Source organism: Lactuca serriola, chromosome 2 (genome assembly GCF_051521515.1).
Source record: "Lactuca serriola cultivar US96UC23 chromosome 2, Lser_US96UC23_V15, whole genome shotgun sequence".
NCBI lineage: Eukaryota > Viridiplantae > Streptophyta > Magnoliopsida > Asterales > Asteraceae > Lactuca > Lactuca serriola.
This window is the reverse complement of record NC_136409.1, coordinates 208,676,139-208,748,227: the sequence shown is the minus strand read 5'-3', so window position 1 is coordinate 208,748,227 and position 72,089 is coordinate 208,676,139. Positions and strand designations below refer to the sequence as shown.

The window sequence follows — 72,089 nt, the reverse complement described above, 5'->3', positions numbered from 1 at the left end:
GCTAAACCTAGCATCCTCACTCCTTGGAATAGGGAACAATTAGGGTTTTTTCGATCAGGCCCCTGCCACACTGTGGCCACATGTTGTCACGTCGTGGTGGCTAAATGAAACACGCGTTTTAATCCAGACTTGCCATGTTGTGGTGTTCATTCACCACTTTGTGGCAACCCTAAACATGGCAAAATTTTAATTACAAAGTACCTTAAAATCCAGATGTTACGGAGATTATGGAAACATGTCTTCCAAAATTGACAAGTTCTGCTTAGTTTAAGGGCTATATTGTCTTTTCAATAATCCAGGTCTAATCTAGTTGTTTTGGGTCTAAAAAGGGCATCAGGTCTAAAATAGGTGTTTCGGGTCTAAAAAGGACTTGTTCCTAAAATGTATTTAATCTATTCTTGAAGGGCCAAATCTGCCAAATTGGGAAAGCTTTTACCCTTTTAATCTCATTGAATGCATGAAAATTAAGTGAGAGAAAGTTTTGAAGACTTATTCTTCTTCCTTCGTCAACAACATTTTTAGGGGTTTCCCCTTTATCAGCAAATTAAGTGAGAGAAAGTTTTGAAGACTTTTTCTTCTTCCTTTTTAGCAACATATTTTAGTGGATTGGTTCTCGACTTTCCCTGCTCGTCGGTTTTCCCGATTTGAGTTTTCCACGTAAATCTTTGTGCCTCTTTGATTTACTTTTTGCTTGGTATTTTTCATTGCATGTGATTGATTGTGGTTTGATATTTTAGTCCTATTCCGCTTGAACTAATATTGCTCTCATGATTCGGATTTCTGGGTTGTTTGATGCATTATGGCTTTTTCGTTTTAGTGCATCTTACCCTCTTTATTTACTACAAGGAAGACAATAAATGAGCACAACATTGAGGATATGCCCATACTTCAAAATGCTAACTTGGTGGAACATGATTGATCGTTGCAAAATAAAAAGTTTGTAAATAGGAGATACCTAAAGAAAGGGAAAGATATCGACTTATGGCTAAAATGTGGAACTTAAAAAAATAACTTTCATAAATCGCAACCTTCTACAGTGGAAAGTAGTTAGGGACGACAATGTTATGGAAAACATCAATCGATATGTGTTTGACATTGAGCTTGTGGCGGTAATCCCATCGGATGATGTATTAATTCCAAGCACCATTTTCTTCCAATAATGTTATCATAATTGTTATGACCATACCTGTAACACCCTTAAGTTTATGTTAAAAAAACAAATGCAAATTTTGTGAGTAGTAATTCAAACTATGATATAGAAAGTCATAATCTTGGGAAATTATGATAATTATGAGAACTTGTAAACACTTGTCAAGCTATGCTTTAAATGTCGATTTGGAGTGTGAATAATGTTTGAAGGTATTACAATATGCCTTAGATGGAAATGGTATAAATAAATAAGTGTTAATATGAGAAATGGTACAAAATGCAAAGTATGTTTTTATTTTCTAGAATTTGGGGACAAGATGGAAATAGATGAAAGAGCATAAGGAATCAAGGATCATTAATATATGATCTGGAAAGCTACTTAAAGACATTATATGAGTAATGGTATGTTTCACAATAAGAAATATATGAATAAAAACATGTTAGTGTACGAAAGGATAAAACCAAGAATGTTGCTATTTTAAAACCAAGTGGGACAAACAAGAGTTCAATGTGTTTGATGAATTAAGATAGGAAAAGGAATATGTGTTTGATGAATCATCATATATTTTGTTGTGAGCATGAGTAAACTTGGATGTAGTAGATTGGTATATGTGATACATAATTTAAAAGATCCAGAAATGTTTGTGTTACTACTTTTCTAATATTTAGCATTGGATAGGATTCTTTTATAACTCATTGGTGTACATATATGAAAGCTAATGGAATGCGAAGGTCAATGTGATTAAACCTACTTATATGTACAACATGAACTTGCCAACTTGGTAACTTCAATTATTGTTGTTCAAATAGTAAGCATAATTCAACAGATTGTCATTAAGTTTTTAAACATGACATTAACCATATAAACACAATTTCGACATATATATATATATATATATATATATATATATATATATATATATATATATATATATATATATATATATATATATATCATTTAAACTTGTTTAGGATATCGAACATATAGTACCTAACTTAAATTTATAATAATAAAAAAAATCATATGATAAACTGCCATAAGATAATATTACAGTATGTTTAGGTTAACAAGATGGCCTTCGAAAAAGAGAAAAATATCATTTTATATTGATTACACATATTTACCTTAGATTTTGAGACGTATATCATTTTAAATGTTTTCTTAAATATCATAATTTGTGAGGAAGTATAAATATTCATTTAAAATATAAAAACACAAAACGTGGGTGCGTAAACGGTGGATGCTAAATTTCAACCTAAAACAAATGCCCCTACCCTCCTTGAAAAGGCCCCAAAAGCTTATATAATATTTACTAGTGTGATTATAGCATATATTTAAAATTAAAGTTTAATTCTCCATGTAATAGTCTCTTTATAAAAAAATAAATTCATAAGCAAACAATGAAACAAGATACTTATTATCTAATTGAGAAAATGACACAAAATAGCCAATTTTTTTAAGTGTTATACCTGTATTAGACAACAATTTAAGACTTTTATCTCGATAATCATGAATGTTGTAGTGCTCGTGATGAAGGAACTATAAAAACCATAAAACGCTTGGTTTTGATGGACTACGAAATGGTGAAGGGACCGCAAAACCCATAAACACGTCGTGTTAACATTTTAGCGGGACATATAAAATAAATTACTATTATTACATAAGATTTTTTGTCCTCATTTCTACAATGTACGTTTTTATGAAATTCCTCTCACCCTAAAACTTTGTTTTCGCAAGCTTCATTTTGCTGTGAAATTGTCCTTGAAAATTTATTCCAAAAAATATATATATTGAAAAAAAATCATAATTTTCAAAAAAGTATTTCATAGTACAAGAAACAATTTCGATATATAGTACATACTACGTAGTTATATATATATATATATATATATATTTGGTTTCACGGTAAACAATGATTTCACAATACGTTATTTCTTAGTGAATATGATTTCATATTGTAATTTCTTAAAACCTTTTTTGAGGGATCATACAAAATTACAAATACAGGTGCATTTCACTGTAAATAGTATATATTTCACAATTGATACGGTAAAATTGATTGTTATTTTGAAAAAAACAAGACTATTTTTTGACAGTTCATTAGAAAGTGGTTATATTTTTTCCTTTCTTTATTTGATTAAAAGGAAAACCTTAGAAATCCAACCTATTATTCTCAAATATCTTAAAAAAATTATTATATAATTATTTTATATAACAAAACCATTTTATTTTCTGACCGCGTCTAATCTACCAAATTATAATAATATAATACCAATAATTTTAATTATTATTGTAAATGATAATGTTTTTGAATTATAATATCCCAATAAAAATCATATTATAATTTTACAATCCATAAGTAGACCAAAAACCAAACATACAATATTGTGTAAAAGGTAAAAATAAAAAACTGTAATAAACAAATAAATAAGATTGTGTGATTATTCCTTGTATATAGCCCATAATAATTTACTAAAAATGAAACCACAAACCATCCTATTTCATAGAACATTAAGATTTATCAAAAGGATTAATTGTAGCAAAACAATATAATACTCTTTATTTGACTAGTTTAACAAAATATTAAAGATCAGTTAAACTTGACAAAACAATTTATATTAGTTTGACCATATCACTTTTAAAAAGTTGTATGATATGTCATGTAAATTTAAAATACTTTTATAAGGTAAATAATAGTATATTTAGTTATTTGATGTTTCCTTGTAACATATAAAATTAAATTGATAATAATAAAATCGAATCTCACATATCTACTAGACATTTGGATATGCTTAACATACGGTTGCAGATTCCTTACAATTTCCGTACAACCCCTTGCAATTTACCTGCTCATTTTTATAAGTTAAATTTGCAAGCCATTTGAAAGGCCATATCGTAAAACATATAAAATCCATAGCTTATACAAAACCCCTTCGGGAAAAAACGGAATAAAATACAAAGTTAAGGGCTTTTCGAAAAAAACGAAAAAAATACACTCTTTTTTAAATAAAATAAAATTGAGCTTAATCCGAAAATTATATATATATATATATATATATATATATATATATATATATATATATATATAGAGAGAGAGAGAGAGAGAGAGAGAGAGAGAGAGGTGAGTTCAATTAAGAAAATAAAAAAGGTTGAGAATGGGGGAATCATTTTCAGCCACTCATTTAATTAGCCTATAAACATAAAGGACGCAGTGACAAACTTGTAAATATGATATAATAGTCTTCAATCACAAATACGAACATTTGAAATTCATTCGTTTCTTGCTCTTTCAATCCAACCTACAATTCTGTTTGAATACGAACATATCTTCAACATCTACAATTAATTGTACTCCCAGCATCATTAGAACAACATCATCGATAATCAACAAAAAATTCAATTCGTATCATTCATTCAACATCGTTCATCAAATAAAACATCGAAATTAAGGTTAGAAAAAGATCAAATCATTTTTTGTTTGAAATTTTCATATATTTCTCTATCAATCTACTATTTTGTAAGATATAAGTAGTCAAAGTATCATATTTATCACATTTTTAAAAAAATTAACTTGTATGCACTCCAACTGTTTGATGAAATGCATAAACTAAATTATCACGTTATATTCACATATGAATATGTTTTCTCACCTGAATCAATATGTGATTATTAAAACACAAAACAAATATGCATGTCTGTATGTTATTCATATGTGAATAACATATAAAATTATATATATTTCTGAAAACACATTGTAATATTCATATATGAATATATTGTGCAACATTCACATATGAATATACCAACTATTATTCATAATGATCTAATATTCACAAGTGAATAAACTATGTACTATTCTCATGTGATATATCATGTAATACTATATAATATTCACATATGAAAATATCATATAATATTCATAAGTGAATATACCATCTAACATTCACAAGTGAATATACTATATAATATTCACAAGTGAATGCATCGTCTAATATTTAAATATGAATATACTATGTTTAGTATATGCTATATTCATATATGAATGATACTTAAATTGTAAAAAAAAAAATCATAGTTTTTATTCATAAGTGAATAACGAATGTACTGTAGTAAAAACCAGATTCATTTTTATTCACTTATGAATAACGATAGCTGAAAATATAAAAAAAATAACTTTTTTATTTTATCTTAAAACTATATCGATATGGATATCTATTTGTAGAGAATAAAAAATCATGAATTTTGGTATATTTAAAATCATTTTTCGATAAAAATAGTTTGTTAAAAATAAAACGAAAAAACGAAAAAACTATGTTTTTATATATATTAAGGTAATGTTTAGCATAGTTTAAGGAAACATGTTTTGTTAGAAAACACATATGCATTCCTTTCATATTTCCGCCGGTACGTTGGAGGCTTTTGCGTCAAAAATAAATGATTGACTGAGAATGATTCCCCCATTCTCAACATTTTTTTTTCTCAAATGAACCCTCATATATATATATATATATATATATATATATATATATATATATATATATATATATATATATATATAACTAGGTTTATGCGAAAACATAAATATCTTGCGAAAACACGAAAACAGATTTTATCTTATAAAAATCAAACACATGTATAATAAAAAATAAATTTATTAGCAATAAATTTAATATAATAAGTTTACATTTGATTGTGTTATGATAATATTGATTTAAAAACGTTTTTAATAATTACTTTTTTTTCACGTCCTTAACCATTCTTAAATTCAAGTTTTCATAATAAAAATGTCAAAAATCATACTTTGCTAATATGTTTCTGATCTATTATTGATTATCATCATGTATTTCAAAGTTTAAATGAATTATTGTCCAAAATATAATTTTGAGGTGACACAATCTCATAGGTTTTTCTTGTTTTCGTGTTTTCGCAAATTATTTGCATTTTCGCATGAACATTCCCACATATATATATATATATATATATATATATATATATATATATATATATATATATATATATATATATATATATAGTTTCAATAGAGAACAATTATTAAGAAAAAAGTCAAAGAACCAGTCGCTAGTGTCGGAAATCGTAAGATCAACAATCAAGGAATGAAAGGATACTTGTACATTGGACGTACATACACCGGAATATACCATAAAATCAATTCTTTACCAAAAAAAGTCACATCTTTTTTTGTTAAATTTTTTTTAATCCATATTTTTTATTGAAAAAAAACCCAAATATACCGTTGTTCACAATTTTTTGTCATCTTTCTATAGAGATCCATGTTGATATATATAAAAAAAAAATTTGAAAAATACCCCACTTCGTTTTGTTTTTTTTTTCAATATTTAAGTTTATTTTTATCAAAAAAAAAATAATTATACAAAAAATCCTAATTTTTTGTCGTCTATTAATAAACATGAACATCAGTTAAAAAAAACTCGATCAGTTCATATTCACATTGTGAATTTAAACTATAAATATTTTAATTTTTACATTCACAATAGGAATCTGACTTACTAATTCAACTATTTGATCACTCACATATTAAGTGAAATTTATATATGAATCGAAATATATTTCCACGTAATTTTACACTGTGAATTTGACTTACTATTATTCATACTGTGAATCTAAGCAGATTCATAATGTTATTCTAAACTGAAATTTTGTTTTTTTTTTGTAACATTAATATGAATTTATGTTTAAAGAGTACCAACAAATATGAATTTTGATATATTTATTAAACTTTTTTGATAAAAAAATAGACCTTAACATTTCAAAAAAAGAGAAGATGAAGTGAGTTTTTTTTTGAAAAACAATAATTTTTTTATATATCAATATAGATCTCTATAGAAAAATAATGAAAAATCATTAATAATGGTATATTCGTTTTTTTTTTTTTTGACAAAAAACATGGCTTTAAAAAATTAAACTAAAAAAAGAAGTAGGTTTTGTTATAATTCAGTGTATGTGCGTCCATTGTGAAAGTCTACAACCATTCCTTTTGTCATTGGTCGTTTTAAATTTCGACACTTTGAATTGGTTCCTTGGTTTATTGATTAATAATGGTTCTCTATTAAACTTTTCTGTAACACTTGGTTTTGGGTATGTTACTTTTTTTGCCCCTTTATATTTAATTATTGCAATTTGGTCCTTAGAGTTAGCACGCGGGGCGTACCACTAGGAACGCCTAGTGTACTAAGTGAGATTGATCGCGGAACCGAGGCATCGTATGATGGGCGTATGAGGATTGTGTTAGGCGTATGATGTGACAACTCGATATTCCAAGTCAATGTAATGCTCAAAAAGTCAAATATTATAATCTATTTTGGAATCAATAGAAATAACATAAAAAATGAAATGTTCAAAAATCTCAATTGGGATAAATAAAATGTTAGATATCGTGTCAAGGTTTTCAGAAATATAAAGAACACTCAAATCCGAGTTATAACAAAGTAGTTATGACCGATCAAAGATACGCGACTAAACCGGTAAAACACTATTGAGCGTAAAAAGTGAAATTTCAATAAAAGACTTTTTAGCCTTAAGTATCTAAACGAAAGTCGTAGAAATTAACAAACCGTGAGCATACATAAAAAGAAGTCCAAATCTGACTTCGTATGAGGAAGTTATGATTTTTATAAATTTCAGAACAACAGTAGACAACTAAAAACTCGAAATAAAGATCGAACGATTTTTAGCCGATGCAACCTAAAGGAGAATTGAAGATCTCGACAATAGTAGTACAACAATAAAAAGACAGACGAAAACGGACATCGGATGAAGAAGTTATGAATTTTTAATGGATTTATACTGTCCTGGCCTGTTAAAAATATATAATTAAAATTAATGTCAAAATTTGCCGACGAAGTCTAAATGAAAGTTGTAGAGTATATTCTCACCTTGTAACGTCCCAAAATTCAAGTCCAAAAATTTTATTTTTAATTAAATTGTTCATAAAACATTCATTAGAAAATATTGAATCAACACGTCATTTCATAAAATCAAGTATCATGTTTCAAACCCACAACATAAGCAAATAACATATCAGAGTACAATCTCAGAAAACACCGTGCGGAAAATCAAATGTGTGTGTGATGCCATGCTACACCGTCGGCTCCTTCCCCTTAGATGAAGAGGTACCTGAAACCAAAAACTGAAACCGTAAGCACAAAGCTTAGTGAGTTCCCCCATCATATCACATACCATACAATACCATCGGTATCTTTCAACCGGTAATTGTCATCGGTATCTTTCAACCGGTAATCGTCATAGGTATCTTTCAACCGGTAACTGGGGACTATTCCACCCCCTACCACTAGCATACAATAGCAAGATATAAGCACACAGTCAGGCATATCCAGGTATTGACCTACCCCTTGGTCCTAAGGACCACTATCAGGGAAACTATCCATATCATGTAACATATCATACATATATAACTCATAACCAAACGCATACCAGACCAAGATAAATTATCACAAAGACAATTATCTTCTAGATACTCCTCATTGGTGGGCTGGCATTGTGGCCTTAGACCCACCCCTACTGGAAGGTAAGTCACCTCATACAAGTAGCTGCTAATAATCAGTACGGGAAACCTCCGTCCGCTACTGCTCCGGAAATCCTCCGACTACAAACCCCACAACCACTCAGTTAGAAACTGGTCTCTATACTTAGGGTAAAATTACCATTTTACCCTCAACCAAGTCAAGTCAAAGTCAAAGTCAACTTCCAGTTGACCCGACTCGCCGAGTTGGGCCATCAACTCGCCGAGTCCCTCACTCTCTACTCATCCCCATCCGCGACCCTACTCGTCGAGTTGGGCCGACAACTCGACGAGTTCTTCTCCCATTCGAAATCCATAAGGAAAATCATCTGACTCGCCGAGTCCCACGAGCAGATCCCCTACTCGCTTCCAAATCCTCACCAGAGCATCTATCTTGAGGATTTGGGTTTATGGGGCTATCGCTACTCGATAAATTGCTAATTCCGCAAGCAGTGACGAAGGGTTGGGCCTTCTACACTTAAACCCCTCTTAACTCAGTAACTGCTCATATGACTCGCCGAGTTTGAAGAACAACTCGTCGAGTTCCAGGCAATCTTCATAGGACTCGCCGAGTGGTTCGTCCAACTCGTCGAGTCTAAGATCATCTTCATAGAACTTGCCGAGTGCACTTTGGCACTCGCCGATTCCATTCAACTCTCCTCCCATATATGCCAAAACTGAGACATGCAACGGTTCCAAACCATAGATCTAAGCTCCTAGGGCATGCTTATCACGTAAAGTTGCAAACTTTACGTGCATGCATGGCCCTATGAGCTCCAAAAGGCAAATCCAAGCTCTTTATGAGGTCAAACACTTAACAGGGACCTCAATCACTTCAACCACAGAAACTTTACACTTCTAAGATGTCCATAAGGCCCAGATCTGAAGCCTTTTCAGAACATAGAGCATAAACACATAGAGTTTGAGGTTTTAGGGCTTAAAAACCACAAATTAGGGACAAAAAGGGGATCTAATGAACTAAAGATCAAGGTAGGAACTTTTCTACCTGAATGGAAGCCTTTCACAGAGTAGATTTCGGATCTACTTCCCCTCCTTGCACCCTTCAACCTTCTCCTTCTTCTTATAAGCTCCAAACTTCCTTCACAAAGCCAAAATCACTCACAAGAACAATATGGGGCTAGGGTTTCGCTTTACAGCTCTTCTGGAAGTGTTAGGGCAAGGGAGGCCGAGTTAGAGTGTTTAAATAGGGTGCACACTCCTGGATTAGGGTTTTTGTCCACACAGCAGCTTACTCGCTGAGTCCGGGACCCGACTCGGTGAGTCCACAACTTAAACCCCGTGCCCCTTCCCGCTTCTACTCGGCGAGTCGATCCTTTGACTCGTCTAGTCCAAGGCCAAGATGCAAAATGCACAAAGAATTAAGTAAAAGAATACGTACCAAGAACCAGGTGCTACAAATCTCCCCCACTTATTTTAGACTTCTTCCTCGAAGTCTGCTGCTCGATCCTGAAACTGCTCGGGGTAACGCTCCATCATCTCGTCTACTGGCTCCCAAGTCCACTCTGACCCCTTATGGTGCTGTCATTGCACCTTCACGAGTTCCACTTTCTTGTTCCTCAGATCCTTCGACTTCCAATCAAGGATCGCTACAGGCCGCTCGATGTAATTCAGGTTGTCATCAACCTGAATGTCCTCCAAAGGTACCACTGCTGAGTCGTCCACCAGGCACTTCCAGAGCTGAGAGATGTGGAAAGTGATGTGGATCTGACTGAAGGGTCCAATGTACCTGGGGCCACACTTGCCCCGCTTCCTGAATCGGATGACGCCCTTCCATAGCGACACCTTCAGGAGAACCATATCCCCGACCTGGAATTCCGGGTCTGATCGGCGCTTGTCGACGTAACTTTTCTGCCGACTCTGAGCAGTCTGAAGCCTGCTTCAGACCTGCTGAATCTTTTCTGTCGTCTTGAGCACTACTTCGGTGCTCCCCATTACCCTCTGGCCAACCTCGCCCCAGCATATCGGGGTCCTGCACCTCCTCCCATACAACATCTCAAAGGGAGGACGGTCGATACTCGCATGATAACTATTATTATACGAGAACTCCGCCAACGGGAGGTTGGTATCCCAACTACCTCCGAAATCTAAAACACATGCCCGCAACATAATGTGTGTAAAACCAACTAGTGTTAATCCTACTAACTTAAACACAAAGACGAACACACGAAAGGCAGTGTACCTATCGATTAGCAGTTTAGTTCAGGTAAGTAGGGTATCGAACACAGGGAACGGTAAAAAATTAAAAGAAATGCTAATATTATCTAAATAAAACAAGTAATAGAAAGGGGGTTTCTCTAGTTTTGCAAGACTAGAAACTTAAACAATTAACTAAAACTTAAACTAAGAAACTAAGAGCTAAGCAAATAAAAATCAACTAAATTCAATAATAAAGAGGAATTCTGTTTAGGTTCGACTCATTTGTTCCCATGGATGATTTCAATGTATCGGATTAATTCTTCTTTGGCTACCGACTAAGAAGATTAGTTTCACGTTCACTATTACTAATCCTTAGGAAAAAAATTAACTCAAGCAGTGGCCAGTTGTCTAAATTAACGGATTTCCTAGTTATTGATTCGGGTTAAATAAGACTTGTAATGGTTAAGTAAATTGGCCCTTCAATTAACCTCTTGCTGATGTTCATCAAACAAGCTCACACATTAACTTACCTATCTTTTAGTTAATTCTAGTTTCACATTCGCTATTCCTAGACATACAACTATGTGGTCACAATAAATCATATGAAATTAATAACTAAGAGATGTTCATACAACTTAATTACTGATTTATTAACATAAGAATAGTTATTGTTAACACATAAGGTTCTTTAACAAGCTTAATAAAACATAATCACCAATTAAAATTAATCCTAATCAAATAATCAATCCATGTTCACAAATTCATCTACCTAAACAGAAGTTATGAGTTTTAGCTCATGATTTCAACAGAAACAAGCTCAAAAACGAAATCAATTGGTAAAAGCATAGTTCAAACAAGAGATTAGGTAAGACTAAACTTGATTTTGATTTGATTCTCCTTAAAATTGAATGTAGGGTTGATTCCTTAGCTTCCCACGCTCCAACGGCACCTTTAGTCAACAATTAGCCTCCAAGGGTTCATCTATATGCTAGGCTATCGATATGAAAGTCCCTTTATATGGATTTTCACAAAACAGAGGTGAATCGTCGAGTCCAGTGACCTACTCGGCGAGTCCGTCACTTAAAACCCGTTGTACGGCAAGTCAGCGCGTCCAGAATCGCGAAAGTTCGAAGTGACTCGTCGAGTTTACGGCCTACTCGTCGAGTCCGTTTGGAATCAGCATTTTCTCAAAACACTAAAGTCGTCCAAAATTGTGTCTAGTTTTCAGAACATTTTTAATCTTGTCAATCGGAGTTACGGTTCATGAAATACGGCCAAAACACTGACGAGGGGTCAAGCTGTCCAACAACATCCTTCTTTCTTCAAAATCCAAGATCCAAGCTTCCAATCGCTAGTTCCGCTTCCTTTTCCATCCGAGCATGTCATTGTTGCTGAAAAAATGAAATTATAAACTAATTAAGCACCTTTTGTTCATTAAATGAGATAAAATCAACATAAAGTATTAAGATAATGCATGAATTTTATAACTAAATATGCCCATATCACAGCATATCCTCCAGAGTCTGGATGGTCGGCTCGCTCTGGCCATCCGTATGCGGGTGAAAAACAGTGCTAAAATGCAGACGAGTACCCAGCTTGTCATGAAACTTCTTCCAAAACCTGGAAGTAAACCGTACATCTCTGTCTGAAATCACTGAAACTGGCACTCCGTGCCGCGCCACCACCTCCCTGATATAGATATCGGCCAATTTCTCGGCCGAGATGCTCTCCTGAATCGGGATAAAGTGGGCGCTCTTGGTCAATCGATCGACAATGACCCAGATCGAATCCACTCCCCGCATGGTCCTGGGAAGCTTGGTGATAAAATCCATCGTGATGTCTTCTCATTTCCACAGCGGAATATCCAACGGTTGCATCTTGCCGTGTGGTCTCTGATGCTCGACCTTGACCTTCCTGCAGGTCAAGCACCGCTCCACGTACCATGCCACATCCCACTTCATGCAGGGCCACCAATAGTCCAGACGAAGATCCCTATACATCTTCGTCGCCCCGGGATGAATGGAGAATCGGGATTTGTGCGCCTCCTCCATCAGGACCTAGCGCACGCCTCCATGATAAGGGACCCACACCCTACGGTGAAGAGTCAATAACCCTCGGCTATCATAGTCGAAAGAGGAAACCTGTCCCACAATCCACTCACTCTTCCGATGTTCCTCCTTCATAGCCTCCTGCTGAGCCTCCCAGATTCGCTCTAGAAGCGGAGTCACCACTGTCATCCTCAGACAGATATCCCTGATCGGCGCTGCCTTGCGACTAAGCGCATCGGCCACGACATTGGCCTTCCCCAGATGGTAAAGGATCTCAAAATCATAATCCTTTACCACATCAAACCATCGACGTTGTCTCATGTTCAGATTTGGCTGGTCCATGAGATACCTCAAACTCTTGTGGTCCGTGTAAATCGTACAACGAACCCCATAGAGGTAATGACGCCAAATCTTGAGGGAAAAAACAACAGCCCCCAACTCCAAATCATGCATCGGGTAGTTCGCCTCATGAGGCTTCAGCTGCCTCGACACATAGGCGATGACATGCCCTCTCTGCATCAATATTGCACCCAAACCTGCGATGGATGCATCGCAGTATACAATAAAATCCTCCATGCCCTCTGGCAGGGCTAAAATTGGCGCCTCACACAATCTCTGTCTCAATGCCTCGAATGCGGCCTGCTGCTCAGGCCCCCAGCGATACACCGCCGACTTCTTAGTCGGGTGAGCGGAACTGCTATCTTGGAGAAGTCCTGAATGAATCTCCGATAGTAGCCTGCCAATCCTAGAAAGCTCTGAATCTCAGATGGAGACCTTAGAGCCTCCCAACTCTATCACGGCCTCCACTTTGGCCGGATCTACCGAAATCTCGTTCTGGTTGACAAGGTGCCCAAGAAACTGCACCTCGCGCAACCAGAACTCACACTTGGAGAACTTATCATACAAGTTCTCCCTCCTCAAGGTATCCAGAACCTCCCGCAGATGCTCCTCATGCTGCTCTCGCGTCTTGGAGTAAACCAAGATATCGTCGATAAACACTATCACAGACCGGTCTAACATTGGTCTACATATGCGGTTTATGAGGTCCATGAACGCGTCAGGAGCATTGGTGAGCCCAAACGGCATCACCATGAACTCATAATGGCCGTAGCGCGTCCGAAACGCGGTCTTCTACACATCCTCCTCTCTGACCCTCATCTGATGATAACCTGAACGCAAATCGATCTTGGAGAACCAAGATGCTCCCTCTAACTAGTCAAAGAGATCATCAATCCTCGGGAGTGGGTAACGGTTCTTCACTGTTACCTTGTTCAGCTCCCGATAATCTATACACATCCGATGCGACCCGTCCTTCTTCCTCACAAACAGAATCGGGGCTCCCCAGGGTGAACTGCTTGTTCTAATGAAACCCTTGTCTAACAGCTCCTACAACTGTGTAGACAACTCCTGCATCTCAGGAGGAGCCAACCGATACTGTGCCTTGGCTATTGGAGCCGCACCATGGACTAGGTCGATCCTGAACTCCACCTGTTGCTCCAGAGGTATCCCAGGCAACTCCTCGGGGAATACGTCCGCAAACTCTCGTACCACAGGTACATTGTCCACCGTCGCCCTACCCGTCTCTCGGGTATCCATAACATACGCGACATAACCTGCGCAACCCTGCTGGAGGTAACACCTAGCTCTCACTACTGAACATAAATCTGGTCCTCGTTATGGCCTCTCGCCCTGAATCACCAGCTCTCCCTCGCTTGGGGTCCTGACCCGCACCAACTGCTGCGCGCAGTCGATCACTGCCCCATTAGGGCCGAGCCAATCCATGCCTATAATTACCTTGTTCCCACACAATGGAATGGGAACCAAGTCTAGCAAGTAGCGCTCCTCAAATAACCTCAGCACACAATCCCGGAAGACCTCAGATGCTCGCACTGAGCGGTCGTGCGCAATCTCGACCTCTATAGGGCAATCCAACATGCCCGAAGACTCAGAAAACTTCTTGCTAAGCGCAAGAGAAACAAATGATCGGGTAGCACCCGAATCAAACAATACCTGAACTGGGATGCCATTCACGTGGAACGATCCTAAACAAAGCACATATCAATATCACAAGCATCATATACATAAATCAGAGGGAAAGAATCATACCCGTCACCACATCGGGTGCAACACGTGCCTCCTCAGCTGTCAGCTGAAATGCTCGGCTCCGTACCACTGGAGCCTCTGTCTTGACCTTCCGGCCATCTGTAACCCACATCGCCCCTGAGGCCAGCGTCGTTGCTGGCACTGCTGCTGACGCTACTATCAATCTCGGGCAATTGGCCCTTTTATGGCCCCTCTGATTGCAATGGAAGCAAATCAGGTCTGTCATCTGTACCGCAAGGGCGGGGGCAGTACAATCCCTATTGAAATGCCCCACCTTGCCACACTTATAGCAGCCCGAACCCGACCCAATGCGACAAGCTCCCTTATGTGACCGACCTCACTTTCCATAGCGGTCCCATCCTGCCTGGCCTTTCGACCTACCATCAGATCCCGTGGGCTTCTTCCCCGAAGCCCCGGTCGTCAGCCCCTCCACTGCCTTCCTCTTCTGGACGTGCTCCAGATCAATCTCCCTCTCCCTAGCCCTGGCAATCATGGAATCCAAGGTATGGCAAGCTGAAAAACTAACATGCTCCCGAATGTCAGCTCGTAGCATGTCATGGTAGCGGGTCCTCCTCATATCCCCATCACCCGCATACTAGGGCACCAGCAATGCCCTCTCCCGGAACTTGGCGGTGATCTCCGCCACAATATCCGTAGTCTGCCTCATATCCAAAAACTCTCTAGCCAGCCATTGAAACTCCACAGCTGGCGCAAACTCCGCCCTGAATCTGGTCACAAAGTCCGACCAAGTCATAGCCTCAACAGCCGAGGCTCCCAATGAGTCACCAACAGACTCCCACCAATCTCTAGCCCTGTCTCGCAAGCATCCTGCTGCATATCTCACCTTCGACCCCTCGGGGCAGAAGTTGGCCACCTGTGCGGACTCAATTTCCGCAATCCATCGTCTGGAAGCAATGGGGTCCTTCGCCCCATGGAAATCCGGCGCACCACTACCCCTGAAGTCCTTAAAGGACAGTGTGCGAGATCCTGACTGGACAGATGCCAAGTCACTCATGAATGATCGGAGGCGATCCTCCATCAGCTCAACAATCCCCTCCTTGATCGACCCTAAGATGATAGGGGTCGACTCAAGGATGCCTCTCGTGATCTCAGACGCGATGAACTCGCACAACCCGTCATCAACCTGCTCGGATCCCGCACCTGAGCCTGATCCCGATCCTGATCCGGAACCCCCTATTCCATGACGTGTGGTCACCATGCTGAAAATACACGCATAAATGTCAAGATCATACATATACTCGAGAGATCTAACACACTCTCCAAGGTCTATGGTTCCATCTAGGTCCTCCTTGATTCGAGTACAAGTCCTCTGCTTTCAGTAGTACCGGCCCATACTACCTTCCACATCTACCTGTACTTTCCTCAAGGATTGCTTCGACTTCACCAAGTCCCTTTTACCGATACCTTTTCCACTGACCTCATCCTAGGCTTCCGTAGGGCACTCTCCGACCTACCCTCCGCCATCAGCTGCACCAGGAGCCCCTACCATTTCCCCCTAACTAACTTGCAGGTACTGTTACATATCCGCTCCTTAGTTAGTTGGAAATAGCCAGAACCCCCATAGCACAAAGCAAGCAGCATTCGTGCATCGAGTAACCAAATCAGGCATAACCTATACAGGCCATCCTACTGATGACTAAATAGTCCTAGCATACAACTCATACAACAGGCATATAAGGCATCCTCCTATATCCTTAGCCCTAACTAGCATGAAATTATCAGAATCATATATCAGGCACACAAGGCATCTTCCTAGATCCTTAGTCCTATTCTAGCATGCAATTCTGAATCAAAGCCATATAGCATAACATAACATGTATGGGTATCTTGGGGAAAACTTACTTGAGCCTGGTCGGTCGCATGCATCACACACCTTGTCTTTCTTAAAATCCTTCCGTTTAGATTTTTAGAAAACCATTTTATTGTAAAAATCTCTTAGCCCCTTAGTTTGAGTCTAGACACCCCCCAAGGGCGTGTCCGAATCCCTCAAACCAGGGCTCTGATACCAACTTGTAACGTCCCAAAATTCAAGTTAAAAAAATTTCATTTTTAATTAAATTGTTCATAAAACATTCATTAGAAAATATTGAATCAACACGTCATTGCATAAAATCAAGTATCATGTTTCAAACCCACAACATAAGCAAATAACATATCAGAGTACAATCCCATAAAACACCGTGCGGAAAATCAAATGTGTGTGTGATGCCATGCTACGCTGCTGGCTCCTTCCCCTTAGATGAAGAGGTACCTGAAACCAAAAACTGAAACCGTAAGCACAAAGCTTAGTGAGTTCCCCCATCATATCACATACCATACAATACCATCGGTATCTTTCAACCGATAATTGTCATCGGTATCTTTCAACCGGTAATCATCATCAATATCTTTCAACCGGTAACTGGGGACTATTCCACCCCTACCACTAGCATACAATAGCAAGATATAAGCACACAGTCAGGCATATCCGGGTACTGACCTACCCCTTGGTCCTAAGGACCACTATCAGGGAAACTATCCCTATCATGTAACATATCATACAGATATAACTCATAACCAAACGCATACCAGACCAAGATAAATTATCACAAAGACAATTATCTTCTAGATACTCCTCATTGGTGGGCCGGCATTGTGGCCTTAGACCCACCCCTACTGGAAGGTAACTTACCTCATACAAGTAGCTGCTGATAATCAGTGCAGGAAACCTCCGTCCGTTGCTGCTCCGGAAATCCTCCGACTACAAACCCCACAACCACTCAGTTAGAAACTGATCTCTATACTTAGGGTAAAATGACCATTTTACCCTCAACCAAGTCAAGTCGAAGTCAAATTCAACTTCCAGTTGACCCGACTCGCCGAGTTGGGCCATCAACTCGCCGAGTCCCTCACTCTCTACTCATCCCCATTCGCGACCCTATTCGTCGAGTTGGGCCGACAACTCGACGAGTTCTTCTCCCATTCGAAAGCCATAAGGAAACTTATCCGACTCGCCGAGTCCGGGAACAACTCACTGAGTCCCACGAGCAGATCCCCTACTCGCTTCCAAATCCTCACCAGAGCATCTATCTTGAGGATTTGGGTTTATGGGGCTATCGCTACTCGATAAATTGCTAATTCCGCAAGCAGTGACGAAGGGTTGGGCCTTCTACACTTAAACCCCTCTTAACTCAGTAACTGCTCATATGACTCGCCGAGTTTGAAGAACAACTCGTCGAGTTCCAGGCAATCTTCATAGGACTCGCCGAGTGGTTCGTCCAACTCGTCGAGTCTAAGACCATCTTCATAGAACTTGCCGAGTGCACTTTGGCACTCGCCGATTCCATTCAACTCTCCTCCCATATATGCCAAAACTGAGACATGCAACGGTTCCAAACCATAGATCTAAGCTCCTAGGGCATGCTTATCACGTAAAGTTGCAAACTTTACGTGCATGCATGGCCCTATGAGCTCCAAAAGGCAAATCCAAGCTCTTTATGAGGTCAAACACTTAATAGGGACCTCAATCACTTCAACCACAGAAACTTTACACTTCTAAGATGTCCATAAGGCCCAGATCTGAAGCCTTTTCAGAACATAGAACATAAACACATAGAGTTTGAGGTTTTAGGGCTTAAAAACCACAAATTAGGGACAAAAAGGGGATCTAATGAACTAAAGATCAAGGTAGGAACTTTTCTACCTGAATGGAAGCCTTTCACAGAGTAGATTTCGGATCTACTTCCCCTCCTTGCACCCTTCAACCTTCTCCTTCTTCTTATAAGCTCCAAACTTCCTTCACAAAGCCAAAATCACTCACAAGAACAATATGGGGGCTAGGGTTTCGCTTTACAGCTCTTCTGGAAGTGTTAGGGCAAGGGAGGCCGAGTTAGAGTGTTTAAATAGGGTGCACACTCCTGGATTAGGGTTTTTGTCCACACAGCAGCTTACTCGCTGAGTCCGGGACCCAACTCGGTGAGTCCACAACTTAAACCCCGTGCCCCTTCCCGCTTCTACTCGGCGAGTCGATCCTTTGACTCGCCGAGTCCAAGGCCAAGATGCAAAATGCACAAAGAATTAAGTAAAAGAATACGTACCAAGAACCAGGTGCTACACACCTACGCGTGGATATAAAAAACGTCAAAAAACGGAGCTCGTATGCGAAAGTTACGGAATTTACAAGTTCGAGGTAACACACACCAAGACGATTTACGCCCAACGTACCCTCGTACGCCTAGCGTACCCGAGTGCTAGGCCTCGGTTCGTCCACGTCGCCCATACGCCTCTATTCCCATCCATCAAATGCTTCATCCGAGGATGCAGTAAGCCGTGATGCATGCGAACGCGCCGCCTACTTCGCTAGGTATGCCCCGTGTACCGAGGGTTTCCAGCCCCTATATAAAGGGTGCGAGGGTTCCGGGCAAAGTTGCTTATTTTCTCTCTTTCTCTCGCGTTTTACCTCGTTTTGCGTGCAAGTAATATCCCGACACCCCGATTTCATATCCAAGCCTCGACGAAGGTCCGAAACTCTGTGATTCCCGAAAAACTCACCACTTCCCAGTCGAAGTGTTGCCCGAGGAAAAATCCCGTTTTCGTCAAATCACCACACTTTCCAGGTGAGTTCATTCCCCTACATTTTTCCCGTTTTCTTTAGTTTTCAGGGGGAATACAAGTTAAAACACCAAAATATATTTGAAACTTAACTTGACAGCGTACAACAGCAAAGTTGTGCCCTGTTTACAGGCTGTTTTACCCAACCTAAACTCAATATTTTTACAAAGTTGTCGAGTACATGTTTACGAGTTATCCACACCTTGTAACATGTTGAGCAAGGTGTGTACGGTTTACACTTATTATTTCAAATGTCATTTTATGGAAATACAATGACTTGCATAACAAGGTTTCATTCAAACACACTCAACACTTTTGATAAACTATAATAGGTATAGTTTGAACACTTCGTTTGAAAAAGAAATAGTAACTCAATCGACTTATAAAACAAATATTTCATTTCACACTACGTGAACTTGTTAATGAATAAACTTGCGAGACATTCTGCAACGACCCAAATTTCACGTCCAAAAATTTTCTTTTTAAATCCATAGAAAACGATTGTAATTAAAACACTGTCTGGTCAAACCATTTCATAACATACATCGTGTCTGAAAACAGAAACATGAAAACAATCAACTATCAGAGTACCAAAATCCCAGAATGACTCATGGTGCGGAAAACAAGGTGCGTGTATGATGTGCCGCTACCGCGCGGGCTCCTTTCCCCTTGAAGAAGAGGTACCTGAAAACAAAACTATAAACCGTAAGCACAAAGCTTAGTGAGTTCCCCCATAATACCTCATACCATACAAACATATAATGAACAACTAGGAGATACGGGCCTCGCCCACACTCATGAAGATACGGGCCGCGCCCACACTCCGCTAGCTGGGAGATACGGGCCTCGCCCACACTCCGCTATCTTGGAGATACGGGCCTCGCCCACACTCCCCTATCTGAGAGATACGGGCCTCACCCCCACTCTGCTATCTGAGAGATACGGGCCTCGCCCACACTCCACTATCTGAGAGATACGGGCCTCGCCCACACTCAGCTGCTAAACCATAACATACAAGTATCACACAGACAACAAGTATAAACAATTCTAACATGCTGGCATATATCATAATCAAACTCAAACATGAGATACGGGCTCTGCCCACACTCCGACACTAACATATCGTCTATACGGGCCGGCCTTGGTGCCTTAGACCCGTTACTACTGGAAGGAAACTCACCTTGAAAAGTAGCTACCGAAAGTCTGACTGTTAGACGTCTGGCTGCTGCACCGGTAATCCTCTGGCTACAAATCCATAAACATAGATTAGCCACTCATAAATACCCTTAGGTCAATTGACTGACCCACCCCTGGTCCAAGGTTAACTCCTTGGTCAAAGTCAACTTCCAGTTGACTAAACTCGCCGAGTCATGGCACAGACTCGTCGAGTCCTTCTCCCACTAACCCGGTCCTACTCGCCAAGTCCCTCTTCCCAATCACTGAGTCACCCTTAACTCACTACTCGGGACTATAGAACCGACTCGTGATCCGACTCGCCGAGTCCCCACGAGCAGATCTCCTGCTCGCTTCCAAATTCTCACCCGAGCATCCCTTAAGAGGTTTTGGGGGGAGGGGTTCTGGGACTATTGCTACACGTTAAATTGCTAATTCCATGTGCATATACGAAGGGTTGGGCCTTCAACACTTACACCCCTCTTACTCAGTGACAGTTCATATGACTCGCCGAGTAGAAAAACAACTCGTCGAGTTCCAGGTAATCTTCATAGGATTCGCCGAGTTGTTCATCCAACTCGCCGAGTCTAAGACCATCTTCATAGAACTCACCGAGTTCCACTTTGGGACTCGCCGAGTCCCTTCGAACCACTTCCCATACAGACCAAATCTGAGACATGCAATGCTTCTAAACCATAGATCTATGCTCCTAGGGCATGCTTATCACGTAAAGTTGCAAACTTTACGTGCATGCATGGCCTTATAAGCTCAAGAAGACAAATCCATGCTCTTTAAGAGGTCATACACTCAATAGGGACCTCAATAACTCCAACCACAGAGACTTTACACTTCTAAGATGTCCATAAGATCCCAATCTGAAGTCCTTTCGGAACATAGAGCATAAATACATGGAGTTTGAGGTTTTAGGGTTTGAAAACCACTAATTTGGGACAAAAAGGGGATCTAATGAAGTAGTGATCAAGGTAAGAACTTTTCTACCTGAATGGAAGCTCCTCACAGTGTAGATTCCGGATCTACCTCCCATCCTTGCACACTTCAACCTCTTCCTTCTTCTTCTAAGCTCCAAACCTTCTTCACAAAGCCAAAATCACTCTCAAGAACAATATGGGGGCTAGGGTTTCTTTCTACAGCTCTCTGGAAGTGTTAGGGACAAAGGAGGCCAATTTAGAGTGTTTAAATAGGGTGCAAACACCCTGATTAGGGTTTTTGCCCAAACAGGGTCTACTCGCCGAGTCCGGGGACCGACTCGCCGAGTCCAAAGTTCAGACCCCGCGTCTTATCCCGCTCCTACTCGGCGAGTTGGTCCTTCAACTCGCCGAGTCCAAGGCAAAAATGCACTATTTTAAAAATATTAATCACAAGGAGTATGTACCAGGAACCATGTGCTACACATTCTCCTTCAGGGTACTCCTAAGTACCACAAAAAAGTTATGTAGTTATAATCAGAATCTCCTGGAGGGAGAACGTGATAGTTGTGTATAGATCTATACTGGGTCTGACAAACCCGCATCTAAGCTGCTTGCAACAGCTAGACCTACAGGTCTGGGGTGACAAGTGTCATAACATTCCGACGCCTGAAGAACGTCGCATACGAGGTCTTCTAGTCTTTAGTATGGTTATAACATCTCACATGGGGTATTAACAAAACATAAAGTTCACGAAAACTCTAAGATTTTGCACAAAAGAGTTTTATTTAAATATAAAACCATACATAAGTATGACGATTTACTTACATATACTAAGTCTCGGTTCAGTTGAGACTACAACCAACCTTTTTGAAAATATTGGATTTTCTGGTAACAAACTTGTAACAAACTCAAAGGAACTACATTCATTCTTCACTCATAAGTTGCTTATGAACTCACCAACTTTATGCTGATACTCTCTTTTCAAAACAACTTGTATTATCAGGTAATCAGTAATTCAGGTAACCACAAGATTTCTGAAGTCAAGACGCTAAGGCGTAGATTCTTTTGCTATATTTTGAACATCATATGTAATTTATTTGGAAACATGTATTTTGGAAACAATGTAACCTTTTAAATTATATTTATGATGGTTGTGTTTGTTGGATTAATGTTTAAGTCCATAACTATAATTGGTAAGACTTGACCCGACCCGGCATGGTCCATTTGGGTTGCATGACATCATGCATTTGGATAGACTATAATGAGAGAAATAACACTTAAGGTTGGTTAATATATTATAAGTTCTAATATATTAATAAGATATTTAATTAGTATTGATCAAGATTTAATCTAGGATTAATTAAGTGATCAAAAGAAGACTAATTAAATATATGGGTTGATTGTGTAAATCATCCATACTTATATAGTGGGCTAATGCTCCATGGATTGTCAAGTTGGGCTAAAACCCATAAGATGCTCCATGGTGTATTTGAACCCATGGATCCAAGGAAATGGAATGCCATGGCAATCAGGGTTTACCCTAATTGTAACAACTATATAAGATCATATTCCTTGGGAAAAATCGGCGACTATGAGTGAGTGATAGGGCTAGCCGATTTTCATGAAGTGTAGAATTCTCTCAAGTCTTTCCAAGTGCATATGATGTTGTGTGAACCATTTGAGGTGTCACACTTGGGGCACTAGGCACTCAAGCTTCATGAAGACTTTCTACATCAAAGAGGTATGTATTATATCTTGTTATATTCATTGTTTTGTATGCTAGATTAGGATAATACCTTGGAAAGTTCATATTTGCATGTATAATAGAGAAAACATAGATCCAAGGTATTTAGGGTTGCATGTACACTTAGGAGTGTTAGAATGCTCAAAACCCAACAGTGTTTGCTTTCTTGACTATGGTTATGATACTGAGCATGACGTCCTCCCCCCTCCCCCCCCCCCCCCCCCCCGAACGTTTCCGCCATTCAGGTTTGGGGGTGTGACATATGAGGATTGTGCTAGGCGTATGAGGGGTTAATGAAACCCTAATTTTAGGGTGTTGCACCCTATATAAGCTCCTTAAGTCCTTAGGTTTGGCCTCTTTATCAGCCTTCATTGCCCTAAATCCCTAATCTCGAACCCTAATAGCCTATTTGAGTGTTATTGAGCCTTGATATTGATTTTTGGTGGTTTATGCTCCTTGAAGTGAAAGAAAAAGAAGTGGAAGACTCATTCATTGGAAAGAAGCTTAGAGATCCAGATGTAGCTCCATCATTTGGTGAATTTTGAGGTATAAAGTCCCAACCTTGATCCTTGTATGTTTAGATCTCTTCATGTAAAGGTTTTTATGCTTTTGGTCTCTTTTGGGTTAGTTTGATGAGTTAAGTCGTTTGTGGGGGCTTATTATTTTAGATATGGGCATATTATGAGTTTCTTAAGCTTAAAGGTGCAAACTTTATGGAGTTTATGGTCTCACGCATGCATTAAGTCATCTATTATGTCCTTTTGAGATTTAAGAGCTTCATTAAGCCATACATGCACGTAAAGCTAGCAACTTTACGTGATAAACCATCTCAAGGAAGTCAGATCTAAGACTTAGATTGATGTGTTAACGTATTAAGAGATGTAAATGGAAAATGGCCAAATGGGGGAGTACGTTGGGCATACAAGCAGGTACGCTTAGCGTACAATCCCTAAAGTGAGTACATTACACGTAAGTTCTGAGTAAGCCCCGCGTACTCAGCCAGTTGGGTTTCGAATGTTTTGGGCTTCGGTGTGGGTCATATTTGGACTTAGATGCTTAGGGCCTTGTTGGTCCATCAAGTTTTTGGGCTGATGCCTGTTTTGGGTTCTCTTGGAAAAGGCCCATGAAAGGGATTTGGGACCAATTTAGAAAATTGGGCCATGATTGGGACTTGGATGATTATTTTGGTATTTAGGCCTTTTGGATTGTAGGTTTGGGCCTTAGTCTTTGACCAAACTAGGTAAGGGGTAAAATGAGCTTTTTAACCTAATTTTGGACTGATGGTTATAGATTGGAATCCAATTATTAATTGGATGTTATTTGGTATTGATAGCTCGGGGATTTGTCGGACCATCAGCCAGAGACTTATCAGTGTGATTCAGCAGTTCTGTAAGTTTCCTCAATGTGTTTAGCAGGTCGAAGGCACCAATGCCAGCCCATGATTATGTTATGTTTGGGTTCTAGCTTTTTGCATGACTCTTGCATGTGTTATGTACTTGTATGCTTAACGGGCGGGGCCCGATAATCATTTTGTATGTTATGTATCTTTTATGATTATTACATGTGTATATGTTTATATGATATATTTGTTCATATGTATGTCGGACGGGGCCCGATCTGTATACCGAGCGGGGCCAGATGGCGAGCGGGCCCATTGTAACGCTATGTTCATAAAGGACACATAGCGTCCAGCTGAGAATGCGTTTTTCTTCAAATGCAACAAGGGACCCATTTTTCCAACATTTCACATAATAAGGGTATAAAAAGGATACTTGGAAAACAAGGTTTTACAACTCTTCTCCACTTAAATTAGATTTCGTCCTCAAAATTACTCCTTATTACCTTCCAGATATGCCAGACAACTTGGATGATTCTCCTACAACCCTGATACAGACTGAGAAGTCAAATCACACATACAACGACCTTCCAAAACTATAAGCGAACCCATCCTAATCAGGGCCCCCATACCCTGACGCCGAATGGATCCTTGCCTCACTAACTTTAACCACCAAAGAACATCTATCACTACTCTACCCGAAATCTGAAAACCCCAAAACCTTGTCTGACTTCTCGACATACAAAACCATTATGAATTACTGCCAATGTGACTCCACTTCGCAACCTAAACCGAACGAAAACCCTTCCGACCATGAATTATCCTGTTGATTCTAGTGGGAAACCAAACCCATGTCCATTTATTGTTGTCGAAAACCTTTCACTTGGAAACAAAGGCGACTTGACAAAGACATTTGTCACAACTAACCCGCAAGACCCAATTTCCAGTGACAACCGCTCAATTGAGAAACTCTCAAAACTACAATCACAAACAACTCCATAAATATATTTCCCTGAACTGGGAACTCCTCAGTTTAAACTTCAGAAACTATACCTTGAAACTGATGATCATTCGTTCTTCATACCTACCCCTAGTTCCCTAACTAGGAACACCACCAATTCATGCCAAAAAATACTTAAAACCTCCCGATCGTATATTTCCACAAATCTCAAATCCGGAAGTTGCTCCTAAAAACCTTAAACATACACTTGGCTTCTTGACAAGTTATCACCAACCCATTGCTCCCATGAGCATAATGAGGGTTCATCCAAGAATTTCACGTTGCATCTGAATATCTTATTAGCTCGGGTGCACGTTCACCTGACAAATCACTTGAGACATTTACAACGAACCTCGTGACTCGAGGTTTTAGAACCAATACCCAACATTGATAACAAACCCTTAATAAACCATCCTCAAGAAAAATAGGGTCCCCAATTGCAAACATTCATCAAGGGACTTCCGATGCATGACTAATACACCCACCAAAACACACTTCTACCAACCTTAAGATCTAAACCAGCTGGTCACTAAGTCTCCCGACTCCCAACAATGCACTAATACCCAAGCATACCAATAGGAATAACGCTCCACGAACTAAGAGTCTCATTCAAACGACTACCGGGTCCCGCCCATAAGAATCATACAACCATTGTCCATGATACATCGTGACACCTTCTGACCACTAAAACGATGTGCTCACGATACAATGCCGATCATGCCGTTATTCCATCACTGTCCTGGAAGCTCACGACCAGCACCACAGGGGGCTAAAGATACCCTTAACATTAATCCACCGACTTGTAGGGACCCAATCAACACCTCTATCAATGTTAACCGGACACGAATATGGGTCATACCCTTCTATCACGCACAATTCCTTTCACAATATAGGCAACTACCAATGCAATTTTTGGAGAAAAATGGTCGCACGCAACTAGAGAATGAGATAGGCGGTTGCATTCTTGTTTCAATTTAAGGGCAACAAACCAATTAAGAACCATGCTAATCTATATTATTTAACCTACATATATCCCCAAGGGAAAACACATAACCAACCTTAGATCTACTGCACTCCTTCTTCCTCACAACCCTTACCCATCGGGTGTGGTACCAATAGATCTAACCGAAATGAAGAACCTCAACTGCTAATAGAAACATCCACACGAATGGCTGAAGACTAAGGTGCTGCTTGTTTTTTTTTCTTCAGAAAAACCACTTCTTGTTGCGCCGCACATCACACGCACAACACTTGGCCTTTTACAACTATTTGTTTTTTGGAATACTTCTAACTTAAAAACTGTTGCGCGTGTGCTGCGTGAACCGTCATCTTCAAACCACTTTTCACTTACTTTAAGTTATATTATTCAACTTATATTTGTTTTAATTTTTTTCAACATCTTTATTATTTTAATAATATTTGAAGAATATGTAAACTATTATATAATTTTAAATAATTTCAAAACCATTTGGTAAATTTCATATAAATACTTTTCCTGTTATGCTGTCTATAACCAAATATTAATAAATTATAATGCTAATCATTAAAGTTACCAAGTTTATTGAAGTTTACCAAAAAAATAATCATCGTCTTCAAAATTTTAACAAAACGTTAACATGTTTTTAGCTAAATTAACAATTTTATTTATTGTTATTTAGCAAATATTATGTTTAATTCTTTTATAGAAACATCTTTGGAAATCATATCATCAAAATGATCTTTATATTTGATTTGCATATGATTAAGCTAAATACATTTTTTACTTAGATTTATTTTTGACTGTTGTATAGTTAATTTCAGTTTAATGCAACAGTTTGCAGACGTTAAAAAACAAACAGACTTCTTATTACAGACTGTAGTCGTTTGGTCCACCTATTCTATTACAGAGGGTTGCAAATGTGCTCTGCAGACTTCAACTGTTTTCGCTTTTAAAAAAACAAACAACACCTAAGATCCCATACCTTGATTGAAACCAAACAAATCTTACCAATACGCAAATAGCTCGACAAAATTTCCAAAGCCATCAGAAATGTTGTCAAACTCTGGTCGGATTAACCCAAAATACCAATCCTTCCGTCGCGACATGCCAAAATTGAATTCTATGCAGATCCAAAGCCACGCCTGAAAAATTAAAGAACCATGCCTCAACATCCAAACTTCCAATAATCAAGGACATCTGCCAAACCTGAGCCCACTATGAACAATGCTTCCATAACCAACAACTGAGGATACCCAAACCAAGAAATCAAGATGTACAATGTACACATTTTAACGATAGATTGACACATCTATTGAACTTCAACTGATAAAGCTCGAAACTTTCGAAGAATCCTAACTATTGACGATGAACTAAACGACCAACGATCGAAAATGCATTAACAACTAATCTAATGATCTAATTCACCGCTGAAAAAAACCCATGCGAAACTAATCATACCAAACTATGAAGTTGATTTACCGATCAACAACTGCCCAACCTAGACTATAGATATCGATCTATACAACGAGCTGCTAAATCCCCCAACAACCAATTCTCAACTTGACCTAACCAAACGCCTCTCAATCTGTACATCGGCATTCCCAAAAGGAACCATTGGCTACAACGATCTCCCTGACCAACAACTTCTTGTAGCGAAGACAACTCATGCATTCTTGAGCACATACTTCTGATGGCAACTTACTTTGCACCCCCGACTTGACCAAATCTTGAACCAAAGTCTCGCATACCCAGACCATAGATTCTTATGACCCATTATTCTGAAACCAAATCTCCGAACAGACTGATGATCTTTCAAGAAAAATACCAGTTCTCCACTACTAGGGTTCGAACTACCACCAACTGACATTGCAAACCGACTAAAACTCAAATCGGCTCAACCAGATACATAGCATTCCTGGTCCATGGAATGTATAATACAACGCAAGACGATATCCCAGATAAAGACCAAGCAAACTCAAAAAGATTTTGAATATCATATAGAGACCTTGGAAACCTCCCAATCATAACCGCCTCTAGCATCAAGAATCCCATGCAGACGCACAGACAATAATTTTGGTAGTCCATTCATAACACCGACTTCCTATCTAGAAACAAATGTACTACCACACTCTCCGCCTGCAAATCCCCATCCATCAATTCATCACGAGGATCATTGATAAATATAAGAGGCAACGTTCTCATAGTTGAGATACATCAGAGACAACAAAAGTTGTCGTTCTCAATTCACATTCCTTGATCACTTGGAACAATCAACTAGCATCAGATCTAACCAAATTCAAAAGAAGCAGACCCTTGATCCCATCTCAAGGCAACCATACGACAAGAATCCTCTTATGCATTCCATTACTGCCATACTTGCCGCTAACAAACCGCAACCAACTAGCCCCATGTTGGGTCTATATCCTAACTCTGAAAAACTTATGTCTAATCTTCCTTTCCTCCGAATACGGAAAGCTGAACGACATAACACCCATCGAAGATAGTGACATATTAATCCGTCTGGCAATCACCCAACTTCTGGCTGCAACCCTTGAGCCGATCATCACAGTCGCTTCCTTCTTGAGTCCTACGAATCAATTGGAACTACCTCAAACAAGGCCCTTGGGTCTTCGAAATCAACTAACTCACTTATGTCTACACCATTCAATCCCAATCTATCAATGCCACTAAGGCCCGAACAATCACCAGACCCATCCACGGCCTGAACAACCACAACCGACAAATCGAATAAGACGGAAACACTTGTAATGAACCATGGTGCCAAACCATACAATTTACCCTCAATCAGCTCCTTAGAATCCCCAAAATTTTCCTCGATTCGAGTACAGATCCTATATTTTCAGTAGTACAGGCCCAATACTACCTTCCACACCTACCCGTACGTTCCTCAAGGATCGTTCCGGATCCTCTAAGTAACTACTCATGTCCTACTACCGTCCGGTCCAATCATTTATACCCTCTCTCAAACGAATATACAACACTAAATAGTGCACCCATTCCTCTAAGACACTTTCTAGGCTTGTTTAGGATTCCCACCTCACCCTGCTATTAGCTGCTAAAAACCCCCTACTAATATCAGTTAACTATTTCATGAATATAATTACACGCAACAAAACTTAAATAATATTTCGAATAAAAAACCTAACCCTACAACAATTGAACTCAGTTACTCAGACAATAATTGCGCAATAGGAGCAAATAAATCACTCTAAAATTCTTAAATAAGCAATTTTGATATGTATAATCATTAATTAATTATTAAAAATCTATATTTTGTTTGTGATTTGAGCTTACACCGCCACCGGTGAGGAAAGAAGAAAAGGGTAAATTAATTTAAAAAATAAAAACGTCACTATTCTCCCCTATTTCCCTCCATATATTCATGCTCTGCATCACCATCATCTATCTGTGGGGGTTTCATTGGGTGATAAGACGATGTGTTTGGTAAGCTAAATTCTAGCTGCCTATCCTTGTAATCACTTTATCAATTTCCCCCTTTCTATTCCATAACATCTGGGTTTCCTTCTTCAAATCTCTCCTTAAATTAGGGTTTTTCCAATAGTTCCTGATTTCTCTCAAAAATTCACTGCAAGGTATTTCTTCATGTTCTTTCTATTAATTATCTTGTATGTTGTTCATAAGTTGATTGCACTTACTGATTTTAGTGGAAATCGGTTGTGATCTTCATAATAGGTACATGTGGTCTGGTCTCCTGTGAATTATTGATTTTAGTCGATGATTTGAAGAACTCAAAACACCGTCCAATACCAAATTAGACGTTTTTTCTTTGTTAATATAGAACGGAGAAAGCTCGTTTAATTTGGGAAAGATAGATAGTTTATAACCGTTCAAGTTATATGATCCATGGATCAAATCCTAATTCCCCAAAACATTTTTTTTTTGTTAGGAAATCTATTATTTAATGGGTGGTGAATGATGAAGGCTATGAAGTGTTTCTCCTTCTCCAATGGTGAACCGAAGTGCACAAAGTCAGGTACGGGTCAATCCTCCATATCGTTGTGGAATGGTGAAGAAGGGAGAAAATCAGGGTCCGAGTTTACGTCAATGGATATATCTGATATTAGCAGAGAGTCATCCACAAGGGTTTCATTCACAAGTTTGACTCAAAACCCAAGTGGGAAGAGTCACAATAATCTCCGGGAATTTGAAGTTGGTGAGCTGAAAACAGCCACAAAGAACTTTAGCCGGGCCCTCATGATTGGTGAAGGTGGGTTTGGTGGTGTGTATCGGGGTGTATTACGAAATCCTAACGATTCTGGTCACAAGATTGATGTAGCTATCAAACAACTTAGCAGAAGGGGATTGCAGGTTCAGTTTCTTCATCTTTCATCTTCTTCTATTATCATCAACACATGAACATCTTTTTGAGTAGTTGAAGCTTGCGTAGCTTTTAGTAGTCAAATATTGTTGTACTGCGTTTGGACAATTCAGTAATCCCTTGTAACAAACGCAAACGCAAACGTAACTCAAGATGGAAACATGATATTGATTGAGGGTTTAACCCATTTTGATTAATTTTTCAGGGTCACAAGGAATGGGTGACGGAGGTGAATGTTCTTGGGTTCGTTGACCATCCAAACTTGGTCAAACTTGTGGGGTATTGTGCTGAAGACGATGAAAGAGGGATCCAACGTCTTCTTGTGTACGAATATATGCCTAATCGGAGCGTTCTAGATCATTTGTGTAACAGGTTTCAGAAGCCTCTTCCATGGTCAACTAGACTCAAAATCGCGCAAGATGCTGCTCGAGGCTTAGTTTATCTCCATGAAGGAATGGAATATCAGGTAGCCCACCCCAGTTTCATTAATTTTGTGGATCATATTAATACCATGTTACTGATTCATTCATGCTGGTAGATAATCTTCCGAGATTTCAAATCTTCAAATATTCTCTTGGATGAGAATTGGAACGCAAAGCTATCGGATTTCGGGCTGGCCCGGCTCGGCCCATCGGACGGGATAAGCCATGTTTCAACAGCAGTATGTTTAAAATCCTCATATCGTTCACCTTTTTCTACTCGGGTCGGGTCGGGTTAACACAACTCAAGTACCTGTTCTAACCCTAATTTTGAATTTTGTGATAATTTATTCGACACAGGTAGTCGGAACGGTTGGATACGCAGCTCCAGAATACGTTCAAACAGGACGCCTAACATACAAAAGTGACGTATGGAGCTACGGGATCTTTCTATACGAGCTCATCACCGGCCGCCGGCCGATGGACCGGAACAAACCGAAAAACGAGCAAAAGCTGTTGGAATGGGTGAGGCCGTATCTGTCTCGTGACCTGAGCAAATTCGAGCGGATTCTAGACCCTCGGCTTGCCGGAAATTACTCGGTGAAGTCGGCACAGAAGCTAGCCGGCGTCGCCAACAAATGCTTGCATCGGCAACCAAGGATGCGACCTAAAATGAGCCAAGTGTTGGAGGTTTTGAACAAGATCGTGGAAGATGCGAGCGTTGAGAGTTTGGAAGTGGAGGAGGAGTCGCCGTTGTCGACGCCGATTAATGGTGTTTTTGAGAGATCGATAAGGGATGGATTGAAGAGAAGACTTTTGGATCCGATTGTTGGAGCTGGTGAAAATAATAAATGGTTGGTTTGTTTGAAAGGGAGTCCTAAAGTCGTGAGCACTAATTAGTTAGTTACGTTAAATTACATATGAAATTTGTATAGCAAAAAAAACTATCCAAAGTCATATTTTGATATGAACGATTTTAGTTTTAAGAATCATTTGAATGATAAATGCTGATCAAGTTTCATATATCTTAGTAGACTTGTTTCTATCACCCAAAAAATATGCCAACAGGGGAAACTAATGGTGCAACATTGTCAACCATAAGATTTGGACGCTATTGAATTTAATCCGTTAAAATATTTTTTTATTTCATTTTCATTTTAATATAACTTGTGTGTTGTGTCGACGTGAAGGCGTATTACAATTTACAAAGCCACAAGTCAACTTCATTTGAGATGCTATATTACCAAGTCTATGCCGTCCGTCTATATATAACTCTTATTATCAAAATCGATTGAACCTATTTTCAAAGATTTTATTATAATTTACTTAAAGTTTTACACTATTTTTCATACAACATAATAAATTGAGTAAATTACACGAATGATCCCTATGGTGTAGGGTAATTTACGTGTTTAGTCCCTAACTTATTTTTTTTAACTCGTAAGGTCACTACTGTTTGTTTTTGTTACACGTTTGGTCCCTGTCTTACCTAAAATGACTATTTTTCCCTTGATTTTTTAATTTTATTTAAATAAACACTCCCCCAACCCCACCCCTCTAACCTTACCTTGCCTACCCCACCATTTTTCTCTATTTAAATAATAATTTTTTTAGGTAAAACAGGGACCAAGAGCGTAACAAAAACAACTAGTAAGGACCTTTCGAGTTAAAAAAAATAAGTTAGGGACCAAGAGCGTAACAAAAACAAACAGCAAGGACCTTCCGAGTTAAAAAAAAATAAGTTAGGGACCAAGAGCGTAACAAAAACAAACAGCAAGGACCTTCCGAGTTAAAAAAATAAGTTAGGGACCAAGCACACAAATTACCCCAAACCATAGGGACCATTCTTGTAATTTACTCTAATAAATTTAAAAAGCACACAAAGTTAGGAATGTCAATTTATGACACGACATAATAAAAATAAACAACATGCAACGATATTAGGACACTTCGAATTCGTGTTTAGTGTAAAGAACACGATGTCGTGTTGTGTCATGTTTGTGTTTAAAACTCGACACAAGATTGACACGATTTAACATTTGTTTGTCGTGTTAAGTATTAATTAAATAAACTAATTGTTATTTTACTTATCTTTGTCGTTTACTGTCGTGTTTGTTATTTTTTAATTGGTTCGTTTTCGTGTTGGTTAAAAAAACATGACATCGTGTTGTGTCGTGGATGCGTTAAATAAAACCATGACGTGTTGTGTCAGACAACTTTCTTAATAATGTCGTTTTAACCCAACAAAGTTTTCATCTTTGTTTAAAAAGGTCACCCAATTATTATTTTTGCACTTTAAGGAATGAAGTAGATTTTCGTTGATTTAAAACGTCATTATTGAAGAACCGAAACTTTTGGAATATTTATATTGTAGAATGTTATTTTGATGCCAAGGATATTTTGGTACTTTTGAAGAAATTTAGACTTGTGAAATGTTTTGGATGTGTTTTATGCATTTATCTTGTGTTTTGAAGCTATATGAATGTGATATTTTGATTAAGAATGGAACAATATTGATAAATGCAAGTTTGGAAAGGAATAACATTGAAAAAGGAATGGAAAAGTTGTTTCCAGCCTCACCACGACGCGGTGAGATGCTTACCGCGAGGCGGTGATTTGGTGTTTACTCCGTCGTAAGTCGTAGGCAACATACTTTGGTTCCGCGATGTGGTGTATGGGTGCTACGACATGGTGATCAAAGTATGTTGCTATGAAGAATAGTCACCATGGCGTGGCAAAAGGTTAACTGCAAGTTCATTTAAGACAACGTGACCTGGTGAAGGCCTCGACATGACGCGGTTTCAAGCATGATTAAATTCCGAGTTGGAGCTTATTTGTTCAAAAAGCGTACACCCAAACCCTAGAGAGAGGAGGTTCGATGATCTTGAGTTCTAAAAGGCATCAAATGCCGATTTAACTTGCTTTGGACTAGGTAAGTGCATCTCAAACTCCTCATGTAGTTACTTTCTCCATTTTTCTAGTTTATGGAGCTTTAATGGTGATTTTCGAGTTTGAGCTTGATGTGTGAAATTTGCCTTGATTAACTTGTTGTTTAGGTATGATTAAGTGTTTTGAAGCTTAATCCATGAATTGTATGAAATTATAATGGTTAAATTCCATAATTTGATTCTAGGCTTTGAAACCCTAGAAATGAGAATGATGAAGAAATGTCCATATGTTATAATCTAGCTAGGTTAAGTGTTCATTAGCTTGATTGGAGTGTTTTGGCAAGTATTTGGACAAGAGATAGTCAAGCTAGGTTTTTTGTCTAAAATACGAGGGTTTTTTTTTTTTTTTTTTTTTTTTTTTTTTTTTTTTATATTTTATATTTTTATTTTTATTTTAAGGCTTAAATCGCTAGTAATGACTTAATGGATTAAGACACGTGTAAGAGGCTTAATGTATGTGAATGTGATAGGCTGTGGCAAGGAAGGAATTAGAGCCTCTCAACGAAAGCGTTAGAGAAGTTGGAAGTAGGTTGCTATTCCACAACAAAAGGTGAGTTATGCTTCTCTTTTGGAGTATGGTTATGTGATATAGAGCATGTACAAGCATGCAAATGTATGGATGTAATTATTGATTACATCACTCTTAGATTGTGTTATGATAAATAACTTGTGTTATGTTTTATGATGTGTATGCACATGCATGCAAAGAGTTAGATTAAGGAATCCATATGAAAGATTGTGCTATGATAAATAATGTGTTATGTTTTATGATGTGTATGCACATGCATGCAAGAGTTAGATTAAGGGATCCCTAGAAAATATTGTACTTAGAGTCTTACACGGAAACAAAGATAATGATAACCGACTATTTGTCACATAATACATGTGTAGATGTTTGTTTACTTATGTGACAAGCTAGACATGTGTTATATTATTCTGTTGTATGTATATTATGTATAACTCACCAAACTTATAGTCTGACGTATATTGATTCTATGTGTTTACAGGTTCAAGTAGCAAGATATAGATGTTGAGGACTTGAAGCATCAAGGACATCATATTAGACTTTTGTTTCATGTTTATATTTGGTTGCCTTAGTTATGACTAAGATATGAATTGGTAACACCCATTGATGTTTTTCTGGAAATGCTTTTTAAAGATTTTTGAAACCCTGTTTTTTGATATCATGCATGTAAACTCTTATATTTTTCCCAGAAATTAAATGTTAAATGTTTATGTAAATTACAGGTTGTTATATAAATAGTTTGATGGCTTATTAAAGTAATATCATCTAATATACACATGACCTTTACAACGCCTCACCCCACATAAACCCAACAAAAAAAAAAAATGAAAAGTGAGCACTATCAGAAAGATAAGATTCTGGTGCATGCTTGATCAGATGAGTTTTGTTTATTTAGATTGTTCATGTTTTAGAGATCCAAATCATCTAGAGGCACAAAACGACTCATAATAGAAATGTATACGGTAGATTTACAACATTACTGTTATGATAGAGAATCAAAATATAAGACAGTTGACGGAACGCATCAATTTATACCCATGCAAATCGTGTTCATAACTTAAGCCATGCACAAACAATTTCCCTATTTGAAGCCATGCATGCAATCTCATAACCTAATTTCTCTCTCCCATCATCAGAACCCAAAATAAAAACCATACCTTAATTAAAAAAAAAGCCCACACGATCAAGCATACATCATAATATTGTCTCTCCTATAACACCCACAATTTATTTCATGCAAAAAAAAAAAAAAACCCCTACAATAGCTCCCCTAACCCCGTACAATACCACCGACCAATTATTATTAAAATCAAGCCACTATTAAACCTCATCGGGTCCTTCAGGATAATCAGACTAGTAAGGTTGACAAGAAGCGGTGCGTGATTAAAACCTCCACTACCACACCCCACGTAAAGTCGTAAATCCTATGTTCCATCTTTTATCAAAAAATATTATTTGCATATACACATGACCTTTAACATCTCAAAACAGAAATATAGTTACGTACCAAACATCCAACAAACGGTTTTTGGTGTTGGATATAACCATTTAACGATACCATGCTGGGAAAAATGTTCTTTTTGAACCTTTTTTTGGTCATTCACTAAAATTAGAAAAGTGGTAGGTTTTTTTGTGGGTTGATTTCATGAAAGACCCATAAGTTTGACGACTTTCAAGTTTAAACCATAACTTTTTGAATAAAAAAAAACCCTACAACTTTCCCCAACTTTATATTTATATAAGTTAAGCTGCAAATCAGATAATCGAGCAAAATGTTGTAGGGTTTAATTAACCTATATTTTCATATCAGGCTATTTGAATATGTTTAATATCCATCATCACTTTTACTAATGAAGTATTTGAGATATTAAATTGTTACCTAAACATCTAAAATTCTTAACCATATGCCAAGTAAACACTGCATCTATTGCCACATATTGCATTTTCACATAATACATAATACAACTTTTTCATACATTCAATGCATTTATATTAACTTTTAATTGAAGTCTAATTTTTAATATAAATAACTTTAAATCTAAGGTATTGATTTCGATCCACTCTTTCATGAATAAAATAAGTGGCTAATAGTATCCCAATTCAAAAAAACTCAAAAGATAAAAGTGGTATTGACATGAAACACTTTGAGTTTTCCTATGTTCTGCAGAATCTAGTATACTAGTACTAAATGCTAACTCAATAAGGTAGAAAAAGCCCATACATAAGTAAAAAGAATGGGAAACAACTGAAAATAATTGAAATATGTACTATGTATCGTGATCCTAGAACTCGTATGTTAAAACTTTCTATACAATGAAAAAGAAAAATAGTTCACCTGTTACACCCAAATGTCATTCAACCCCCAAGCATCCACCATTTCTTCTTCTTACTCTGTTCCATGCTCGGTAGCTCTGTTTAACATTTTAAATACTTGAGAATGTCTCATTTCCCACAAATTGTATATATATATATATATATATTTTCTTTACTAATTTCTAAATGTGGATTATGTAATTTACCTCCTTCTGGATAAATTGAATTGTAATGCACCTCAGCCCAAAAGCTCAAGAAGATAACTGCACATAATCCATACCACACACCATTTAGCAAAAAGACTCAAGTATGAAAAAATATTCCACACACTTACTTCGATTTGATTTTTGAGCACATGGTAAAATCTCAATATAACAAGTATCCTTAAACGAAGTTAACACAAATATCTTCACTCCAAACTGCAATTACAAATGACCCATGTTAAGTCACATGTCAAGGGACTACACACACACAAAAATAAATAAATAAATAAATACCGCATCTGCTGCAGCCTGCAATGTGACATGATCACCCCATTCACCAGCCCTGTAACAGTAGTTTTGCTTCAACATTAGAAACAAAAAAGGGTTTAAAAAGTTAAAATACAAAATTGAGTTTATAATGTACGTGCTGATTTTCTTCAAGTAATCATCATAAGCCATGGGAACATAAGCTGCATATAATTCTGGATAAAACTTGAGCTGATGAACAACTTGTTCTCTCACAAGCTTGTGGTGCTCACTTGATCGGTAGATTTGATCAGATAAGGCGCGAAACTAAACAAGAAATGAGTTTAGGGTTTTATAAATAATCAAAGAAAAAAGTGACATTAAATAGTATCAAAAAAACATGAGCTACAACTCTACAAAGTACAAACCTGGCAGTTACCATCCCCTGAAACTTTTAGTTCAACTAAATCATAGAGCTCCAATCTAGAAATAGAACACATATCATCATCATAATCATATATCAATAACTAAAAACTTAATTAAATTTAAGAGTATAAGAGAAATGACCTGTTCATTAGCCTTTGATGATCTGATGTTGCTTCATCAGCAGAGGGTACTTCTCCATTTACTTTAGGGACATGCTGCATACACCATGTTAAAAACAAACATCCCACCAACTTTAAGACTTGAAAAGAATTATGCAATTGACATTTGTGACCTAAAAGTAAACTTACACGAATAGGAACCATTTGATTTATTCTCTTTCCTACTTCACCATCAAGAGTTGACTCATCTGCCATCTCAGGGGAACATGATTGATCTTCATCATCACCTGATCTTTCTTCGGTGCTGAACAAAGAATTGCTTGTTCCCATTTCATTTGCATAGTCTTGATCTTGTCTGCTCTCAGTAGTAAAATTATCATGTCTTTGTGAAGGGGAAACCCAATCTTGAGCAAGCACGGATTCTTTTTGTTGATTGTTACCAGACAATCCATGATTTTCCTCCAGTGCAAGTCGTGATAGTTCTTCTTGTAAAGCTTGAGCAATCATCTCATCATTCTCAACATAATTTGATATCTCATCATTCTCAACATTGACATAATTTGGCACACAGTAACCTTCGCTCACATACTCAACACTAGATATATCCTTGTCATAATGAGTAAAAACTGCTGGTGATCCACCATTAGTTACAGAACAAACTTCCATCAGGTGATGAAGACCCCATCTAACAACATCAGGATCTTGTTCCTGGAAAGTCATCTTCATGTAAAGATTTGAACAAATTGTTGGCGTTCTGAAACCAACAAAAATCAAGCCTTCCTATTTGCTAATCTGCTTCTTCCGGTGACTGTTAACTGCTTCTCCAGCTAGACCAAAGGGTAGATGAGTCAAGCGACAGAGATAAATAGGTGGGTGGTATTATCACATATCATTTCATAGTCGATAACAATCTCTCTTAAAAAAGGTAGACGTATAATATCATTGAAGCCATTCTCTTATGTATCATAATCATTTTCAGAAGGAAGAGTGTCCATTCATCGGTTTCACATACCTGTTCTAACCAATCACGTAAAGTGAATGAAGGAAAAGCATGGCGGCATGAAGGGAAAGCTGAAACGTTTAAAAAGGGTAAACTGTTGCTGTGAAATTATTCTCTCCTTCTTTTACTTTAAAGTTGATCTGAATCCAGGTAATTTGTAGAAAAACACCAAACCCTAGCCCTAGTCGGAACCTTCCTACAAAATCCAAACAAACAAATTCAATACAAGAACACAGGAAGCGGAGCAAGTACACCTAACCTAACATTCAGCCCTACACATTCGAGTTTCAAACTGATTGCCGCGTGTAGCAATACAAATACAGATTAAGACTCAATTAGCCTTATGAATTATGATGAATAATTAAAAAGCGGAAGAAAATACCTTCAAACTATAATCGATGAAACATGAACAGAGGAAATCCGGATAGTGGTGTGAAGGCGCAACCGTTGAATATGAAATTATAAATAAATGCGGCGGAACACCGTCAATCAAATCGGCGGCATTCCCGAATATCAGTTACGCGGGTGGGGCCGACCATTTGAGCAAACGAGGAAAGGATGCTTAAACGGAACTGTTACCGGTGAGTGATTACGTGGCGGTAACGTTCACGGCAATTGGCTTTGGGTTGTTGAGATGTGACGGTAACGCCGTAACTAATACCTTAATGGTGTGGTGCTTTTGGTTTATGGTAACCGGCCCAAGTCAAAACTTATCCCACTTCTCAAATTTATTTGATTGGGCTCCTTTGCCTTGTACAAATACACAAACCACAAATTATAAACTTCAATAGTTTTCTTACGTTGATTCGGAAAACTTAAATTTGTAAGTTTTACCAATTTGTTATAATGTTATTAAAAAAAATATCTATCCATTTAATATATTTTAAAATTAGGATTTTCTAACATATCTCCTAAGGGCACATATAAAAATCATTAATTAATAATAAATAGTACCATAATTAAATATGAAATACATCCTTCCTAATAAATGAAAATAATTTTGTCACATGTCATTTTTCATTAACTTGGACACATGTTATTTTCTTGATATTTTTGAATAAATGTTTTTTTTTCATTTGTCATTTTCTCATTTTTTTTTACCTTTTTTTTAGTTAACACATCATATTTACACATCAATTAATAACTGCCTTAATTGAGAATAACCAATAAATTACAATATTGCAACTCATATAATATTTAAAATGTTTCCTTTTAAGTTCAAATTTTTAAATTTAAATTTCAAATTTAAATAATTTTTTTTAAACCTTCGTATTTAATTTTTTATTTTATCAAACTCGTATAACATACGAGTCTCACAACTAGTTAATTATAAAGAATATTACCATAATTAAATGTAAAATGTATTAATAAGAGAAATTAAATATCCTCCTAAATTTTATTCATACCAATCCTCCTATCCATTTAAACAATTACATGTGTCATATTAGTATCCTAAAATATCATTAAATCTCATTAAATGAACATTAAATGGTATACATGTCACCATTTTATTGGGTAGGAGGATATGTAGAAACAAAAAGTAAGAGAATATTTAATTTCTTATATGTGCCATTAGGGCACATATTAGAAAAGGGTTTGTGATATCTCCACTGTAGGTTTTTATACTTCCACCAAAAAATTTGATTATTGACAATTATACCATTGATTGTATTTTCATAAATATTCTGAACGGTTTCCTACTTCTTCCTCCCACGATGCTACTTGTTCGATGGTCGTCGAAGTGTGTTTCTCCATGCCACTGGTATGATAAATGATAGTGATCTCTCTTTCTCTCTCTCTCTCTCTCACTCTCTCTCTCACACACACACACAACAAAACAAGATAACAAGGGCGAATTGAACAAGCTTGGTCCGGAAATTGCCATGTGAGAATTTTGTAAGCTTTTGTCATACCTGCAATGCAATTAGCATCTAGAAGAAGACGCTGATGTTATCCCCAATTTTCGATTTCTAAAGTATTAATTTATTTAAGACCCAAAAAAACCTGAAAAAAAGCACCCAAAATTATATTCGTGTACTAAAAAGCATACAAAAAACCTCATATAAGGTTTTCTTCTTCTTGTGGCCACATCATGTGGTTTCTGTAAATTGGGCAAGTGTTGTTACCCCGAATTGCGAATTGCTAATTTTTCCAGAAATCTTCAATCATAGTTTACAATTCAACTGTGAAATTAATTGCTAGAACAGGGAAAATGATGAAGTTCACAAGAGGCATTTGTAGAGAGAAACTGATTAGACAACTCGTTACATTGTTATCATTTGAAACAAATTTTCAAAAGCAAAGTATTCATTTGATTGCCCATTCACTTACCTGTGGGAGCACAAAATGACAGAAGGAGGAAGATCTGTTGGTCTTGCATTTTTTTTAGAAACAAAGAAACTTTCTCTCTTAATTATCTATAAATTGAAATTAGGGGTATAATGGTCATTACAATATTTTTTCAGTGGAAGTATAAAAATCATCCGTGGAAATATCATTACCCATTAGAAAATTCCTTTAAAATTTTACAGAATTAGTATTTTTTTCCATTTTTCTTTAATTTTTAGTTTTTTCTTAATGATTTTTTTATTTTAAATATCCGATTTTTCTTGCCTTTTCTTTTATTTCACATTTTTACTGTTTTTTTAATATTTTTTTAAATAACAGTTTTTATTCACCTTTTTTTACCGTTTTATTTTTAATAACAATATTTTTTAAATATCTGTTTTTCTTATACAAACCTTTGAACATCAAATTTTAGCCATCATAAATTAAAACTACCATTACGCATAGGGGTGTTATTTGGTTTGGTTTTATTTTAAATCTAACCATAACCAAACCAAATAAAGTCCGGTTTAATCGGTTTTGGTATATTCGGTTACGTTTATTCAGTTTGGTTTACCGGTTAAACCAAATAAAATTTCAAACGAATAAATAAATATTAATCTACAAAAAAAACACATAAAACTTTTACCAAATGAAAACAATTACACTAATACATAACATATTATATTCCACTTTCTTAATTTAACATGGTTCGCCAAATTTAACCAAAAGAAATTCTTTCACAAAGGAGCAAAACAAAAGCAAGCCCAAAAAACATAAGGTGCAACTTTTCTTCATTTCATTACAAGGACCCAAAAAACTTCCAAGTCTGCATAGCAGTGAGCTTCATGACAAAAATCTGCAATTCTATGTCAAAAAATAACAAAATTAGTAGTTAAAAACAACTAAAAACATGTCAAAACAGCAAAAAAAAAAACTGCAATATTTGTGCTGTCAAAAACAGCAGCAAACACATGCTGTCAAAAAAAAAAACAGTATAAAAAACTGCAATATTTGTGGTGTCAAAATAAAATACATGCTGTCAAAAAATAAAATAAAAACTGCAATATTTGTTCTGTCATACATATGCAAAATAGTATAGTGGTGCTTTTTAAAATATATAAGAAGAAGAAAGATGGGCACCCCCCACAAGTCCACAACCATGATGAAACAAAACATAAATTTTCCAAAAAATACCACTTCTTTCAGAATCAAAATCCAACACATTTACATAAAAACCAGGTCCTATACATACATAAACCTCATACATGTTTTCCCTTTTCAACTTTTCTACTAATCCCCATCTTCCGTCATTTACACTTGTCTCTTTACAACCCCCCCATGACAATAAATCAAAACCCCATCTACAACCCTCCCTCTCTCTCTCTCTATGTCCCCTATATTTGGTATTTACCATACCATTCATCATATTCACATGCATAGAGATCATCCTTCTTTATAGAAACTGGAATGTTTCACTTTCAAGATCTTGAGCTCGATGATGCAATGTGCTTTTCTGCAAATATATAAGCAAAATGAAAAATTCTTTCATGAGAAAAATATAATAAAACAAACAAAGAAATCTTGAATTAGAAACATGTTTCTAAATTCTCACCTCCTGAAGTGACTAGCTTTTCCACACGAGAGACAATGTGTTTACCAAACGTGTATCGTTTTAGAGCCGCTAAGTGGACTTTTATACGCGAGAGGATGAGTTCGCGTGTCTGGTCATCACAAGTTTCTAGAACCTTCTGGACAACGTAATTTCCAAAAGGATCTTTCATCATTGCCTATAGTTTTGTTTTGCATTACAACAAACTCAGTTACCAAAAAGACAATTAATGTGTTTTTTATTTTTACAAAAAAAAAAAAAAAAAAAAAAGTTGCTGACCTGTAATGGCTCGTTTTCATCAGTGGAACCAAGCATTTCGTTTACAAGAAGTTGGCGTTCATCTGGGCTTCCATAAGTTAAGCATTTCTCAACAACATTTGAAGCAAACTTTTGCAGACTCATCTTCACTGTTTCTCCTGCAATCTTGTTGATGATAGCTGATCGCTCATGGGGTTTACCATGTTGTAGGACATGCTAATTATAATCAAACAATAATATTATATCAATTAATTCAATCTCAAATCACAAAATAAAAACATATATATTCAAAAGGTGAGTGAGTGAGTACCTGAATAACATAATTTCCATATTGGTCTTGTGCTAGAGTACAAACCGAGTTCATGATTTCATCCATTACAGCTTGTGTATTTCGATCATCACAGTGCTCCAATACCCTCTGGTCATTTCACATATAAGAAGAAGAAGAAAAAATAGATAATGAAAGTTATTATTATTATTTTTTTTAAATATATGTTTTACCTGAATGACTCGACATCCATAAGGATGTGATGAAAGAGAAACAACTTGTCCAAAGAAAGAAGAAACTATAAACTGAACACGATCTTGAGGTACACATTCAATACATTTCTGGATTACATGATTACCATTCTGATCACGAACACATTTCATGATTGAACCATCAAGCTCAGCCACCATTTCTGTCTGTTGATCAACTTCAACAACCTCCAATGCCTGAGTATAAATCCATATGGGATGACTGATCTTTAAGAAAGATTATGTGCTTTTTGACAAATAAAAAAAAATCTACCTTCTGAATAACTCTGCAACCATACATTTGAAGGCTAAGAGGCAAAACATGACCGATGAGTTGACCAGCTAACTCCCTTCTTTGACTTTTAGTCCCATGCTCAAAGAACTGAAAGTGTATGTACAAAATGTTTAAGTATACAACACTGTGAAAGAATTAGACATGAAAGGATGATGAATGTACTTTTTGTATGACATAATTCCCAAACACATCAGTCATCAAACTACGTGCATGAGGGACAATTTCGGGAAATATTATATTCTTTTCTTCAACTGTGGCCGATTCAAGCTTCTGCTGAATAAACCTGCTTCCATATTGATCGGTACTATAACATAAAAGAGGAAAAAAAAAGAACAGAGTCAATGATGCATAAATCATAATTTAATATGAATGAATAAGAGTAAGACTTGGTTTGCATACCTAAACTCAATCACATGATCAACAACATCAGAGAGTTCAAAAGACTTGTTTTTGTTGTTCTTGAGCTCATCCAACAATGAAGAAACATATCTTCTATCTAAGCTCATATCACCTTCCGGATTCCAAGATCCAGAAACTCCACCCATTGAATTTCTAAAAGCAGGAGCAAATTGTTGTGACAACTGTCTGGATCCAACTGATGAACGTGTAGAATTTTCAAGTAAGTTTCCTTGATATGGAATGCCATGATTATATGTGGGATTCCCATATAGATGATTTAAGCTTCCAGATCTTCCAAAAAGTGGTGAACTGTATTGTTGGTTATGTTGAGCAAGCAGTGCTTCAAGATACATTTTCTGAAGAGCCTGCATATCTTCATGGCCATGTGAAACAACAAAATTATTACATCCCAAAGGAAGATTAGCTGAGTGTGTGTTGACCATGCATTGACCATGTCGTGAACCCATGATTGGTGAATGAAAGTTAGATACAGGTGGGTAGTTACATCGCCTCAAAAATTGCCCCTTTCCAGCTGTGTTTAAAGCTGAAGCTGAAAATACAAATTAAAGAATGTAAACAGTAATTAAAGGATTAAGTTTATGGATTTATAAAGTCTAACAAATTACCTGAAGCAAGGTGATTAATCGGAGCAGAGTATCTAGCAGGAATCTGACTAGATAAATCCATAAAGTTATCGACTTGATTACATATTCTGGAACTTTCTAAATTTGCAAATTCATACATGTTCCTGTGAGAATTTAGGTCAGCAGAAGAAGCTGCCCTTCTGTGAAAGTTAACTGGTCCATCAATGGCTGACTTTCCAACACTCAAGTCAGGTAAGTTTGCATTGTCCCTATGAAAATCATATTTCGAATGCATTCCAAGATTGTCTTTCCTTGAGTTATCAGCAACCTGATGCTGAAAACTTAGCCTCTGATCATTTATAGGATCAAGGTAACTAGATTGTGAATGATTATTATCTCCATCAGGAAGGCGAGTTTTTGAGAGATTTAAGCCAGATAAAGAAGATGCCACATCTGCAACCTCATTTACTGTATTTCCTCCTACAACGCATCTTTTACTCAGAGGAGGCATGCCAGGAGTAGGGGCTTTTCTGACCAATTGAGTTTCAGGTGTTCTACTTCTTGACAAAGATGAACCAACAGCAGGTGCAAAAGATTGTGGAACAGATGAATTCATGTTCTTGAATCTTGATGGATCTTGTGAAGTTTCTTTTTCATTACATAAACTTGATGAATGAGAATTAGATACACCTCTCATGTTCATAACATCACTGATTGCATTCTGGCTTGCAGGGCGAGAAATTCGATTGGATGAGGATGCAGGCTGTTCTAGTCCTTCCTGTAGAAGAAGACAAGAAAGTCATTCCAATTAAAAATTTATAATGTTGACATGAACATTTGTAGGATATGAATAATGTATATTCACCTGAAGAATATCTGCAAAGCTTTTTCTTCTACCACCCATTCCAGGAGCTGTTAAACCAATCAACCCATCACCTCTTTCAATCCATTCAGCAGAGTTTTTGTGGGGAAGATCAAGCTGATTCTTCCTCATTTCCATGAATTCAGATTCTGCATCCTTGTGTATACCTTGAAAACCAGGCTGCATTGAAAACAATGAAGAACTACCACTACCACTGCCACTACCACTACTACTACTACCAATATGATCAGTATGATCACTACTCACATTCTTCTTCCACCAATCCCTAGTTCCTTCAGAAGACGAGCCTCCTACCTGAAACCTTTGAGCAACTCTCCAATCCTCTTTAGACAGCAATGGAGGAGGGAGTCTTGGATTGAAGTTTCCATGTGCATAATAATATGCTAAATACATTGGGTGAGATCGAAGTTCTTCTTCTGTCAACACTCCTCCATTCCAATTGGTACTATTATTAATATTACTATTTCTGTTATCAATTTGCACAAGATCAGAGTCCCTAAATAAGCTTCCAACTGCACTTAAAGATCCCTCGACAGTTGGTGGAGCGCTGCCACTCCTATTCATATTCAGATCTCTTTGTTGATCACCGACCACCACCCTACTATCCCTTTGACTAAGTATCAATTCAAGCTCACTCTCTAAACTATTATCTGAATTTCCTGTTAAAGCTTTCATCATACCCTCTTCCATGTTATTCATATCCAAAAACCCTAATTTTCCAATGCCAACCAAATCAAGACGATTTACTACTCTAACACATCACACATGGCGTACCTGTAAGCATTTATACAGATACAGAGTGATCCACCCTTCCCTAAAATGAATCAAAAGACAAAAGTTATACACGTATAGTCATATTCAAAGAGTAAATTCCATTCTCAGATAATCAATCAGGGGAGAATTAAAAACCAAATGTATAATACAAAAGAACACACTCATCGGCAATCACAAATTCCTACGAACATCCATGATTGCAAATAAATTTCGGAAAAATTACGGATATAAATGGGAGATGAAATGAAACTTACGGTTGTGTTTTTGTTAGGGTAGAACGTTGAATCAGGGTGCTGGATAAATCTCACGTGAATCAGATGTTCCTATGAATCTCACAAATCTAGGAAGGAGTTTGGAAACTCGTGAAGAATTAAAAAGTAAAAGTAAGAATAATGAATTAATGAAATGAAAAAGGCGAAGGAGGTGGAGATTTTTCGAAATTTCGTTAGAGATTCATTAATGTGAATTCCTATTCAAGAAAATTGGCGTTGGGGGATCATTTGACTTATAGGTTTACGTGCATGGGAGACCTGGGCATACTCTCCTGTCTTCCATTAATGGCATTTTATTAATTTTTTTTATAGGTTTAAACAAATAATTTGTTTTTATTTAGAGAATTTATATGAAGGTTTATTTATGGTAACTCGAAAAATAATGGCAACTTAGTAATGATATATAGTGATAATTAATTAATATCGGAAATAGTGTTCAACGGGTGATAAGAAATTATAAATTTGTCATAAAAATTTAAAACTATAAACCCATGAGAATTCCTTGGCTTAAGTATTTATGTTACATAAAAGATCTATTTAAATATTTATAAATAACCGTTTAATATTTTTTTGTATATGACCTATGGATAAATAGTAAAAATTAAACATATTATAAAAACATACCACAAAACTCAGGACCAGCTGCAAATATAGAATCAACTTCTAGCATTCAATCTTAAAACTTTCCGGTATTTATTGCTTTAGAATAATGAAGTTTCTCAATTTTGGAATAGTTTGTTTTAAGCAATTGTTATAAATAATTTTATTATTTAAAAAAGAACAAGATACATGCAACAAAAGTCCTGACATAACTATTAGCACAAATTGCAACAAAGTCATTAAGTTAATCGAAATTTTAACATTGGTTTTTTTTCCTTCCAGTTAAGTCATTATATTTACAATTTTATTGTAATATCAACCGAATGCCAGGTTCTTTCTGTTCTCTGGTGACCATTTTTCCAAAATTACACTAAAGTCACTAAGTTTACTAAAATTTCAATTTTGACACCGTGTTTTGTTTTTCTTAATTATGTCATTACATTTACAACTTTATTGCAATATCAATCAATTGATCGATTACCATCGATCTAGCAGGTTACCAAATAAATAACATGACAATATTGTGATGTGAAAGCCATGTCGGATCTTATGTGGCAAGATTGAGTTCCAAATATAAGGTTTGCATCGAACCCAATTCCACATACCTCATTCTTTTTTTTTTCTCCTTTTCTCGTGAGAGTATTTCTTCACAAATATTGTATAGAAGTCGATCCAATGGTTCAAATTCACGTAAAAGTTAGTGAAAAGGGTGTGCTCACCATTTCAGGGGATGTTATTGTTGTTTAGAAGCTCAAATTGTACCACAAGTAAATGAAGACCCATTACAAGGTCAATCCAGGAGATGCTTATTGAGTTTGTAAGTGAGTTTTAACCATTAGACCGACCTTCAAACGATATCTGTGAAGAAATACTCTGACGAGAAGAGAAGAAAAAAAGGAGATATGTGAAATTGGGTTCGATGCAAACCCTATATTTGAAACTCAATCTTACTACATAAGATTCGACATGGCTTCTACATCACAATATTGTCATGTAATTTATTTGGTAACCTGCTAGATTGATGGTAACTGGTCAATTGGTTGACATTGCAATAAAATTGTAAATGTAATGACATAAATAAAAAAAAGACAAAACACAGTTTTAAAATCAAAATTTTGGTAACTTAATGACCTTATTGCAATTTAGGAAAAATAATTATCATGAGAACTAGTAATTCATTTGATATTGCAACAAAATTGTAAATATAATGACTTAATTGAGAGAAAAAAAAATACGATATCAAAATCAAAAATTTCAATTAACTTAATCACTTTATTGTAATTTTCCATAACTATTATGTGTATTTTTCTAATAACATATGATATACATGTCTCATTTATAATAATTATAGATAATTTTTAAGGATTATATAGTAATTTTAATGTCCTCTATTATGTCCTAGCATTACAAAATGCAACACATACATTATGTCCAATTCGTTCAATGTCCGGTCCGATCTAATATTATATGTGTACCAAACACCAATAGAACATAATTAGATATTTTGACCAATAACCATGCAATTCTTTCCACCCGCAAAATTGTAGCATTCAACTTAATATCAACTTCAATAGAAATATTTAATTATTTATGAAAGGTCTAAAATAAACTTTAATGCCTAAATAAAACCTTGATAAAACGAAAATCAAGATAAGCAAATATTGATGTTTAAAAAAGCAAATAAAAAGTAACTTTTCAAAAGAAAGTTGGGGTTTTAAAAAAAAACATTCTACATTTTTAGATAAAGGGTGTATAGTATTTTGTCAAATAGCTTGATAACACAAAGACATCAAAATAAATTTGATTTTAATGTCGTCAAATATTTTGGATAACTTAGACTAATACGATATTCAAAGGGATTTAAGCTAAGATTATGTTTGATACACTGAAACTAATTGTTTTTTATTTTTTGGGTTGTTATATTTGACAAACCACAATATAGTTTATAAACTAGCCTTTTAACAAGCTTATGCAATTTTTTTTAAAGTTCTCCAAAATATATTAGATATTATTTATATATAAACAAACTCATCATTCCATTCATTCCCCAAAACCATCATTCTCTCCTACCAACCACACCTCTCATAGTTCTCTAAACACAATGATAAACATATGAGTTGAAAATCAATCACAAAAGATCCATCGCTTTAGAAATAGGTATAACATCGATGGTGATAATAACTAATAATTGTTAGCAAGAAAATTGATATCAATTTAGATTTGGTTGTGGTTCTTTTATCAATTAGAACAAAAGATTGTTCTTATATTCGACTTATTGTACTCACCCTCGTTTAGGAGATGGATTTGATGGAGATATATTGTGATAAATAGATGGTTTATCAACAAATTGTAGATGTAGATCAAATGATAATTTGGCCCACGTATCCTTTGTTCCATATATATATATATATATATATATATATATATATATATATATATATATATATATATATATATATATATATATATATATATATATATATATATATATATATAAATCAATCCCAATAATTCACATGGAGTTGTATTTTTTTTACTAATATGTCTGGTATATATGACTCTAGCCTCTAGATATCTACGGCATTACACATGAAATGTACTAAGTATTTGTTTTATAATATTGATTTGTCTACCCAACTTTTTTAATGTTATTATATTTCTTAGCTAGCTTATTACATAGTTTTTATCAAACATTATTACTAATATTACTTATAAAAAGTGTAATGAACACGGCCATATAGATGGTAAATATGGAGTACAAGAGTAGTCGTCTAGTAGGCCGTTATAGAAAGATATAGAAATTGCAATACACAGAGCCCCAAAGCATAACGATCATAACTAATTAATTTATTCAAAGAGTACACACGAAAAGGAACATCCCCTCTTCATGCTAAATTGCTAATAGCATAGAGAGGAGAGAGAGACAAAATTTCATTTTAAACATTCCAACATACAAACAACAACAATAATAACAATATCCCATCAAAAGGGTGTCCTAATCTATTTGTATACTCATAAAGATCAACACTCAAATCAAGCTTAAATATAGATAAATATCAAAACAACTGTTGAATTATCTCAGATAACGCTGTATAGGTTCCAATAACAGAAGACACAGACCCAACAACAATGATGAATACACACACTGATACCTATCAATCAAACCAAAACAGACACCATTAGAATTAATTAGTATTTAAACAAATAAATATTTATATCTTTGTACCTGAAAGCGAGTTGTTTTTCCCTTTAAAATGCTCAAAAAGCAAACACAAGGAAGTATCAACGTCTGCAATAGAAACACCCCACATTAACTTTTACTATATTTTATTTATTTTGATTGCCCTTTGAATCTAGAAAAAAGGCAAGTCCTAAAGCAGAGAATTCTAGACAAATAAGAATATACCACTAGCATAGTGAGTAAAGATCCAATCAATGACATCACAAGACCTGTAGAAATAAAAAAAATGAGCATCTTTAGCTTACATTTATTTATTAGTAATTTACATTTTTGGTCCTTGAGTATAGCTGATTTTTGCAATTTTGGTCTCTATTCCAAGTAGAATGACAACGACTAGTTTTAGTCATCTGAGTATTAACCGATTTTCGCAATTTTGATTCCAAATTATAGTCCTTTTACATGAAATGAGGTCTGAAATTGCAAGAGATGAAGAAAAAAAATTGACTATACTGAGGGACAAAAATGTAATTTAGTGTTGTGAGTATGTGATATGGAAATTGAAGTTACCAAAGAAGGGGATGGAGAGGGCTACAAGCAAAGTAGAGAAGACTAATGCTGTTCTAATGAGGATGGAGTAGACATGAGACTTCATATGGTTTGATGGTATCAACTCCTCAAGGCTCATAGCTACAGGAGATATGGTCAACGCATATTTGGTAAATGGGTTGACCACCTACAAAACAATAAATAAATGGAGAGGAAATAAGTTTTTTTTTTTTTTTAAAAAAAAAACAAAAGTCTGACAATGTTTTTCAAGTTAAATTAAATACCGTAGTCCAGACTGCAACTTTAGAGGCAATCAGATTTGTGGGGAGGTTTAGGGTATATTGTGATTCTGTTGATTCACCAAACATCATGTATCCCATGATAGCCACTGCAGCATAAAGAACAGCACAGCTCCCAAAGCTGCCCATAAAATTTTAATAAACTTGTGTTTTAACATGTAAAAGAAAAAATTACCTAAGGCTAAGGGTGATAAAATTAGCATACCTGGCTAAGAGTACCATTGGAAATTGACTTCTTTTTGCCATTGATGTATAGATATTAGGAAACACTGCATGTCCTGAATAACAGTACCCATAAAGGCCTATGGCAACAGGGAAAGTCGAGAGGTTTAACGTTTTTGTCGTTTCAATTTGAAACCCCACATCATCCACTAACCCAACCCAAAACAAACAAATCGCCACTAGAATTGACGCGATAACTCCACCAGCTGGATTAAAACCAAAATGATTTAATTGTAGTAAAAATTTATTATAAAACCATTTTGATTTTGATCTTCTGTTAATAAATAGTATAAAGTTTTACCAGATATGTAACTGAGAACACTCATGTTGCGTAGCCAAACTGTGGGAAGGACAGCCAGAGTGATCATAATTGCAAATAAATAATGCGCGTTTAGTATATATCCTCCGAGGTTTAAATGCGCATTTGGAAACAGAGATGATAGGTTATCACTCTCCAAGATAATATATTCAACACAACATGCCTTCAGTGAAAGAAAAAAAAAACTAAGTTAAAACATATAATCAAGCCGAATTAAGTAAAACCAAGTCAGTGTCAGATTAGATATACTTACGTATAACTCCACATACAATATTATCTGCAGTAAAAACAGAAACCAAGAGAAAAAGGGTAAATTGGTCAGAAACAAGACTTTAATGTTTATTTTTTGTTGTTGATGTATGAAATAAACTTACAGAAATGATGAGACGTCCGAGAGTGCCAAAGGCAGCCTGGCCAATATCTGGATAGGTCTCGAGGCCAGGTTGACTATCTAAGCAGTATCGAAGGAGGATACCAGTGTAGAAAGAAAGGACACCAAAGATGAACAATAATGACAATCCTACCCATCCTCCTTCTTTCACTGCAAAAGGAGTTGAAAGAAGTCCAACTCCACAAAGAACATTTATGCCTACACAGTACACAAAAAAGTCGTCATGAGAATTTTTTTTTTAAAAAAAATGCCATGTAACTTGATGCTTATATGCAATTATGATCCAGAGATCAGAATCAAAGTTGCATGTCTTCTAAGAGAATTCAAACGTGTGGTCAAACATGGCCTTGGTTAAACTGGGACCAAAAAGTTGTTGGGGTCCATTAATACCATCTTAATCAGATGGGTGAAAGAAATAAAATCTACAAATCAGAAATTGTCCTTCAGGACCCAGAATATGATGGGGCTCCATGGAGTAAACCTAAGACAGAACTAGGACCAATAAATAAATACTGTCGTACATAACTAATAAACATGCCAATACTATAAGCAATTAATATTACACATACCATTAAGCACAGATTGACCATAAGAGCTCTGCCTGGAAAGAGGAAGTTCATGTGAAGCCTTTGAAGATTTGTGATAATGTGGCAACTTCTTAGCAGATGATCCTCGTGGAGGAAGAAGAGAATGAGAACTGCTACGCCTTTCTTGTGGCTGCTGGTTGTCTGTTGATGGTGGCAAGAAAGGTTTGGTTAAACTTGGGAGTATCTCAGGAGTGTGTCTTCTTGTCAGCGTTGAGGAAAGGAATGAACTGCCTAATCGAGACAAGTTGGGAGTCCCCAGAAAGTTCAGGCTCGGGGATGGCACGCTGCTGTACAGATCTATCGATTGCCTGAAACACCCATCATACAATGAAAAATCTTTAAATACTTTCTTTTGATTCAATATCGTACAACTAGATCTTGTTACAAATCGATCACTGCTAATCTTAGTTTGTATCAGATCTTGTTGTTTTATGGTACAAAAAAGTTTCGGAATTCACATAATCCAGTTTGATCATGTCGGTATAACAAGATTCAGTATTAAAATGAATTCAGAATTTCAGCGGAATCTTATCAATTGTTGACTGTATAAGGAATTAAAGTGTAGAATCCAAAAAAGTGGGATGGGGTCATACCTGTAACTTTGAGGCCACGATGGGTTTAAGGAACTAGGTTTGCTTTGATGCTGAGGGTTATCGTCGGAATAATTTGAAAATTCCGAATCATTCCCATCGTCTTCACCTCTAATGGAGTCCTTGTCTTCCTCATCGTCTTCACTCTCGATGAAAAAGGCTTGATCTGATACTGAATTCTTCATTTTCTCACAAATTTCCTAGCCTTCTTTTCAGATCTACGAGACTTCAAATAAAAGAGGTTAATCTTGTGTAAGATAAGCTCTAAACAACATCAACTCAAACGAAGTTATGAAAAATGATGTATGTGACTATGTAAAATTATGTTGTGAACTGGATTTGGATCCATTAAAAAGGGGATAAAATCACGAGCGTGTGTATACACATCAAGCACATGGCAACATGCAAGATAACAGAGGCTAAATTCCTCAAAATTAGCACGCAGATTTATCGGAGATTCAAAAATTCCAGCAATGACTCGGCAAAATCTGGATATCACATGTAAAGAAATTCGAATTGAGGACTAAATTCAACGATAGAACTCCACAAATTAAGCTTTCAGATAGAAGTTAGTAGAAACGAAAAATAAAATTAACCTGATCCGATTTTAGGATTAAGAGCAAATGGACGAATGAAGTTAAAAATGAGAACGAAGAGGAAAACGTCGATTACCACTACAATCAAAATCGAGATTTCAACGCGAATTCCGTGAATAAAACCCAAAACCTCATGGATTACCATATTAGCAAAAGATACAAAAAAAAATATAGATATACATATTCTACCTTTTTTAACAAGTGAATTAAGGCTGAGCTGGTGACAGTATCTGCAAATATTCTTCCTGATTCGAAATTAAATCATACAAACATACCCCCACAAATTTCGCACCTTCTATACCAATAAAATCAGCAGAAAAACATGAATCTAAACAGAAAAAAACGAAGACATTGTTGTTCACCAGAGAGCTACAAAAACAGAGCGTTTGCCATCAGAGAAGAGAGTTCAAGAACAGAGTACTCTGTTTCTACTGCTTGCTCTGTTGATGCCTCTCAGCTCTGCTAAATCTGCCATCCATTTTATAATGGCACGGCCATTGTTGCCCCCAACTCTCTCTCTCTCTCTCTCTCTCTCTCTCTCTCTCACACACACACACACACACAATTTCGTGGCTTCTCACTCATTCGATTCGATTGTAGCTGACGAAGAAGGCGACAAAGATGCGTACTTGCCTGTGATTGGGGTCTAGCGTAGATTTTGACTCGTAAAACGGAGGCCACGTTCCAATTGAATTTTCATAATTTTAATTAATAAAAACAGAAAAAAAAAATAGCTGCTGTAAATATGTAACTGACAAAAAAATAATAATAAAAGTATCTATTGTCGAAATTGGTAAACATTTTTCTAATGGAAGTGATTTGTAGGAATATTCTTTTTATCATACACAACCCTTTATAATTCATTATAAATTGTAGAATATAATATTTTTAAACATCAATTGTTGTGTATAAAAAAAAATTGTTGTCTACAAATCATTTCCCTTTTTTAAAAATCTATATCAAGATACCTCGACATAACCCCACTGTAGAGAGTGAGGCCCCCAGAAGCATAAGAACGACTATTTTGGAGCCTAAGGGTGACGTGACATATACAATTATACACTGTTATAAAAATTGTCACAAAATAATCTCATATTTAGTAAATTTTTAGAATGGATGACGGCTTAAATGGGTAATATAATTTTCATTACAAAATAATTTCATTAAACTTGTTTAACTGTACACATTCAGTCTTTATTACCGGTTATTCCAGGTAAACCGAAAAAAATGGCTTAATATAATAATATATCTCTCACCTTTTACACATTTATTTTGTATTCTTTTCACATTTAATTCTTAATATTCTTTTGTTGCAAAATAAATCATAGTTGTTTTGTATATATTCAATACTTATGATCGGTTTGTTTAAGTTTTCTCACAAGATCCTACATGACACAATCATTTATGAGATGTTTGAGGTTATTGATGTTTATGACCACTGCGACCTTAGTTTCTTGGCTGCTTAGGTTTTGTGTTTCATTTAGATCTTGTGTTTTCAATGTCGTAACTTCATACGATCTCGGGTTTTAACGATCTTTATATTCACTCGTTTGTATTTGTTGTGTTTTGGACATCGTAACCTTTTCATCCAATCTCATATTTTAATGATTTTTATATCCACGCGTTTGTATTTGAGTTTACTACAACTTTCGTTTTGATTACTCCCGTTAAAAGGCGGTATATTTTTTTACTTACGATCTTTATATACATGTGTTCTTTATGAATATATGTATGAACGTTTTTTATAAAATCGTAAGTAAAAATATATTATTTTTTAACGTGAGTATTCTAAGTTGTTCGTTTGCTTAGGTCTTGTGTATTGAACGTCGTAACTTCTTCACACGATCTTAAATTTTAACGATCTTTATATTCATGTGTTCGTATTTAAGTTTACTACAACTTTTGTTTAGATTACTCCCGTTTAAAAAGTAATTTGATTTTACTTACGATCTTTATATACATGCGTTCTTTATGTGTAACGTCCCAAAAATACCGAGTAAAAATTTCATTTTTAGTAAGTCAAAACCATTCATTCATTAACCCAAAAGACAACTAGAGTAAAAGTATTTTCAAAACATCAGAGTAAAATCATAAACAATCAATGCAGAATAAATCTCCAGGGGATGCAGTGCGATCAAGTTGGGCTCTTCCTTTTGAAACCATATGTATCTGCAAACATTTTAAACATAAACCGTAAACACAAAGCTTAGTGAGTTCCTTATAATACCACATATCATACTAATCAGTGGGCCCAACCCTGGGGTATATTCCAAACCAACATACAATCATGGGCCTTACCCTGAGGTATGTTTCAACCCAAACATGCAATGATGGGCCCAACCCTGAGGTATGTTTCAACCCAAACATACCATGATGGCCCTAGCCATGGGGTTTATCTCAACCTAATCATACCATAATGGGCCCAACCCTGGGGTTTATTTCAACCCAATCATACATGCAATAGTTACAAAGATAGCTAGCATTCTACATAACACAATCCAGTGGGACGACATTAGTGCCTTTGACCCCTAAATACAATGAGAAGACTCACCTGAACTACTCAACAGAAGTCCAATAGCTACCTCAACATCAGAACAACCAACCCAAGCTTCCTAAAACCAAACCAAGACCAACCCTTAGTCAAAAACTCAATTCTACCAAAGTTTGACCAAAAGTCAAACTTGTCAAAAAGTCAACGGTCAAAGCTACGGTCAAAATTGCCAACACCAGTCCTCCATGTTGTGGCTTTCCTTGGTTACGTCGTGGGCACAAAATTCCAAAACAGTCGCTAATTCCCCAGTCGCCACGTTGTGACAGCCTAAGGTTATGTCGTGGGGACTGGTCTGAACAACTCAAACGAGCTTAATCCATTTCCTTCCAATTTCAAGAGCTCCAAAGCTCAGATCTAATCATTTCCAAGGTCTTATTGGATAAAGTTTCTAACTTTATCCATTAGGAATACCCAAACCACTAAGATCTAGACTTTAAGTCTCAAAGGGGCCCAAAAATGCATCTTTCTTAACTTAATCCATTGAGTCCAAGTCTCCTACTTCCATATCTGAATCAAAAAGATGTTTAGAGGGATAAAGTTTCCAACTTTATCCATAATAATGCCATAATCATTCAAGATCTAAACTTTAATACACCAACATGGCCTAAAGGACCAAAATAACTTGCATTGCTTAAAGGGAAGGCAAAAGATCATAACTTTCTTAGTCCATGAGGTCCAAGAAACATTCCTAACCGATCAAAAGATGTTGGAGTCCACTCAACTCCAAGATCGCTCATAAAATGGACCAAAAGTGCCAAAAACCCCAAATGACAAGATCTAAGGAACTAGATAGCAAGATTGGAACTTTATACTTACAATAGTTCAGAAATGTAGTGTCTTTGATGGATCCAAACTTGAATCATCATTCCTTGCAACAAAAAGAACCTTATTGATCTTTAAACTTCATCACAATATCATAAAAAGCACCCAAAAGAGGAGAAATGATAGGGGTGGAGCTCAAATCTTGAAGGTGGAGGCTAGGGTTTCTCCTAAGCGGTTCTAGAGGTGGTGGAGGCTGATAAAATGGCCAAAAAAGTCGAAACCTTATGCTTAAATATGCTGAAAACTATGAAATCATGGGCTTGGGCCTAATAGACTGCCACACTGTGGGCTCTAATCCCTACTCCATGGCGACTGTTTTCACCCAAATCCACCTCAACTTTAAACAACCATAACTTCTTCATTTCAACTCGGTTTTCCGCGATCTTTATATCCACAGAAAGGTATTGACGATCCCACACTTATTTCTAGTTAACTTTGGCTTAACATATGTCGAAATAAAAATCATAATCCATGAAGGAAGTCTGAAACATCACTTTTCGCATTTTACCCTTTCACTCCAAAACACAAAGCAAAGGCTTAGATCACAAAACCAATGTTATCAAAATCTGATAGGGTTTAAACCATATTCCCATGAAGCCCAAGGCCTTTAATTGATTCATTTATTGTCCACAATCCCAAAATAAGAAACTTATTCGAAACAGGATATTATACCTCTCCCCCGCTTAAACTATATTTTGTCCTCGAAATTCGTCTTGGTTAGGATCTCTAAAAACAATGTCAACATATTCCATAATCTCCCTCTATCCACTTCGAAATCAAGGCATCTATGTTGAGAAGTCAAGAGATCACTCGGAAACCCAAACCTGCCAACTAACAACCCAATACATTGAAAATGCTCAACCGCGGCCACTATCCTTCTCTCCCTAACTGTAAAACCTAACTTCTAGTGAAAAAACTCAAACTGGGAACTCTCAAAACTATCACCACAAACCAACTCCATCAATATACTCCCCGAAATTGAGAACCCATCAGTCTAAGCTCCAGAAACTATGCCCTAATACTGATGATCATCCATTTTTAATACTTACCCTTAGTCCCTGACTAGGAACCGTGAGAACAAGTAATCAATGTGCAAGGACAAGGTTTGAAAACTCAAACATTGAGTTAATCTTTAAGATCAACGCCTTCTCTTAATGTATGGTTCCAGTTGAATCTGGTAATACCAGTTAAGACTTGAAGAATATATTCAACAAAGTGTTCAAGTAATAAATGAAGAAAACTTAGAGTATAATCAATGCAAAGATACTTAAAGAACAAGAATAATGTTATGAAAGAACTTTGACTTGAAAGAAAAGTGAAAATGATGTAAAGAGAATAATTGTTATCTTTGGAGTAAAACGTGAGTTGTTCACTTGTTTATTAATGGTGAAGACATTCACTCCTTAAATAGTGATGGAGGAACATGGTACAAACTGAGAAACATTCCTAGGACTGGATAAAACTCAATGTTTGACAAACTGTTATCCAAAAGATACATAAAAGAGAAGTCTTATGAACTGTTACATCAATAATAAGACAAAATACATTAAATGCTTAAACAGACTATTAATCTCGGAATTGCCCTTCATCTCGGAATGATCTTCATCTCGGAACTTCAACTCATCTCGGACTCAGCGGACATCGAAACTTGATTACTTGTGATTGTTAGAGGTTCACTTTTCATGATTCAACAATCTCCCCCTAAGTGAACTTATCAATCATGTCAGCTTAGCTGGCTTCTTCATTGATAAACACATAAGCTCTGTAGAGCCAATTTCGGACTTCCAGTTACCATTGGTGATGGATTTTTGAAGAATCATGGTGGGGACGAGATGCTTGTCTAGGACTCGGAAGAAATCCTTCTTTTTGGTCTTCTTTTGCTTGTAGATGTATCCCAACATTGGTTCATCAATTGGCCATTCTGCCAGAATTTCTGCTTCAGGCAGCTTGTAGTCAATCTTGGCCAAAAACTTTTCAATTTCGAATAGATGTGCAAGCTCGAAGTCACATCGGCAGAACTCATAAACATAGTCCTTTAGATAGTTCATTTCAACATTATAAGCAGTGATGCTCATTTGATCATTTTGGCGAGTTCGGAAGTGAGCAACAATCGTCAAAATGTCGTTTGGATTAATTGAAGGGAAGTCTACGTCCGTGATGGTGATTTGCTTTGATTTGTTCTGAAAGATGCAATACCTATGCACTAACCAATTCAAATCAAATTTGCTCTAAAATTTTCTTTCGAACCTAGAGATCTTTGTTATTCTCTTTCGAGACCACACTTCCTTTTGAGGTTGTGCATTCACTGAGTAGAATGTCTTCGATCTTTCTCTTTCTGTCCTGAAAATCGTTTGAGGATCATCATATGGATGGAGTGGAGCAAACTTGATGTAATATCTTCCATACGGAGAAATTGGGAGATCGAGTTGGTCTGCATCTTCCATTGGTAGATCATAATATATGAATGGCATAATATCCAAATCATGATACCTTCACGAAAAAGTAGGAATAAGCCCATCATTGGATTTTGATTGTATTTAAGAGCTTGGATCCGAATGCTCTCTTCAAGGGCTTGATCTATTTGGGCTTGTGACCATCCTTCAGACTTATTGAAAGTCCGTTCAGGGCTATGCGATTCTGAGACAGGCTTTTTACCTTTGTCTTGATGTTGCTAGATCAAGTCAGAGATGACTTGTTGAATGTTCTCAGTGATTGTGAACTTTGGAGGTGGAGGAATTAGAGGCTCTTCTGGGATGTCATCAGGATTCCGAAGAGGAGAACCTTCATCAATTGGAACAAATTCTTTGAGAGGGGATAGGAGGCTTCATGGACTGGTTAACTCAAAATGCGTCGATTTGTGAGTTTGGTTTTCTCTTTGGCCAGTTCACGACTTCGTGGAAGAACGTATGCCAAGGATGATGGCCAGGTCATAGCGGACCATATCCTTTTCTCTTCCTCTGAAATAATTTTCGTCGGAAAGTTTCTTAGAGCTTGACTCTAAGACTTGATTTTGGAACGAAGTATGACTCACCTTAATTGATTTAACCATTTCAACAATTCTCGATTCATCTTCTAAGCCATACAAGTGCACTAAGGTGCCTTTAGAGGATCAATTGTGATATGGTTTTCATAACCATTAAGATGATCATAAAACACAATACTAAAGTACTCTCCTTTTCTTTCAAATTGGAGAAACTTTTATCTTTCTGCCTAATTTGATTCTTCTTACTCGTTCTGCTATACATTGAAACTATTTCAATGTTTCAGAATTACACTTAAACTTGTAAGCATAATCATATTCACTAAGCTTTTTATAAATCATGACGAATAGTCTTATCGTTTTTTGTGGTGGACCCGACCAGTACACAACCAAGTGTACCCGATCCCCTAGTCCTTCACTTGAATCACATATACATGTGAACAAGGAATTAGTCTTAATTTCCCAAAGACGAAATTCTCATTCTATCATATAATACAAGTCGCATGATTCCAAGTTTTTGTCCAATTGAAACTTGGGTGATGAGAATCTTTCCTTATTTGGTAAATTTAGACACTACCACACACAAAATAATCAAATTCATATAGAAACATACAAACATCGATTTTCACAAATGCCATTGTAAGGAAATATAGAATAAGATAAAACCAAAATTTTCTTTATTTATAAAAACTGTGGAAAATCTTGTCCTTACAATGAAATTACAAATGAAAACTATGTTACTACATGTTTCTAAGCAATCTATCATAACTCCTAAGTAGCAGCTCAAAAATCCGATCATCGAACCATACGATCGAAATCCATCTCTTCGCGATCAGACTCAGCATGCTTTTTCTTTAAGCTTCATTTATTTTCATCGATCCTACAAAACATCAAAATGTGATCTTATCACATCATGTATTAAGAATCTTCAAATAGGAACTCAATAGAGTTAGATAGTGGACTTACCTGAAGAAAAGTTATACACTCTGACTTTACCATTCTCATGATCCTTCAGGTAGATAAGGCAACTTCGCAACCAATGCCCATTCTCTTGGAAATAGAAGCAAACAGATTCTTTTGGAATGCCACATACGACAATCTCATACTTAGCCTTTCCCTTTCCCTTGGGAAGATTTATGGACTTCCAATGTTTCCAATGTCAATGTCCATGGATGTTTGGGAAGTAGATCTTCCAATAAAATTTGCATTACCAGTGCGCCAAATCATTGTTGATTCAACAACAATTAGCGAATAGGTAAGATCGATAAGGGTCATGTTGTGGTCTGTCACATAGTAGTCTTTAACAAACTCACTATATGACTTAGGAAGTGATTGAAGAACCAAGTCAACTGCCAAATTCCTCGAGACAACGACACTCAACATTCTCATATGGTCAATGTGTGACTTCATCTCTAATTCATGTACACACACAGACCTTCTGTCTTGGTGTTTGCTTGCCAATAGGGTTTGAGTGACCTTGAACTTTTCAAGTCGACGAACATGTGGGTCAAAGAGAATTATTGGAGGAGGTGGAGGAAGTGAAGTGCGAGTTCTGGGAACATCATCTTCATGAGGAAAGCTTTTTCCAAAAGAGCCGGGAAGACCATAATTGTTTGAACTAGACATCTACAAGGGAGAAATTCAAGTTTAGTTGATTTAAGTCCTTAATATAACACCCAAATGAAATATTAAGTCTAGGGCCCAACACAATAATTCACAATTCGGAAGAGGGATGTCGTAATCCAATTGTAAACTATTTGTCGGTAGGTAAATGACGGTTTACCAATTCCACCACGAAAACGAAATTTTTTAAATGAATTTAGTTTTAAATGAAACTCCCAGATCCTTTGAGATTCATTGAACTTTTCAATGGCTTGTTTAATCTCGATTATGCCCTTCAACTTTGTGACTGGGATACCAAGGATCACAAACAATGTGTGAATAACCATGCAAATTAGTTTTGTACTCTCGATGTCATTAATCACTTAATCAATGTGTCGGTTAACCACACACGCTCCATTGATCAATGACAATTTACGAGAAACCCATTGCCATCCTTCATCAGTCCACATTAATGTGTCGATTAACGACACATTCTCCATTAACTGACCAATAAGGTGCAATGTGCAATTTAATGGGTTAGCATCAAATTCACATTTTTTCCTAAAGTAACTAAGATTGGAAATTTATAAAGTGTTTAGTTACTTTGTATTTCATTATACTTTTAATGAAGATTTAAGTGTCCTATTAAACCTGTTCGGCTAACGTCCCTCCACTGGTCAAGGGTGCGGTGGGTAAGGGTGGATACCCAATGACGATCATTTTACAGGTCGCTTGCTTAAACACCCCTTATAGACCAACTTCGTGAATGAGGCCAGTAAGACTGACTTTTTACTTATACATATATAATCTATCAAACTTTTAATTTTATATAGTATAAGGGTGTATTTTATACATTTAAAATGCTTTTTAGTTTAAACTATTAATTAAACTATACTCTTAATTTAATTAAAATTGAACCATGTGATTATGGATTTATTAATATCTTGTCACTAAACACTTTAATTAATTAAATAAAATCCATAAATGTGTAATTTGAACTATTCAAAGCATCAAGGTTCTAAATATAAAATTTCAAAATTAAAAGTTATTTAATTAATTTTTAAGTTATGAACCTAAAAGTTGCATCTTTTTGAAACCTTTCAATTACAAGAGTTAATATTTTCATGAATGAGACTTTTCATATTCCATAACTTGAGGGCAAGTTATGAAACTCTTAAAAACTTTTGGATTCCATAATTTATGGACTTAATTTTATAACTCCTTTAAACCTTTTAGAGTTCCAAAACTTAAAGATAAGTTTTGTAACTCTTCAAAAACATTTAGATCAAATTTTAAACTTATAAAATAACCATTTTATCTTTTACCAATTTGACCTAATGCAACTCTTATAGCAAAATGATTCAAATTTTACAAATAATTAGTTTTTTCACAAAATTAAGTAATTATCTTAAAATTTGGCAATCATCATGTTATTGGATGGGGATAATCATTACCATATCAATAAAATCAAATTTTATGAACCAAAACATTTTCTGGTAATGATCATAATCCAAAACTGACCAAAAAACCCGAAAAATTTGCCAACTGATGATCCAACTCGTCGAGCCAGGCTATGGACTCGTTGAGTTCATGGTAATATGAGTCAATTCGTCGAGTCCACTCATGGGACTCGTCAAGTCCAGCAGTCAGATAGCAAAAATCATAATTTTTAAACTTATAAAATAACCATTTTATCTTTTACCAATTTGACCTAATGCAACTCTTATAGCAAAATGATTGAAATTTTACAAATAATTAGTTTTTTTTCACAAAATTAAGTAATTATCTTAAAATTTGGAAATCATCATGTTATTGGATGGGGATAATCATTACCATATCAACAAAATCAAATTTTATGAACCAAAACATTTTGTGGTAATGATCCTAATCCAAAATTGACCAAAAAAGCCGAAAAATTTGCCAACTGATGATCCAACTCGTCAAGCCAGGTGACGGACTCGTTGAGTTCATGGTAATATAAGTCGATTCGTCGAGTCCAATCATGGGACTCGTCAAGTCCAGCAATCAGATAGCAAAAATCATAATTTTCAGCTTCGAAAATTAACTAATGCATCTATATAACAAAAAACAACCCATGGCTCTGATACCACTATTGGTTTTATGTACTCTAACATCCCTATGGTGCACATACAACCCTCATGCTTTGGATCTAAGTTTTCTCTAGTTATACATGCAATAAAAATTATCCGAAGCATGAAGCCTACAACTAGCATACAATTTATGTATGAACCATAAAAACTAGTTAGAATATTACCTCTTGTTGTAGCTTGTTGAATTTGGCCTTTCGAGAGCTTAGCACGTCAAGTGCGATGCCTCAAACGGTTCACAAGACACCATGAACAATTGGATGAATATGATAGAGAGATTTGGAGACAAAAAATCGGCTAGGTCTTCCTATTTTCTCGTAGGTCCGATTTTAGGCTTAAGGAAATACATATATAGTGTAGAATTCCAAGAGTCATATAAAAACCCTAATTCTTACACTTAGGCTTATGATCCAATAACTCATACAGACTAACTCTTCATGGAAACTTACATAAACTTAGTCTATCATGGATCAATAGCCCAAACCATATGTTTCACTGATTTACATAATCAGTCCCCGTTATTTTAATTAGTTTCTTTTGATCACTTAATTAATTATTGATCAATACTAATTAAATAATATGATTTGTCAATTTAATATATTATACTTATAATACATTAATAAATCACAAATAACCTCTTTCTCAAATATCCATCCTATCAAATTGCCCTGGTGAATGGAACCCGAAATGAACCATGCTACTCTCGGGTCAAGTACATACCAATTATAGTTATGGGCTTAGACCCCTAATCCAACAGATGATGCTCCCCTTAAACTTCTGAACTAGAGATATCAACATCGTCCTCGTTCGGAAAGTCAAAGAAGTTAACATTGTTGTCGTTGTTCGTAATTGGATCAAATTCAGCACATTGATCCACTACATCTTGGAATCCTTCAAGATTTGATTCAAGAGAGGGAAGACCATTCTCACCCTCAACATGAGAAGATTGAATTTGTTTAGAATCAAACGGATGAAAAGTAGGGTTCGGACAAGAAATATTTCGGAAAATTTGAGCTGCAGTTGAGGACGGCCTTGATCGAGATTCCAAATCAAGAGTTGTTTCTGATGGTCCGAACAGGGTTTCAAAGTCAACTTCATGAATAATTTGAGGATTTGGACATCCTAGTGTTGGAGCATCGGACTCCATGATGTGGTTAGTAACATGAGTTGGGCCAGAATTCCGAACATAGTTGTCATCGAAGGTGACATCAAAACTTTCTTCAAGACCACGAGTCTGACGATTCAGAAATTGGTAAGCTTTTGATTTTGCAGAGTATCCAAGGAAGATTGCTTCGTCGGCTTTAGGTTGAAATTCCGTGAGTTGATTACAATTGTTTTTTTATAAAGCACCAACAGTTAAAGGCATGTAGAAATGAGATACTCGACTTACGACCATTTGTGGCTTCGTACGGTGTCATATTGAGCCATTGATTGATGATGCTTCGATTCTGAGTGAAGCAGGAAATGGACTCAACTTCAGCCCAAATATAAAGTTGAAGATTTGCAAAGTTGAGCATCGATCAAGCAGCTTCAATGAGAGTTCTGTTTCTTCTTTCTACCACACCGTTTTATTGAGGAGTGTAGGGAGCTGAGAAATTGTGGTCAATGCCTTTGTCGGAGAGGAATTTTTCAATGGTGACATTGGTGAATTCCGATCCATTATCACTTCGGATCTGTCTTACAGGTAGTTTGACGAGAACTTCAATTCTTTGATAAAATTGATGAGTTTCGAGGCTGTCTCAGATTTCAGCCTGAGGAAGAAGACCCAAGTGAACCTTGTAAAATCATCCATAATCACAAGAATGTAATTTTTTTAATGCATACTTTCTATTGTAGAAGGTCTATCAAGATCAATGTGAAGGAGTTCTAATGGTTCCGAAATTGATTTTTCGATAATAACAAGATGACGTTTCTTTGATTGCTTAACACATTCATACGCATCACACAAATGATCATTTTCAAACATGAGGAGTGGAAGACCTCTGACCATTTCACCGGAAACAAGATCATTCATATATCAGAAGTTTAAGTGAGCAAACCTCCAATGCCATAACCAACTGACATTAGGAACGACTTTTGAGAGTAGACAAAGTTGAGGTTTGCCGATGATCATGTTGATGTCAAGAGGATACATATTCTTGTTGCGATTTGATTTTTTGAGACATTCCTTCCGGTTTTCTGTCACGACGTAGTTGTGCTTTTTATAGAACTCAAATCGTCGGTTTGAGTCAGTGAGTGGAGCCACACTTATCAAATTATGCCTCAAGTCAACAACATATGCCATATTTGAGACAAGGAAATTGCCATTGGTGAGGATGCCATAACCTTTAATATGAGAGTTAGAGTTGTTGTCATACGTAACATAGCCAACATTTGGTGAGAGTTGAAGATCACGCATAAAACTTTTCTGCCCCGTCATGTGCATGGAACAAGTGCTATCAATATACCATATTGTATCTTGTTCCGAAGCATAGAGTGCCTACAAAAGTTAGTGAATTTTGGAGTTTTTAGGCTCCGAGTTAGATTTTGGGACTTGGGCACGGGCTTTGGACTTATGTTGTGACTTTTGAGCAACGGATGTCTCAGAAGGTTTATTCCAAGATTCTTTTGGAAAGAAGCAAAAAACCATGGTCTTCTCATTGATCCAGAAATCATATTCAACAACAGATTGTTTGGAAACAATTTTTCTTGGAGTAACAGTTTTTGAAGTTGTAGGAGTCACAATGTCACTTGGAGTTGTAGTTTCGTTTTTGGCATTTTTAACTTTCCACTAAAAAATTTGGTTTGAATCTTTTAAATTTATTTGAGTAATAGTGTTTTTGGTAACTCGTTCTTTGGTTGCTACTTTTGATGGCACATTTGGTTTGAAAAGCTGTTGTAGTTTGAGAATTGTACCATTAGATTTAGCAATGAGCACAGTGGAAACTGCCCGAGAAGAGTTAGTATTTGTGGGATGAGTATCAACAACAGTTTTTTTAGGAATGGGACTGACAACTTTGTTTTGAGCCACCAAACTAGGAGGATTAGAAGGCCTCTTAAGGATCTTAACATGCACAAATGTGTTGTGGTTCCTAGTGGATGGGCTCATAGTCTGAGATACTTTCTTCTTAGAATTTTTAATGAATCTAGAATCATGTCTTGACCTAATTTCTTTTTTGATAGCATTTTTGGCTTCTACCTTAGGATCGACGACATCTTTCCTATTTAATGATGTTTCTTCCTGGAGTCAGATGATGATTGGAATATTGGCCTGCAGATGGGTTGTTAAACATAGGTTTGATTGGCACTAAGGTTGTTTTTGAAATCACTTGAGAATTAGAAACACAAGAGTCAAATGAATAATCTACTAAGATTTCTTCTTCTATGTCACTATTAAAAGATGCCCAGACAAAATCTGATTTATCAGAGTTAGGTTCGGTTGTCGCCGAAATTATTTCCTCAACAACACAATTGTTAGGAGGAATGTGGTTCAGAATTTGAACAACAATATGGGTGACGCTAGGGAAGGGTTCCAAGGTCTAATTTAGGTCCAGGGGTATCAGAGGCGGAGGAGGCATGTGATGGGTTTTGGTCATAAGACATCCTATGTGCTCATACAAACCCTAATGCTTGGATCTAGGTTTCTCTATTGTACATGCTTTGCATCCAAGACTATAAACCCTAATTCTAGCATATGGAAATCAATATTAACATATAATTAGGTTTATGATATTACCTTGATTGTTATGTAGTAATAACAATCCCAATTCCTCCTTGAATTGACTTTGGAAGGCTTAGACTCACAAGTGTCACTCCTCTAATGGCTTACAAACACCAAGAGCAAATGGAGAAGATATGAGGAGAGAGGGGAGGCATTGAATTCGTCCTTAGGACTTCTAGGGAAGGGTTGGATGAATTCCTAAGCCCTAGGGGGTTTATATAGGTGTAAAGATTAAGGTTTTAGTCCTTATCCTTATCTAGTTGCTTGTCCACCAAGCAACCATAAGATAAGTCCTAGAAACCCTTATCCTAGTCGAATTCTATGGGATTTACACCTCAAATTCGTTCACCATATATATAAGATAATCCTTACCTTATTTTGTAACTATCACATAATTACAATTCAGCCCCTCTAGTTTAATTAATTACACTTGATCATAAAATTAATTCTTAATTAATTATTGACCAATATTAATTAAACAAATATGATTTCTCCTTTAATATATTATTCTTATAACATATTAATAAATCATAATAACCTCTCTCTCTTTATTTATTTCTCCAATCAAGTTGCTTTGGTGAAGGCAACCCAAAAGGACCATGCACCATCGGGTCAAGTACATACCAAAATAGTTATGGACTTAGACACTAATCCAACAGTCTCCCACTTGGATAAGTCTAATAACTATTCTGCGTATGACTTCGGATCCCGATCTGCAATCGTAGCTTTCCAAAGCCGCTGTCAACTATGATCATATCAAATACACGCGTCCTTAGATAAGGGATCATATATTCCTCCATTCTAGATATCATATGAGATATGATTTCAAATCATTCTATTTGTACTATATCTCGATTCCCGGTTTATGACGACTGACTAATTGAACAAATCAAATTAGCCCTAGCCCGGCCGAGCATTCACGTTTGTCATCACTAAATCATCGAGGGGCCCAAAGATATCGCTTTTATCCTACTTTGAATAAAAGGAACGGATAAACTTTGATACAATGCTCGCTTGCACTCACGCACCGAATCACACACAACAATATGTTTTATAACACCAAGTTACTAGTGCGTTTACATATTATCAATGTGCAACCGATTCGCAAGATACAACTCACACATCTCGGTTTCAAGAATATAAGATGTTATCGTCTCACCAATCACTCGTGATACAATTCATGGAGTGATCCAAGTGAGCGTGGGTTTAATCCAATGCTCAAATCATATTCGTAAGCACTCATGAACGTTGCAGCAAACATTTGCTTATGTCTAATACTTTTCTAGACAATCCACACAACAATTCACGACAGTCTTCATTCATATCTACTTCCAACATATGAACGACTGTGGCCCGTTTGAATAATTCGATTATTCTTAAGAAACTCAATTATTCTGGAAGTCAAAACATGCAAATGTGAAACACAAGAATAATACTAATCCCATATGGCCTCAACCCTTTGAGCATAAATAAAACACCTTTTATTTATCACCATATTGATTACTCATTATTTGTAGTTCCGGGTAATCAACTTCTTACTTGAATTACAACACTTGTCCCATGCTCCTAGCATGCACACAATGTTTACCTATGGTTCTTACTTTGTGAAATAGATCATATTGAACACATTTCCAATCATTCTCATTTCTCAACTCCAAATCCTTTTTCCATAAGTTAAAGCATATCAAATTCTTGCTACTTATATAATATGCTAGATTCTAACATTCTATGCAACTTATCCTTTCGTAATGTCACTGTACCAAAGTCACAAAGACTATTGACAATGATATTACAAAGTCCTCTATCGGAGATTGTTACAAGACAATTCCATAGACGTGATGTTTCTCACTCAAAGTACATTCTTTGAACATCCTTTTGCATAGAAGTTTCTAATCTAATCATAGATTTCTCAATATTCAATTCTCAATATGGACACACTTCCATATGTTCCATATGACAACTCATTCTTAATAGAATCTTATCTATTCGTAATGATGTCGATATGGTCCATCCAATATGGAAACATTTCCATATTTTCCAATACTATACTTCCAACTACTCACAAGCGACCAATCCTCATCGAACTTGGATTGTCCTTTGATAGTTGTTTAATTATTTTAGTCAAAACCAATTCTAGTCCCTTTTCCCTTTAAATGCGCTTGACATTTGGAAAATTTTAGAATGGTCAAACATTAAAGCATTTGCAATCGATCCTATACCCGAAGCGTATGGGACACGACGCATAATGTTTTATTTGCTATGTTCTCAAAATTCGAATTGTGAAGAGGGATGCCGTAATCATAATTGAAATTTTAAGAACACACTTTGTACCTTTGACTAAATTTTATTAACATTTCTCAACTTAAACCTTTAGATTTGAAATGAAGCATAATATTCTCTCCCTTAATTATAGCAAAACAACTCTTCAACTATTGCGACTTTGCAAAGTATGACTCATGTTTTCTATAATTAATATTGCTAACCTTGCAATACTTTCCTTAATAATCATACAATCATAACGTTTATGCTCCCACTATCATGATGATTATTATAAAACATAACACTTATGCTCCCACTAGCTTCGACATGTATTCATAAACATCTTAACTTTCAGAAAACAATACTTATTGAATTTCTTAAGTTCATGTTTTTAATACTTAGTGCTTTGATAATCTTTTATCAAGGTTTCTTGAACTTATACACATTTGCCTTCGATAGTTCATATGTGTGTCTAAACAATTAAGAATAATTGCCAAACCTCACAATTCAAATTATGGAAAGGGATACCGTAACCATAATCGAATTCGAGAATGCAATTTTACAATCACTATCTTCTTAAATCTTTCTTAGTGAAAGCATTTCCTCACAATCATTTTCATGAAGGAGGAAATCTTATGACACTTAGATTTGAGCGGTGTATGTGTTCCTATCCATGTGAATTTGTTGAAACTAAGGTTTACGACAAATTCAAACTCATATGGACCGATCTTTCTTAATCTTGATTTCTTGCCTTATGGTAGCACAGCTGCCCACCATGTCTTCCAAGCAGTTAAGCGGCTCACCCTTTCCTATCAATGTACCTTTCATTGATTAAGGTGCTTTGCCTTTTATGCGTTCAAAATGAGAACTCATAGAACTCACATGCATAATTAACTCAATTGGAACAGCACATAAACAAAATAATGTCAACACGATAGGTTGAAAACCTCAACTCGTGTGCTAGTGATGATCGATAAGGTTTATTTGATTTGTTCTTGAAACCTTTCAAGACCATTAAGACTCCCACTTACTCCTTGACATATAAGATTCTCTTGTCAAAAACCATTTCTTGACAAACAAATATTCAAGAGTTGGTGTAGCTTTTATCAAAACACTTCATAAATTGGTCCTAGTTGGTCTTTGTCTTATCCAAGACATCACAACTTTCCACATTTAATGAAAGTTACAAACCTTCTTAATACCTTTCACTCAGTGAGTCTTAGTACAATTGCATGTCTAAGAAGAGGAATCAAGAATTGAAGAAATGGTTAAATCAATAAGTCAATCATACTTCGTTCCAATAACAAGTCTTAAAGTTAAGATTGTGATATGGTTCTTAATCATTAAGACCTATCATAAAGCATAAAAGGTACTCTCCCTTCATCTTAGAATGGAGTAACTTTTATCTTTCTGCCTACTTGATTCTTCTTATTCGTTCTGCTATTGATTTAAACCCTTTAATCAATT

At 36.3% G+C, this 72,089-nt stretch overlaps 4 protein-coding genes across 6 annotated transcripts; 1 reads left to right on the top strand and 3 right to left on the bottom strand.

Moving 5' to 3' along the window:
• Nucleotides 1-30,237: 30,237 nt before the first annotated feature.
• Nucleotides 30,238-32,595, top strand: LOC145088320 (serine/threonine-protein kinase PCRK1-like). The gene is made up of 6 exons (XM_079026583.1): nt 30,238-30,256; nt 30,361-30,405; nt 30,720-31,141; nt 31,357-31,617; nt 31,690-31,812; nt 31,931-32,595. The coding sequence occupies exons 3-6, from the start codon at nt 30,746-30,748 to the stop codon at nt 32,468-32,470; spliced, it is 1,320 nt and encodes a 439-aa protein (XP_078882709.1). The 5' UTR covers nt 30,238-30,256; nt 30,361-30,405; nt 30,720-30,745; the 3' UTR covers nt 32,471-32,595.
• Nucleotides 32,596-37,090: 4,495 nt separating this feature from the next.
• On the bottom strand, nt 37,091-39,940 carry LOC145088321 (OVARIAN TUMOR DOMAIN-containing deubiquitinating enzyme 9-like). Its single transcript, XM_079026584.1, has 10 exons — nt 39,734-39,940; nt 39,364-39,547; nt 38,541-39,178; nt 38,374-38,447; nt 38,235-38,289; nt 37,985-38,133; nt 37,855-37,903; nt 37,692-37,776; nt 37,564-37,620; nt 37,091-37,455 (listed from the first exon to the last, which is right to left on the bottom strand). Exons 3-10 carry the CDS (start codon nt 39,075-39,077, stop codon nt 37,400-37,402), a joined length of 1,062 nt encoding a protein of 353 aa, XP_078882710.1. The 5' UTR covers nt 39,078-39,178; nt 39,364-39,547; nt 39,734-39,940; the 3' UTR covers nt 37,091-37,399.
• Nucleotides 39,941-42,858: 2,918 nt separating this feature from the next.
• PUM4 (pumilio 4) lies at nt 42,859-47,104 on the bottom strand. Its single transcript, XM_079026582.1, has 10 exons — nt 46,206-47,104; nt 45,383-46,118; nt 44,757-45,306; nt 44,520-44,661; nt 44,337-44,444; nt 44,048-44,260; nt 43,857-43,964; nt 43,568-43,762; nt 43,292-43,466; nt 42,859-43,192 (listed from the first exon to the last, which is right to left on the bottom strand). The coding sequence occupies exons 1-10, from the start codon at nt 46,920-46,922 to the stop codon at nt 43,158-43,160; spliced, it is 2,979 nt and encodes a 992-aa protein (XP_078882708.1). The 5' UTR covers nt 46,923-47,104; the 3' UTR covers nt 42,859-43,157.
• A 3,586-nt stretch (nt 47,105-50,690) lies between these two features.
• Nucleotides 50,691-55,175, bottom strand: LOC145088317 (amino acid transporter AVT1C-like). 3 transcript variants are annotated; one of them, XM_079026581.1, is made up of 14 exons: nt 54,790-55,175; nt 54,601-54,678; nt 54,388-54,492; nt 54,008-54,222; nt 53,397-53,722; nt 52,811-53,025; nt 52,690-52,713; nt 52,419-52,599; nt 52,101-52,323; nt 51,881-52,016; nt 51,618-51,783; nt 51,276-51,319; nt 51,096-51,158; nt 50,691-51,021 (listed from the first exon to the last, which is right to left on the bottom strand). In XM_079026581.1, exons 4-14 carry the CDS (start codon nt 54,187-54,189, stop codon nt 50,926-50,928), a joined length of 1,656 nt encoding a protein of 551 aa, XP_078882707.1. In that variant the 5' UTR covers nt 54,190-54,222; nt 54,388-54,492; nt 54,601-54,678; nt 54,790-55,175; the 3' UTR covers nt 50,691-50,925. The 3 variants fall into 3 exon arrangements, with proteins under 3 accessions (XP_078882707.1, XP_078882705.1, XP_078882706.1); XM_079026579.1 differs by lacking the exons at nt 54,388-54,492; nt 54,601-54,678 and having other exon boundaries at nt 54,008-54,230; nt 54,790-55,174; XM_079026580.1 differs by lacking the exons at nt 54,388-54,492; nt 54,601-54,678 and having other exon boundaries at nt 54,790-55,174.
• Between the last annotated feature and the right edge of the window lie 16,914 nt (nt 55,176-72,089).

Bases quoted from the DNA above. Each gene is read 5' to 3' on its own strand.
- LOC145088320 (XM_079026583.1), top strand. From the start codon at position 30,746: ATGATGAAGGCTATGAAGTGTTTCTCCTTCTCCAATGGTGAACCGAAG. The intron at 31,142-31,356 runs GTTCAGTTTCTT...TTAATTTTTCAG, and splicing joins TTAGCAGAAGGGGATTGCAG to GGTCACAAGGAATGGGTGAC. The intron at 31,813-31,930 runs GTATGTTTAAAA...TATTCGACACAG, and splicing joins TAAGCCATGTTTCAACAGCA to GTAGTCGGAACGGTTGGATA.
- LOC145088317 (XM_079026581.1), bottom strand. From the start codon at position 54,189: ATGAAGAATTCAGTATCAGATCAAGCCTTTTTCATCGAGAGTGAAGAC. The intron at 53,723-54,007 runs GTATGACCCCAT...TGGGTGTTTCAG, and splicing joins TCGTGGCCTCAAAGTTACAG to GCAATCGATAGATCTGTACA. The intron at 51,784-51,880 runs GTATTTAATTTA...ATTGTTTTGTAG, and splicing joins AAGTTGCAGTCTGGACTACG to GTGGTCAACCCATTTACCAA.
- PUM4 (XM_079026582.1), bottom strand. From the start codon at position 46,922: ATGAATAACATGGAAGAGGGTATGATGAAAGCTTTAACAGGAAATTCA. The intron at 46,119-46,205 runs GTGAATATACAT...CTTCTTCTACAG, and splicing joins GCTTTGCAGATATTCTTCAG to GAAGGACTAGAACAGCCTGC. The intron at 44,445-44,519 runs GTACATTCATCA...ATACACTTTCAG, and splicing joins GGAATTATGTCATACAAAAA to TTCTTTGAGCATGGGACTAA.
- LOC145088321 (XM_079026584.1), bottom strand. From the start codon at position 39,077: ATGAAGATGACTTTCCAGGAACAAGATCCTGATGTTGTTAGATGGGGT. The intron at 38,290-38,373 runs GTCATTTCTCTT...TTCTATTTCTAG, and splicing joins CATCAAAGGCTAATGAACAG to ATTGGAGCTCTATGATTTAG. The intron at 37,621-37,691 runs GTAAGTGTGTGG...GATTATGTGCAG, and splicing joins TGCTCAAAAATCAAATCGAA to TTATCTTCTTGAGCTTTTGG.